The sequence below is a fragment of the Nicotiana attenuata genome, unplaced genomic scaffold (assembly GCF_001879085.1).
Source record: "Nicotiana attenuata strain UT unplaced genomic scaffold, NIATTr2, whole genome shotgun sequence".
NCBI classification, from domain to species: domain Eukaryota; kingdom Viridiplantae; phylum Streptophyta; class Magnoliopsida; order Solanales; family Solanaceae; genus Nicotiana; species Nicotiana attenuata.
This window is the reverse complement of record NW_017671018.1, coordinates 116,735-188,340: the sequence shown is the minus strand read 5'-3', so window position 1 is coordinate 188,340 and position 71,606 is coordinate 116,735. Positions and strand designations below refer to the sequence as shown.

The 71,606-nt window shown below is 37.9% G+C and overlaps 4 protein-coding genes across 8 annotated transcripts; 2 read left to right on the top strand and 2 right to left on the bottom strand.

Annotated features, from left to right (window-relative positions):
- Positions 1-13,877: 13,877 nt before the first annotated feature.
- On the bottom strand, positions 13,878-19,891 carry LOC109205279 (zinc finger protein 830-like). The gene is made up of 9 exons (XM_019367973.1): positions 19,705-19,891; positions 19,047-19,129; positions 17,700-17,799; positions 16,641-16,857; positions 15,925-16,222; positions 15,001-15,076; positions 14,860-14,906; positions 14,559-14,753; positions 13,878-14,452 (listed from the first exon to the last, which is right to left on the bottom strand). Exons 2-8 carry the CDS (start codon positions 19,118-19,120, stop codon positions 14,573-14,575), a joined length of 993 nt encoding a protein of 330 aa, XP_019223518.1. The 5' UTR covers positions 19,121-19,129; positions 19,705-19,891; the 3' UTR covers positions 13,878-14,452; positions 14,559-14,572.
- Positions 19,892-21,531: 1,640 nt separating this feature from the next.
- On the top strand, positions 21,532-32,796 carry LOC109205278 (nicastrin). Of its 5 annotated transcripts, none has more exons than XM_019367970.1 (17): positions 21,751-21,830; positions 22,241-22,417; positions 23,221-23,340; positions 23,435-23,549; positions 25,491-25,573; positions 25,653-25,729; positions 26,617-26,694; positions 27,064-27,135; positions 27,244-27,317; positions 28,037-28,169; positions 28,322-28,393; positions 28,715-28,834; positions 29,438-29,509; positions 30,068-30,205; positions 31,211-31,295; positions 31,405-31,849; positions 32,268-32,796. In XM_019367970.1, the coding sequence occupies exons 3-17, from the start codon at positions 23,271-23,273 to the stop codon at positions 32,530-32,532; spliced, it is 1,899 nt and encodes a 632-aa protein (XP_019223515.1). In that variant the 5' UTR covers positions 21,751-21,830; positions 22,241-22,417; positions 23,221-23,270; the 3' UTR covers positions 32,533-32,796. The 5 variants fall into 5 exon arrangements, with proteins under 5 accessions (XP_019223513.1, XP_019223516.1, XP_019223514.1 ...); XM_019367972.1 differs by having other exon boundaries at positions 23,221-23,347; XM_019367968.1 differs by lacking the exon at positions 22,241-22,417 and having other exon boundaries at positions 21,532-21,830.
- An 8,918-nt stretch (positions 32,797-41,714) lies between these two features.
- Positions 41,715-49,239, top strand: LOC109205277 (NADH dehydrogenase [ubiquinone] iron-sulfur protein 1, mitochondrial). The gene is made up of 5 exons (XM_019367966.1): positions 41,715-42,216; positions 43,958-44,204; positions 45,233-45,527; positions 46,395-46,769; positions 47,945-49,239. The coding sequence occupies exons 1-5, from the start codon at positions 41,811-41,813 to the stop codon at positions 48,839-48,841; spliced, it is 2,220 nt and encodes a 739-aa protein (XP_019223511.1). The 5' UTR covers positions 41,715-41,810; the 3' UTR covers positions 48,842-49,239.
- Positions 49,240-50,146: 907 nt separating this feature from the next.
- LOC109205276 (DExH-box ATP-dependent RNA helicase DExH18, mitochondrial) lies at positions 50,147-54,230 on the bottom strand. Its single transcript, XM_019367965.1, has 2 exons — positions 51,743-54,230; positions 50,147-50,819 (listed from the first exon to the last, which is right to left on the bottom strand). Exons 1-2 carry the CDS (start codon positions 53,962-53,964, stop codon positions 50,762-50,764), a joined length of 2,280 nt encoding a protein of 759 aa, XP_019223510.1. The 5' UTR covers positions 53,965-54,230; the 3' UTR covers positions 50,147-50,761.
- Positions 54,231-71,606: the final 17,376 nt, after the last annotated feature.

The following is a 71,606-nucleotide window of genomic DNA, read 5'->3' as shown; positions in this document are numbered from 1 at the left end:
TTGAACTTATTGGTGAAGGCGCATAGCCTGAATCTTGGTTCAACCATAGTTGAACTTAGCATAGCCTGAATCTTGGTTCGACCGTAGTTGAACTTACTGGGGAAGGCGGACAGCCTTGATTTAATGATGAAGGCGCTTAGGCTGAGTCTCGGTTCAACTGTTGTTAAACTTTGTCGATCTTGATGACGAAGACTCATGGCCTGAGTCCCAGTTCAACTGTTGTTAAACTTTGTCGATCTTGATGACGAAGGCTCATGGCCTGAGTCCCAGTTCAACTGTTGTTAAACTTTGTCGATCTTGATGACGAAGGCTCATGGCCTGAGTCCCAGTTCAACTGTTGTTAAACTTTGTCGATCTTGATGACGAAGGCTCATGGCCTGAGTCCCATATTGTGGGTATTGAGTGCTGAAGCTCGGTTTGGATTCGAGACCTTGAGCGGCTCATCCGTTGTCCTCCCAACCAGGGTATATAGGCTGTCTTGAGGCGACTCTCGGCTCGAGATATCTCCGTGCCGGTTTCTGGCCGGAGCTCGTATCAGGGATGTGGGAGATGCTTGCAGAGACCTCCCCTTAGGAGGGGGGGGGAGGCTTCTTCTTTTTGTTTGCACTATCTTAGATTGAGAGAGAGAGAGGACTTAGATCTTGATTTGAGATCTTCGAGTTCCCCTTCGAGTTTGGCATTTCTTTTCTTTTGGTTCAGGGAAGAACTACGCGATTTTGCAGGAAATTCCCACAGACGGCGCCAAATTGTTTTACTCAAAAGTTATTACATACCTTATGAGTATAAAACAATATAAATAAATCACGGGAAAAATCATAGCAAACCGTAATAATCCGTTGGACCAAATAAAAGAAACGAAAATAAGTACTCAGGATTAGGGGGAGAAACATTAGAAGCCTTTATTGATAATATTGGTTTGGTCTGCCTCTCCATGAAGAGGTTCAGAGCCTTACAATGGTGTTCCTCTTGTCTATATTTTTGGTCTCGTTGACAATTTGTCTCTCTCTATAGTGGTGAAGAAGAAGCCCCCCCCCCCCCGGGGTTTTCCTCTCTTGTGTATTTATAGCTGTGAGCTTCGTGAGCTGGCAATAAGTGGCCGTGACCACGTTGGGATTTCGCCTTTATGGTGGCGGATAGGCCATGGCCTTGCTGATCGAACCAGATGCGGGTTGAATATCGTTAATTCTGAGTGGTCGTGCCACTAATTAATCACGAATTAGCTTTAAAACGGGATTAGTCTCGTTTAATTATTTGTGGGTCGGATTCCTACCCATACAGTGGTGATGCTTGAATTTAATTACCAAAAAAGAAGAAATAACAAATGATATAAGAGAGATACGAAGCACGAGAGAACCGTAGAGATTTTATTCTAACATGCATGAGGACAATTAATAAACTCAAATGGTCAAGTTGGCAGCTTGATGAGGAAAATCAAAGGTAAACAACGTACGTTAGCAGCTTGATAAGAAAAATGAAAAAAAATATAAAAAAAATAAAATAAACCGGTGGCAGTTTGGGTGGCTTTGCTATCTGTTTAAGTGTCAATCTGATCAAATACTAGGTAAAAACATAATAAATGACTATATAATATAGTTTGACAGCAATTTTCTTCTGTATGTTTGACATGTTTCAATCAAATCATTAAGAACACATATTTACTTTTTTCCTCCTTAGAAAAATGATAATAATGTTCACTTATTTCGAATACATAATTAGCTAAGTTAGTTTTTGAAAATCAAAATTATGTCAGAGAAGATATAGGGACGTCTGTAATACGTGCAAACCAAGTGAAATGAATTTTGCGATACACAAAAATCGTTATATAATTTTACTATTGCCATGACTATTTAGATGTTTCTACATTATTCTAAAACCACATTGTCTCCAATATTCCACTATGATTATAAATGAGATTACTGGAATTAAGGGACAAAAGCTAGACTTTCTTCAAGGTGTGGTTTCCAATATGGTTTACATTTTATATAAACTATGTCTTATCCACAAACTAAATATTAACTATCAAAAGTTTGATCGTATCATTTATTAATAGCATAAATATTTAGCTAGTTTACCAAAAGGAAAAACTAAATGTGTTGGCTAAACACCTAGCTTTTGAGGATAATTGTTCGGATCGAAAAAATCAGGTGTAAGGCAGAAGCTAGTAAAGCAAACCTCGAACAACGATAAATCAGACAACAAAGGAGAAATCTACCAAAAGAGAAAACAAATATTTAACGTGGTTCGGTCAACTGACCTACGTTCACAACGGAGATGAGCAATCCGCTATAATAAGAGAGTACAAAATAATGAGAGAACAACTTCACGAAAGAGGGCAAACACAAGTGACATACTAACACTTGTCCCGTAAAGTTTCCCCCCTAAACACGACTCTCAAACCCATATGGCTACATTGTGGATGCTAATGAATGAGAAGGAATGATCCTCAATTTATAGAAGTCCAAATATTTTCCTTACAAGAAAAGGGACTAGCCAAATGTGAAAAAATTATATTTTCCTTCTAGGAAAAAGAACCCCCTAATTATGGTAAATATGTTGTCCTTTCCATTATGAGATAGGAAAACCAATTATGGTAAGAAAATTTAGACACGTGACAGATATACAGTTAGGAAGACATAATAAAGGTTATCTTAAATTTCCCTTTAAATGGAGACAATGCACACTTATGTTTTTCCTTAATTAAAAGACCTACTTTTATAATAATTGGATATTTGATAAGCGCATAACAACTAGCTAGAAAACTAATTGCACTTATCTTCTGAATTTTAATATGTTTAGCTTGAACACATAAACATAAAATAATAACTTCATCTTATTGCTAGACTTTGATTATAATTAAGGCTTCACATCAAGCCTTAATGGAGAGTGATTTTTGATTTACTTTGCTCTAACAACTTTAGCTCTTCTAATTAATCTAAATGTTATTTTAACGCCATTGTTATAAGGTATAATTTTGCTGTTGCCCATTAACTTCTAATTTCTAAATATAAGAAAGGAAAAGGTCGTATTTAAGAGAAACCTCAAAACTAATTATGCACTAACATGTCGCATTTAAAGAAGAAATAGACGACAGAAACAAAATTTGGGAGAGCAAGACAACAAAACACTCAAACACTCACAACTCACTTTAAGAATGGAGAAGAAATGATATTTTTCATTCAACTTGACTTGTTCCAAATGGCTAGCATACATGGGTTATTTATAGTAGAACTCCTACATGTATCTAGCCTAAACTTCATGTAAACACACTAACTAAATTCACATTAGTCTACACTAGTTCATACATCTCATAATGAAGTTCACAGCGTCGTGACCGAAGCTGCTTTCGAGGGGGCGCGTCGAAAGGCTCGTGAGGCCCGTGCCGACTGTGGTTTTGACGCGGCGACGCCAGAGGATGACGCTGGTGCAGATGGTGGCGCAGACGGCACCGAGTAAAAAGATGTTATGCATTTTGTCGTGTCTTGTTCGCCGTTTGGTGTTTAGGTGTTTCTTGGTTTTTTTTTATTCCTTGTATTGATCGGCCTTGGCCGGGTGTAAGCGGGGATGACCCGCAATTAATTTCGTGGATAAATGAGATCTCCATTCCGTTATTTGCCTTGTATTTGTTTTGTACCTCCTCTTTTTCCCCCTTAGATTTTTCTTTGCATGCGCTCGAAGGGGTGATTTGCCTTCAAGTTCGACTCTGGCAGGCATGTTAGTTTTTAATTGTTAACGACTCTTCTTCTTCGACTCGGGGTGAGCGATTCGGAGCCGTTGCTTGGCGATAGCGGCACTTAGCCTTAGTCCCAGTTCAGGCGTGGTCGAACTGTCGGCCGTGATGACAGAAGCGCGGCCTTGTAGTTTGGCCGGGGCCGGACTTTACGTGTCCCCAATCTTAATTTGAGTTGGGAGTACTTACTTGAAGGTCGTGGGCGCCTAACCCGCGCCTCGATTCGTTGGAGGTTGGGTTTCGCTGAGTTCAATGATGAAGGCGCTTGGTCCGAGCCCTGGTTCAACTGTGGTTGAACTCGTTAGGTTTGAGGACGAAGGCGTCTAGCCTTATGGTTCAAGCGAGGTCGAACTCGTTGGGTTTGATGGCGAAGGCGCATAGCCTGAGTCTTGGTTCGACCGTAGCTAAACTTACTGGCAAAGGCGTACGGGCTTGATGCAATTTTGGAGGCGCGTAGCCTGAGTCATGGTTCAACTGTATTTGAACTTCTTGGCGAAGGCGCATAGCCTTGATTCAATGACGAAGGCGCTTAGCCTGAGTCTCGGTTCAACCGTAGTTGAACTTACTGGTGAAGGCGCATAGCCTGAATCTTGGTTCAACCGTAGTTGAACTTACTGGTGAAGGCGCATAGCCTGAATCTTGGTTCGACCGCAGTTGAACTTACTGGGGAAGGCGCATAGCCTTGATTTGATGACGAAGGCGCTTAGCCTGAATCTTGGTTTAACCGTAGTTGAACTTACTGGGGAGGGCGCATGGCCTTGATTTAATGACGAAGGCGCTTAGCCTGAGTCTCGGTTCAACCATAGTTGAACTTACTAGTGAAGACGCATAGCCTGAATCTTGGTTCAACCGTAGTTGAACTTACTGGTGAAGGCGCATAGCCTGAGTCTCGGTTCAACCGTAGTTGAACTTACTGGTGAAGGCGCATAGCCTGAATCTTGGTTCAACCGTAGTTGAACTTACTGGTGAAGGCGCATAGCCTGAATCTTGGTTTGACCGTAGTTGAACTTACTGGGGAAGGTGCACTACCTTGATTTAATGACGAAGGCGCTTAGCCTGAGTCTCGGTTCAACTGTTGTTAAACTTTGTCGATCTTGATGACGAAGGCTCATGGCCTGAGTCCCAGTTCAACTGTTGTTAAACTTTGTCGATCTTGATGACGAAGGCTCATGGCCTGAGTCCCAGTTCAACTGTTGTTAAACTTTGTCGATCTTGATGACGAAGGCTCATGGCCTGAGTCCCAGTTCAACTGTTGTTAAACTTTGTCGATCTTGATGACGAAGGCTCATGGCCTGAGTCCCATATTGTGGGTATTGAGTGCTGAAGCTCGGTTTGGATTCGAGACCTTGAGCGGCTCATCCGTTGTCCTCCCAACCAGGGTATATAGGCTGTCTTGTGGCGACTCTCGGCTCGAGATATCTCCGTGCCGGTTTCTGGCCGGAGCTCGTATCAGGGATGTGGGAGATGCCTTGCAGAGACCTCCCCTTAGGAGGGGGGGGGGAGGCTTCTTCTTTTTGTTTGCACTATCTTAGATTGGAGAGAGAGAGAGGACTTAGATCTTGATTTGAGATCTTCGAGTTCCCCTTCGAGTTTGGCATTTCTTTTCTTTTGGTTCAGGGAAGAACTACGCGATTTTGCCAGGAAATTCCCACAGACGGCGCCAAATTGTTTTACTCAAAAGTTATTACATACCTTATGAGTATAAAACAATATAAATAAATCACGGGAAAATCATAGCAAACCGTAATAATCCGTTGGACCAAATAAAAGAAACGAAAATAAGTACTCAGGATTAGGGGGAGAAACATTAGAAGCCTTTATTGATAATATTGGTTTGGTCTGCCTCTCCATGAAGAGGTTCAGAGCCTTACAATGGTGTTCCTTTCTTGTCTATAGTTTTGGTCTCGTTGACAATTTGTCCTCTCTCTCTATAGTGGTGAAGAAGAAGCCCCCCCCCCCCCGGGGGGTTTCCTCTCTTGGTATTTATAGCTGTGAGCTTCGTGAGCTGGCAATAAGTGGCCGTGACCACGTTGGGATTTCGCCTTTATGGTGGCGGATAGGCCATGGCCTTGCTGATCGAACCAGATGCGGGTTGAATATCGTTAATTCTGAGTGGTCGTGCCACTAATTAATCACGAATTAGCTTAAAACGGGATTAGTCTCGTTAATTATTGTGGGGTCGGATTCCTACCCATACAGTGGTGATGCTTGAATTTAATTACCAAAAAAGAAGAAATAACAAATGATATAAGAGAGATACGAAGCACGAGAGAACCGTAGAGATTTATTCTAACATGCATGAGGACAATTAATAAACTCAAATGGTCAAGTTGGCAGCTTGATGAGGAAAATCAAAGGTAAACAACGTACGTTAGCAGCTTGATAAGAAAAATGAAAAAAAATATAAAAAAAATAAAATAAACCGGTGGCAGTTTGGGTGGCTTTGCTATCTGTTTAAGTGTCAATCTGATCAAATACTAGGTAAAAACATAATAAATGACTATATAATATAGTTTGACAGCAATTTTCTTCTGTATGTTTGACATGTTCAATCAAATCATTATGAACACATATTTACTTTTTTCCTCCTTAGAAAAATGATAATAATGTTCACTTATTTCGAATACATAATTAGCTAAGTTAGTTTTTGAAAATCAAAATTATGTCAGAGAAGATATAGGGACGTCTGTAATACGTGCAAACCAAGTGAAATGAATTTTGCGATACACAAAATCGTTATATAATTTTACTATTGACCATGACTATTTAGATGTTTCTACATTATTCTAAACCACAATTGTCTCCAATATTCCACTATGATTATAAATGAGATTACTGGAATTAAGGGACAAAAGCTAGACTTTCTTCAAGGTGTGGTTTCCAATATGGTTACATTTTATATAAACTATGTCTTATCCACAAACTAAATATTAACTATCAAAAGTTTGATCGTATCATTTATTAATAGCATAAATATTTAGCTAGTTTACCAAAAGGAAAAACTAAATGTGTTGGCTAAACACCTAGCTTTTGAGGATATTGTTCGGATCGAAAAAATCAGGTGTAAGGCAGAAGCTAGTAAAGCAAACCTCGAACAACGATAAATCAGACAACAAAGGAGAAATCTACCAAAAGAGAAACAAATATTTAACGTGGTTCGGTCAACTGACCTACGTTCACAACGGAGATGAGCAATCCGCTATAATAAAAGAGAGTACAAAATAATGAGAGAACAACTTCACGAAAGAGGCAAACACAAGTGACATACTAACACTTGTCCCGTAAAGTTTCCCCCCTAAACACGACTCTCAAACCCATATGGCTACATTGTGGATGCTAATGAATGAGAAGGAATGATCCTCAATTTATAGAAGTCCAAATATTTTCCTACAAGAAAAGGGACTAGCCAAATGTGAAAAAATTATATTTTCCTTCTAGGAAAAAGAACCCCCTAATTATGGTAAATATGTTGTCCTTTCCATTATGAGATAGGAAAACCAATTATGGTAAGAAAATTTAGACACGTGACAGATATACAGTTAGGAGACATAATAAAGGTTATCTTAATTTCCCTTTAAATGGAGACAATGCACACTTATGTTTTTCCTTAATTAAAAGACCTACTTTTATAATAATTGGATATTTGATAAGCGCATAACAACTAGCTAGAAAACTAATTGCACTTATCTTCTGAATTTTAATATGTTTAGCTTGAACACATAAACATAAAATAATAACTTCATCTTATTGCTAGACTTGATATAATTAAGCTTCACATCAAGCCTTAATGGAGAGTGATGTTTGATTACTTTGCTCTAACAACTTTAGCTCTTCTAATTAATCTAAATGTTATTTTAACGCCATTGTTAATAAGGTATAATTTTGCTGTTGCCCATTACTTCTAATTTCTAAATATAAGAAAGGAAAAGGTCGTATTTAAGAGAAACCTCAAAACTAATTATGCACTAACATGTCGCATTTAAGAGAAAATAGACGACAGAAACAAAGAAGGTTTTTTTATCACTTTTAGCCCGCGTTAGAAATTATTTATATTTGGTAGTCAAAAAAAAATGTATAAAATTTATATATTTTTGTATATAACATACAGAATATATAAAAGAGAGAGATATAGAGATATATATTGGCTATTATTTTGAGAACAAAGAAATTAAAGGGTCTAAAACTATTTATAAGAAATTGAAGAATTAACAAAAGAAGCAACTAATTGAAATAGTGAACCAAATATGAGCTTGCTAATGGGAATATATGAAGGCATAAACCACTAACTGTTATAGTTTAATTACAATAAACCTCAAAACTAATTTTGTTCTAACATGTCGCATTAAGAAAATACAACAATTACTCTTTTATCCCAAATAAGTTGGGGTCGGCTTGTTTGACGAGGAATCATCATGAGTTTGACAAGTTTTACGCTCGCTGTCAGCCTTTAATCGTAACCCTCCTTCTTTATCGAGGTTCAGACCGACAATGTAAGCAAGTTGCACGAGCCGAATTGTGTTGTTTCTAAAAAAACAATAGAATAAAATAAAAAAATAAAAAAATAAAAAAAGGAAAAGGTCTAAACATTTTAAAGCAAATTGAAGATTACTAAAAGCTCAACCCGGTGCACTAAGCTCCCGCTATGTTCGGAACCCGGAAAGGGCCTCCGCAAGGGTCTATTGTACGCAACCTTACTCTGCATTTTTGCAAGAGATTGTTTCCACGCCTTGAACTCGTGACCTCCTGGTCGCATGACAACAACTTTATCAGTTACACAAAGGCTCTGATCCCTTTAAATTGAAGATCACGCAAACCACAAGTAAACTCTGCTAATGGAAATCTATGGAGGCATAAACCACTAACTGTTATATATACTTTAATACCCATCAAACTTCAACGTCTTTAATTTTAGGTTTATGGTGGTGATGTACAAAACCCACTTAATGACCTAAAGAAACAAAGTTGCTAGTGTTAAACCCACTTAACAATTTTATTTGAATAAATGCTTAACCGCCATACATTATGCTAGCTAGCTAATTTATTTGCTCATGGCCTAACATGCCTTTTTGATTATAGTGTAGTGTGTTGAATACCACCATAATGCTTTTCTATTCTAATGCAGATGGAGCTGCAAGCAGGATTGAAACTTTTTTTTATAATTGTAGTATTCGGGCTAGTTTGAGCATATCTCGATTAATTCTATAGGCTACCTACTATTTCCCACTAATATAAATACCGAGTAACCCAATTTACTAAGGCTTGAACAGATGAAAAGAGATTATCTAATGTTAAGCTTTTCACCTAAGTAATGTAAAGTGAAATCACCAGACAACAATTAGAATATAAAAGTAATTTTTGACCTATATATATAATATAATTTTTTATATACATAATATAATTTTCTGATAAAGGGTGTTCACTCTATGTGGCTACGCCAATGCGAGATGTAATATTCAATATGTAATTATTCCCCAAAAAAACAAAGAAATTAACGGAAATTTTGAATGGCCCAAAATATTTCTATCTACAATACACCCCGTGTTAGACTTAGTAAATATTATGGTCATGGAATTTCTAATATGAAGACGTGATTATGTACCCCAAGAAAAAGAAAAAAAATGAGTTCATTCAAAGGTTGCTTTGAGCCTAAAATGGTCACTTTCATCTATCTTTTGCATGACCCTCATGCAAGACTTCAAAAAGGCACAGGCTCTCTTTAATTTAAAGTTTTATAAGGATTTGTGGTTCACATGCTCCTTTTTTGTTTATTTTGTTAAGTGTTTAATTTCTTTAAAGTTTATGTTACAACAATTATCTTCCACAAATTGCAGTACGAGATTTACGTACCTAATTAGAAAGGTAATAAACACCATTATAGAAATATTCGGGGGCGTAGGCATCACGTAACACCGCTTCGTCGAATTTTTTCGTAATTTATGTGTGTAAATGATAAATAAAATTAAAATATTGAGTATAAATATTTTTAAAAATAACACCACTTTGGCGGCAATAATTTATTCATATATTCACTTCTTCAAATATTAAAATTGCTTACAAAAATTCTTGCGTAAGCCGGTGTAAATATCAATGTATATATGTTTCACTTTCATAAAGAAATGTCCCAAATAAAGAGACCTCTCTAATTTTATTGCATTTAATCATAAAAGCAATACTTGGTAGGAAACGCTTTACTTTCGGGGTGAAATTTAAAAATAGTCAGATTTATAAGTGGTAATTATAAAATAGCCACGGTTTCAAAACTAATAGAAATTTAGCCACTTTTCATGTAAAGATAAATCTAAACGATAATACTGTTCAAAATCCGGAAAATATTCCAACATAATATACTGGAGTTCCAGCATAATATACTGGAAGTTCATACACAGGTTCTCCAATCTCTAGTATATTATGTTGGAACTTTCCATGTACTGGATTTCCAGCATAATATGCTGGAAATTCATACACATGTGCACTAATCTCTAGTATATATATTATGTTGGAACCTTCCATGTTGCAGCAAAAATGTGGCTATTTTTTAATGACTTTGCAAACGATGGCTACTTTTTAATTACCAGACCGAAACCTGGCTTGCTCGTGCTATTTTCACTTACTTTTAGAGTGAATCTTTCGACGCGAATCTGAATTAGTCGGGCTCCAAATACAAAATCGGGTAAAAAACCTAAAAAAAAAAATATTCGAAAAGAGTTAATTTTTTCGTAACCAGATACAATAATTTTGGATTTAACCAGTGATGAAATTGATTAAAGCAGCCACAGATTTTCAAATATCATATACCACCTTAATTCAATTATCAATAAATTATTGTTATCCAATAGTACCTCTATAGGAGTGTCAATGGATATTCGAAAATCCACCGAACCGTATCGAATCGATTTTTAGAATTCTTTTAAAGAAATCGTAGATTTTTATATAAATCTATAACCGTACCGATAAATAGGGTAGGTTTTTTATTTTATAAATATAAGCCGAAAAAATACCGAACCGTACCGAATAAATTTACATGTGAAAAATATATTTATATAGTAAGTTTAAAAATAATAACGCATTAAATTTTTCTTTGGGCCTTGGAATTATGAAAATTGTTATATGCCAACAAGTAATTAAACTCAAAATACTTATTCCTAAAACCTATTATGCTACTTTTACTTAAACTAAGTTATTTCAAGTATCTTAGCAAGACGCATAGTATTCTAGCGATTATGAGTAACAAACTACAATGTATTGAATATGTTTCCTTTCATATAATTTAGATTTATCTTTTTTTGAATATTTAATCTTCTATAGACTTTATATTTGAGTTTTAGCTTAGTTAATATCTTTCCATTCGTGTGATTTGTATTTTCTTTGCCTTTGCGTAGTTCTTTACGCTATTGTAGAATAGTTGGTGGATCTATACTCTAACCATCTTTTTTTTTTTTTAATTCAACTTCCTTTAAACAGTAAAAATATCTAGAGAGTTTTTTACGTCCTATAAAAAATATATGTTATTGCATTCTACTTCTACTGGTGAATTTTACATGATATTGTAATAATTACCGAAAATTAACCGAACCGTACCGATACCGAAGAGAAACCGACATGATTGGGACGGTTTCGAAAAGTCTAATTTTGGTTATACATAATAGAATAACCGAAAAATTGATATGGTACAAATTTTATAAAATAACCGGCCGAACCAAACCATTACACCATAATACCTCATTCCCTTGTTTTATTGGCCTTCCTTTATTTGTCTCTTTGGAGTTGCCCATCTTCATCGTTGACCCCTAATATTAAAAGAAAAATAAATTCTCAAAAGCCACAAGATTGGATTATCTTTGAAAAAATAGACCAGTTGAAATCTTAGTCGGCTAATCAAAATTGGCTCTTAATTAATTATTATCATATGTAAGACAACTGTCAAACAAGCACTTGAAAAGTTATCAAGAAAAAAAACTTCCATTTTCTAAGTTCCACTTTGAGGTGAATAAATATTTAATAATATATCAAATTCATTAGTGGTGTGAGAATTTTCTCAACTCTTAAGACACTTGTTGGCCAATGAGCAAAGTAACAAACACAATATTTGTTTAATTAATTGGCAAAAAAGCAAATCAATAAATAAATAAAGTCTGCTTGGATAGAACCAATTTTAAGGTAAATGAGGATGACAAGGAAATGAGTCATTGTTGTATAATATTTTGGCAGACATCATGTTACCATTTACTAGAAAACTTTGGGAAAGCATGTTTAATTTGTATGAGGAGAAAAGCAAACAACAACAACAACATACCCAGTAATATCTCACAAGGTGAGGTCTGGGGAGGGTAGTATGTACGCAAACATGACCCCTACCTTGTGAGGATAGAGATGTTGTTTCCAATAGACCCTCGGCTCAGGAAAGCATAAGCACCATATTAATAAAAATATAGAGAAGAAGGGACAGTACCAAAAAGCCATATAAAAACAGAATAAAAACAACAAGACAGTAAGGTGATAAACAATGAAAGAAAATAACGGTTAGTCATAAAAACCTACTACCAACAGAAAGCGAGATTGCATGTCAAGACTACTGTTATGAACACTCTATACTACCTACTCTACTACCCTAATCCTCGACCTACATATCTTCCTATCAATGGTCATGTCCTCGATCAGCTGAAGCTGCGCCATGCCTTGCCTAATCACCTCCCCCGCCTCTTCTTTGGCCTACCTCTACCTCTCCGTAGGCCCTCCAAATATCAACCTCTCACCTCATCACTAGTGCGTTTGTGCTCCTCCTCCTCACAAGACCAAACCACCTAAGCTATGCTTCCCGCATCTTGTCCTCAATAGGGGCCACACTCACCTTGTCGCTAATAACCTCATTTCTGATCCTATCTAACCTGGTGTGCCCGCACATCCATCTCAACATCCTCATCTCTGCTACCTTCATCTTCTGGACATGAGCGATCTTGGCTAGCCAACACTCAGCCCCATACAACATCGTTGGTCTGACCACCACTCTGTAGAACTTACCCTTAAGTTTCGGAGGCACCTTCTTGTCACACAAAAATACCGGAAGCGAGTCTCCATTTCATCCATCACGCCCCAATACGATGTGTAACATCTCCATCAATCTCCCCACCCCCCTGAATAATAGATCCAAGGTACTTAAAACTCCCTCTCCTAGAGATGACTTGCGAGTCCAGCCTCACCTCCCCTTCCCCTCCTTGAGTCTCGCCACTGAACTTACACTCCAAGTATTCTGTCTTAGTCCTGCTTAACTTGAAACCTTTAGATTCTAGGGTTTGCCTCCATAAATCTAATTGCGCGTTCACACCGTCTCGCGTCTCATCAATCAACAATATCATCTGCAAATAGCATGCACTACGGCACCTCCTCTTGGATGTGGCGCGTCAGTACGTCCATCACCATAGCAATGTATTAGGAGAAAAGAAAAAAGATTTGCACCAAAATGGAATAACATAAAGTGGCTTTTCGTTGAATTTTTTTTTTTTTTTTTGTTTCATGTGGATTTCCCAATAACGTATTAAGAAAAAGACCACTTATCCTTCGGACGTCGTAATATAGACTATATATTATGTGGTATTATTAAACCATTATCTTTTTTATGCTAAATACTTATTCGCATCTAATATTTACATCAAATTATATTAATTTATGGTTAAGTAATTTAATGAAGTAAGAATATATATATAAGTTAACAATAATTAAATGATAAAAGTTTATGCACAAACATATATCATGCATCTTTTGATGTAAAATCAAGCATACATAACTATAAAATACAACCTCTAATGAGCAGAAATTCTAGCTAGACTACATAATATCCTATGCTTTAGTGTGAGAATCGTCCTTTTCTATGATCCTAAAATTTCTATAGATTTTTTAAACAATTAAGAAAGCAAATTCATTAAACTACCCAAAATGCAAACCTCAATGTGATGTTCTGTAATATATTAACTTTTTAACCACTATAATGTTTTCTACTTCTATCATCAATATAGTATATAAGTCAAATTAACTTATCACACCTGTGCCCAATCAAAAAACGTAATATTGTTCAAATTGTTAGTACCAAGACTCAAGTAATCCGAATTCAGCTCTTTTGAACAAGGCTTAAATTTGAATAGGAATTAGTTCTTGATTAAACAAAATCTAAAACTGATATAAACATATTACCAAACTGTGTCAAAAACTAAAAGAGCAAGTCCCTTAGTATTAGCTGATTGAATAATTGCTAGTACTAGTCTTTTGGCTACCGCTTCACCATTGCATAACAATGACAGTAACTTGCAGGCACAATTTAAGAAACCCTATAACAGAGTACAGAAAATTTCTTTCACAACACAGCATGACTATACTTTTCTGTTCCATTCTCGGCTTGTTTAGCACAGTGGCATCCAAAAGGACAACTCTGGTGCCAACTTTAACTATGTCCATCTTCAAAAGGAGTTGCCTCAAGTTCATTACTCAAGCCTAAATGTAACCTAAGTACAGCTCTTTTCTCAACAACCATATTACTCTTTGACAACAGAGTACCCAAATGAATTTGGCTCATTGTTCCTATTTACTTGCAGGAGCAGGCAAAATCTTAGTTTGCAGGTCAAAGAAAAAGTCATAGTTCCCTATCAGCTCATGGAAATTGCAGCACAGAAACTCACTGCGTTGAACCAAAAAATATTCAGTTCAAGGGACAAGTGATTCAGAAAACCTTGTTACCTACAACCAAAAGGACAAATATTTAGCATGGGAGAAACAAAACTACTTCAGAGACACACGGTCAGAATATGACAGTGAGGGAGAGACTAGGGAGAATGTGTCCTACCAGCATAAGCACCTTCACAAATGTTTAGCCCTCCAGTCCACGGTAAGATTCTCGTCACTGTCACCATCACTTGATGATTCGTCATCACTAGACTCCTTATCTGCAACCTTATTTTCTTTGCTGCCTAACGAAGACTTAGCAGCCTTAAGTTCCATCTTCTTCCTCCTCAGCATCTCCAGTCTTTCCTTATAACCCCTGAAGTCATGCAAGATAAAAGCTTATTAACTTCGGACCATGTAAATAAAATATATAGCAAAATTTTCAAAAAGAAGAAAATCATTTCATCATTTGAGAAATTGACCTCTGTTCAACAGATACTTCCTCTTCAATCATTTCTGCAGCATCAACCTGCAATACAAATGGCAAAGTTTGGTCGATACATGGTTTAACAGGATAAAACATTTACAGAAGGCTCAACAACTATTTTGTAATAAAAGATGACCTCTTCTTCTTCTAAACGGTTGTCAACCTCTTTTAAGTCTTCTTGGATTAACTTCTCAAATTCTTTGTACTCATCCCTGCAATGAAGTCATTAGAGTCGAGGTGAACTTTGCCTGGAGGAGAAAACATGTGTTTTGGGGGTGGGGTGGGGTGGGGTGGGGTGGGGGGTGGGGGCTTCTTTATTGTTTCACAAGGACTGAGACTAGATCAGTTATGCCACTGAAAGAACACAGTAGTCATAGACGATTTATATCTACTACAAAATGTGAATGAGCTGATGAAAAAACAGAAAGAATAAATATACTTTCTTATGCAATAGCTATATTTTGATTACATTCAAAGCAGTAAAATCAAAGGCTTCATATGCCATTAGCTTCAGCTATTGCACGACACAACCATGACCACTATACATTTCCAGACTGTCCACAGAATAAAGCGCACTGGGAAGCAGTTCAACTGCACCACTAAACCATGACTGTTACAACAACTAATTAGAAGTAATCGTGATGAAGCTGGAGGTAGTGGTGCTGTAGCCTGCAATTCAGGAGAACATGAATACTATTTCACAAGTTGGAGGAATAAATGGAAGAAAAATGAGCCTTATAACTCTTATGACTCTGAAAGAGAGCGCATCCGACAATATCCTGCATCTATATTGCCAGCAGAAGGTGGTGCTTCTCCTCTGGATATTCTATTCATCTAGGGTAGCAATTCACTTTCTGGTTCAGGCTACTCGTTTGGATATTCTATTCGTATAGAGTAGCAATTGGCTTTCTGTTCAGGTTAAAGAGACAGCAGGACAAGACATGAAAGATCCCATCTGAGGTCGAAGGTATTAATAAAAAGGAAAACAGTTGAAGACACAACAATCAAAGAGTAAGAAACTAGGCTGCTTAGCAAGCAATATCAAGTTATCAAATCTTACTTGACATCTGGTTTGACTGGTGTAATACCACGAGCACGTAAGTCGGCATCTTTGTTATCAAAGAAACCTGCAGGGAGAGCACCTTTGACCTGCTTAGCGTCTGAACCAGAACTCAGTTTTGACACTGGCTCATTTTCACCAGATCGCTGATTCTCTGTGCTTCTAGTCTCAGCATTCTTGGAAGAAGATGAGCCCTGCATGCTAGACCTTGACAACGACGGTTCCTCCTCTTCAGTTTGATCTGAAACTGGAGCATGTCTGTTTGATACGTGGTCTCCCAACCTAGCAGAATCTTTCTCTGAAACACAAAACCTGAATAGATAAGGCATCCATGAAACTGAGAGCAAAATAAACTTTTACATTGCAATACCATGTCTTCATTACTGTAGAATAAATATTTTTAGGGTAGGGGATACCAAGTCCTCATTACAAAGTATAGCAGAGCCAAATCAGAGATATCATTGTATATCTAAATCTTCCACACAAAGTACAGAGAGGCAGAATCAGGCACACCAAAAAGCAGCAGAATTATTGATTTCTCTACCTATCCTCCACCTCTTCTCTCTTTCTCTCATTGTAAATACGTTCTTCCTTTCTTAGAATGTCTTTTTTTTTTCAATATCACGGTAACAATGAAGACAGTGTCATGCTTTAATCACTGTTTAAATTTTCTATACAGAAAACTTCTAAGATAAAATCCCACAGGAGAACCTTACCAATTTTTGGCCTCTTTGTCTCTTGATTATCAAAAAAATTGGGAGGAAGCATAGATGATGCACGGGGCTTGGACAATCCAACAGAAGCTTCAGGTTCTTTACGGCTTACGCCCTCATGAAGTTCAGACTTGGTTTTAGGCAACTCCTTCCAAGGCTCGCTTCTTACAGTGTTTGGGCTTTTCACTGCAGCAGCATTAGCTTTGAGATTATTTATGGCCTGTACAAAACATAAGAATCTGTCTAAGCAAGGAAGAGTACAGCACAGACCTCACATGTGATATCAGAAGGAGAAAACAAGAGATGAATTGCAAGAACGAAGGAGGTCCTTAGAAAGCACACCAAAGGGTACATAACACATGCATGATAAGCTTAGATGACCAGCAGAAAACTCGTACACATCTAGTTGAACCCTGCCCTTATGAGTTCTTCCCTTTTAGCTAAAATTCAAATATTTTTAAATTCAACTATAGTAAGCCCTCTGACCAAAAAAGAACCCAAAAAGGCATTATAGTTCCTCCCCCATCAACCATCCTGCATTAGAATCACAACACATTGTTCCTATCAATTCCTTTTCCTTTTGCCTCCATACCAGCATGCCACTTGAAATGCCTTTTTTATTTCAATGAACCCAGCGCAACTTCTACAATCACAAAGCAAAAGTAATTGTAGACCATCCCCAAACTATGAGTTCTTGATGAAAACGTAAACTCGCCATATAGCTAATTGAAGAATGATGAAGAACAAAGATCCCTTTATTAGAAAAAGAAGCAAATTGATGACTACGAAGCTGACAAGTCTGGCATGGCCTTGCGGAACCTACTTTACCTGTTGCTTATACTCAAACGAAAAACATACCTCAAACTAAAAACAAAAAACGAAAGGATATGCTCATGTTAATATACAAATGTCTTAATGTGTTCATCTTAGCATGATCGAAAGCACCTTTTTCCTAAAGAAGTGTGAATGACCACATCGTCACTATTTTCTGAGCTTGGACTAGCATGCACCAAATTCCAATATGCAAAAAGCTAAGACCAACATCAATGAGGAAGATCTTACCTCATGATGTTTACGAGAAGCTTGATGTCCCGGCCACTGTGATTCAGATTTCAAAACAATGTCACACACTCTACATACAGGCTGATCATGCTCGTTGTACCTGTGCTATACATTAGATAGGACTTGGGAGTGAGAATCAGAAAAGCTAGTGCCTACAACTCTACAATTGACAATGCACCTTTAACTAGGACTGTAAATACAAACTGTGTTAAGTATGGATCACAATCATGTCCAATCATGTAAAATATCAAATACAAACAAATAGCACATTTATATCACATCCGAATGCAGATAAAAACTTCCAACTTTGAAAAATAAAACTAGTTCCACATCAAAATGAAGAACACACGCAGATGCTGATTTGGCAATTAAACAAGGATGACAGCAACTGTTGTAATAGATGAAAGCATTTAGGCTAAATTTTAGAAGCCAAGATCTTGCTATAACTATCAATAGCATTGAGTTTCCAGATGCTCAATCTATCTTTGGATGGCAAAAACATTTCAGAAAGCTTGTTTTCGTACATGAACTTTTTAAAGGTCATATAGCAGGGACTTTAGTCAATTTTCTATAACCGAGATATACCCAAGCGCTATTGGCACACGGTTCGAAACTTGATAAGTAACGGACCCGCACCTCTTATCCTGCTCCAATTAAATACAGGTTCTTATCAGGAATCCAACATGTGATGTGTGCCTAACCCACATATCTGGGACTTAATAAGAAATTGGACCTTCTTTTTAGGAATGGGAATAAGAAAATGGAGCTTGGACCTAACTCAACCCAATTAGGTGTTGTCAATGGCTCATTTAAGGCGCGCTTAATCCCTGAAGCTTAGAAAATGTTAGACAGGGAATTTCGCGTCGCTTAAGCTGCACTTCGGTAGGCAAGGCACTAAGGTGTGCGCATTCATTGCCCATGAGTTTTATCTTGGATCCAGTGGTGCTAAACAACAAATAAAATCGACAAATAAGTGTATTAGTTGTCAAGGAAAATATTATGAATGAAATTTCTTACTTTTTTCTTAAATTATATATATATATATATATGTATGTATGTATTATTTTTTTCTTTATTGCACCTTCTTAGCGCACACTTAAATTGTGCTTAAAGACCAATAGAACTGGAGCGCTTTTCAAAGTTTTTCGCCTTTGACAACACTGACCTCAAAAGCTAGCTCATAAGGTGAAGATTTTCCAAGACAATATAAGGAGACCAAATACCCACCCCACAACCGATTGGGACAAACTCAACAGGACTTTAGTCATTTACTAGCCATAACTTAAAATCATGAAATGAAAATAACAAGAAAATATACTTTATCGACCCCCTTTTATATAATAATACCTTACAAGAGGGGAATCAATTCGCTTCTGCTTCTGTTCCTTCAGCTTTGCCCGGTATAATGCTCTCTTGTCCATTGCAATATTCTGTGTTAATACAGCACCAAAAATCCAGTCAGAATAAAACCCAAAAAACAAACTAAATCAATAACAAAGCACCCATTTTTTCTAACATCCATCTGAGAAAAATATACTGTATTAACTGGCCAGCAAGTTTCAAAGTTTTCACCAATAAGACAGAAAAAAAAAAAAAAAAGAACTCCAATTGTAAATACATCACTGTAAATTTCAGTTAACGAAACACCCAAAAAAAAAGAATATATAAAAAAAAAAAAAGCTTCAGCTAATTCTCATTTGTAAAATAACAATAAATGGCCTGAAAAAAATCAGCAAAACCTTTCTAATTGTAAATACAACAAGATTTAGTCCAGCTACTCAGAAACCAAAAAGGTAAAAAGAACTAAAATAAACACCCTTTGCTAATTTTCATCTAAGCAAAACAAAAAATTGCATAAATGCAACAAATTTTCAGCAAAATCCTTGCTCAATTGGGCCACAAAACTAAATATTAACCCTTTTAGTAAGGAAATATAACAGAAAAGAAAAAAGTATTCAAGTTCATTGAGCTGAAATTCAGTGCTTAGATTAAAAGAAATACTTACTTGAAAATGCCAGAATCCACGTTAGGGTTAATAGATTATCGCGCTTTTATCTTGTGGGATTCAATTCTCTGCTTCGTAAATTCGAATTGGGTTTTCCTGTTTCTATTTTGGTTCGAAGGAGGGGATGGGGCTAAAATTTGGTTTTGGCGTTCGGTCCCCAACTCATGGAATGACTTTACATTTAGTCCCTCTTGAGTTTTGATTTACCAATTTGACTCTAAATAATAATCACAAGAGGAATTAAGGGAATTTTGTATGCTTCATAGTTTATACTGCAGTATGAATTTTCGGCTTAGTAACTTTTTTATATTTATGTTATGTTAGTTTAAGTTCACTTAATTTCTCATCCAAAAAGAATAAAAAAACTTTTCAAGTGGTGTAGGAGCATTTTTGACCAAAATAAAATGTAAGTATGTATTTGTTGAAAATATAATAGCATTCATGTTTCTTTGAAAATTATTTAAATATTCTTCTTCACTTTTATTAATACTCAGCTGAATATCAAAAAGACATTTGTACTTGCACTATCTTTAAATTTATGTTTTAAAATTTATTTACAATAAAATATTATTATATAAAATCACACAATGAGCCAATTGAATAATATTTTTGAGAAAGAGTAAAATCATTTGAAATTGCCGTCAAACTAATTCTTTAAAAAAAATGTAAAAATATCTTAAAATAAACATATTTTGAAGAAACTTTATACGAGGTTTCGAAAAAAGATTTACATAAACAAATCAACTGAGCGATGAAGAGTTTTTTGCAATTTTTCTTCAATCTCCTTCTTCCTTCTTTCAATTGCCATCATCTTCCCCACCAGAGATGTTGCTCCATCACTGTGCTATCAACTCTACCTTTCAAATTCAATTCTAGTTAGCAAGACATTATAGTCAATTTTGTTACTTAATATTCAATCAGAAGAGACAGAACATTTTACTTTCATTTTCTTCTATTATTCTCCACCCCAACTCCTCCCCTACTCTGTCGCATTGCCACCACAGTACCACAGCGAGACCATCACTTCTGGGTCTCCACCTCCACCACCAAAATCATTACAATCTCAAATAACCCGCCACCACCTCCACCGCCAAAATAAGATTCATCACTTCAACCTAGAATATTATTATTGTTAGGTTTTAAAAAAGAAATAAGAAGAGCATGAAGAGAGGACACATGAGCGAGACAAGTTCTCTCTGAAAATTTGAGCTTAGTTTTTTTTGTTATGAGGTCCTAATGGTGAAGAATTCCCTTAAGAAAATTTTGATGATTTCAAACAATTTATTGTTTATGCTTGAATTTGTATCGTTGGTATACATAAATTCTTAATCGAAGTTATCACCGGGAGAAAAGCGTAGGGAAATATACCAATCTACTGAAATTTGGGGAACAATGGGTTACAGAGAGGGGGTTTTCAATTTTTCATCACTGCTTTCCTTTTATTTTCTTTTATTATTTTTTCCATTTTACTTCTTTTTCCACGTGTTTTACTATTATTGGTTAAGCATGCCACATCAGGAACAAGTGATATACACGCATCTTTGTTGTCTGGAGCTGTAAAGTTTGTGTCTAATTGACACAATTTGTTTCACTTAAGGTATTCAATCGAAACTATCATTAGTTTAGGTGTCTAGGTGAAAAATATGGCCAAATTTAAGGGGCCAACTATGTATTATCCTCTAACATTAGAGTTTGTTAAGTTGTTACTTAAAGGACCAAAATATCTCAGGAGAAACTTGAAGAGACTATTTTAAACTTACCTAAAACTTAAGGGACTACATTTTGTCATTTTCTCAAGCCTTTTTTGTACTATTTTTCCCTTATCGTCCATATATGGAAATTTCAAAATTCAGTAGCAGTAGAACTCCTGCTCCTTGTCGCCGTCGACGATCTCCGATCACCGGAACATTTCAACTCTCCGATTAGTTAACATCTAAATTATAACCAGGGAATCGGAGGGAGAGAAACCACAAGTTCTGAACCGGACAAAAACCGTGTCCATATGGTCTAGGGTTTAGTGTTCTAGAAGCTTCACTATAAGAACAACTTCACTTCCGCCATGGACGATACAAAGCTCTTAGTTTTTCTTCTCTGCTTCATTGCTCAGTTTTGCCTCTCTATCTCAGGTCACTCATTTTTTTTTTCTCTTTATTTTTCGCGGCAGCTTGAGTTAACAATGAGGTGTTAATGTTACTGTTTTGATAGATATGTTAATCATCTTTTGTTATTAATCAAATTAACAAATCACTAAGCTGATTTTTTTTTTATGTTAAATGAGGTGCAGATATAGATTTTAACTTAGCTTAGATTGCCTCTCTTTCTCAGGTCACTCTTTTTTTTTCTTTTTTTTTTTCGCAAGCTTAGTTTTTCTGTCAATAATCAAATTTTCAGTCAATGCCGAAATTAAGGTGTTATTTGACAACAATGAGGTGTTATATTTACTATTTGATAGATATTTAGTCAATTTTGTTATTAATGGAGTTATCAAATTGCTAAGAAAGAAAAGGAAATTGATTATATGTTAAATGAAGTGCAGATGTGGATTTTAACTATTGTGGAAAGGTAAGTTTGTATGAGCTTCGATGTTGAAAGATTGGATTCAAAGAGCATGGCTTTTGGACAATCATTTGTTTTTATGATGGTGGTGTCCAGGCCAGTCAAAAATAATTTCCTCATGCCTGGCCAAAGAGAATTAGAACTGCATGTGATGAAGGTGTGTTAGAATACATAATTAAGTAAATAAAAATGTGGTCTCTCTAACAGCTTAAACTTGAGCTTAAATGGAGAAACATGGTCACTAAGAATTCATATAACCAACCCCAACTTGTTTGGGAATTGGGATTAGTGTTGTCAAAGGCTCATTTGAGGGGCGCTTAAGCCCTGAAGCTCAAAAAAGCTCAGGGTATGCACTTGGCCTCACTTAGGTTGTGCTTCAGTGTGGGCAAGGCACTAAGTTTGTTACCGGCACAAGTACCAGATAACTCTACCCACCAAAGCTTAGGCAGGTGGGAAGAAATAACCTAGTATTTTTTGCCTCGGCTGGTGGACAATTGTTTTGTTTTCTTATTTCTCTCCTGACATAGAACATGAGATATTTCATGTACTTGAGATTTTCTGGAACTGCGTAGATCATCTCCTCAGGTAATTGGAAGCCTATGTTAAACTGGAGTGTAACTAAGTTAACAATAAAGGAAGTTAATGCGGCTAGATTATGAATAGAGTTTTAAGAATCTCAGTGTTTTTTTTTTCCAGAGGAAAATCCATAACAATGCGGAAAAAATTGTATTGGGAGTTTTAATCATTCTAAGGAGCACGGCTTTGGTTGGATATTTGAGTTTGCATTTGCTAATTAAGGAAGAAACAAGCAAGCTGCACTTTATGTCATTTTACCCTTCACTTCAGAAAGCATTTTCCTGTGCACTGTTCTTCACTTTAAATGCATGTCTTCATTTCGTTCTTTAGCTTCTTAGTGATACTTTTGTATAATATATTTTTGCATTTTATTAATTTGAACAGCGTCAGACCAAGTGAACTCATTCCAGTCAGTTCCTGATCTTGAGAAGTCAATGTACATGGCCATTGACGGGTATCCGTGCGTACGGCTGCTAAACCTTTCAGGGGAGATCGGTTGTTCAAGTACGAAGTATGCGTTTAGTTGCATTTTTCTTGGTCTACAAGATGGCTGATCTGCTTTTAATTTACTTGTCTAACTCTTCTTATGCATGGCTAGACCCTGGGCGTGCCAACATAGTTGCTCCAGTTGCTAGGTTCAAGACAGCAAATAAGTTGGCTGAGCCATCTGCATTAATGGTGTCTATAGAACAATTTGAGGAACTCTTTGGAAGGCATGTAGATCTCTCTCTTCGTAGTTTTTTTGGACCAAAGATTGTGTATCTTCTGCGTTCCTTTGGATGTAAAACGCTTTCTGTTTTAATATTTTATTTAAAAATTTTGAGTCGTGTAATTGTTGGACAACTTCCCATGTCGTACCGCTCCTTCCCACATTCGCCAAACAGTAGAGCCTCTTTGAGTGGTTAATGGTTGCGGTACTTCAAACTGTTCCACTCTTTAGTTCTGCTTAATGTGCACCTTATACTCTATTTTCTTTTGGTACAGATTTATCAATTGAGTGTCTAGATGTTAGCAAATGTTGACCTATCAAACAAAGAAAAAGAAAAGAATAATTCGAAGATCTTCCAGTTCAGAAATGAACACATCTATAGATGGAGCTTGAATCAGAAAAGATGTACTATGGTTTGGAGATTTAACTTAAATAGCTAACTGGTTGAAACCCCTGCTTGTGTTTAGCTCGGATGAGTCAGAAAGAATTTGGAACTCCCACGCCATAAGATAAAGAAGCATTTTGCCATCTTTAGATATGCATCTTGTGTGATCCTACACTTGCTTCTTTTAATATTTATGCACATTGAAATTCTTTAATTTATATTATCTTTGTTCACTGTCAAAAGCTGGAAATTAATGAGGATGGGCAAATGGACTAGCATGGATTTTACATCATAAATTAGAACTTAAAGATAATCTATATTCTGAATCGTTGTTTTTCGAGCTCAAAAAGGAAACTTGTGAATCGGACCTTGTAGGTAGCAGTGTTATTAAAAGCCATCACTTCGTCATTTAAATGATGAGGCGATGTGAAGCGATATCCCTTCAGGGGTGAAGCCATGCAATTCAAAGAAGTGTGATTTCTTATGTCAAGGTTCTGAAAATCAATGTTCATTGTGGTTTGGGTTATGGATCATTTACACTCGTCATTCCATGAGGCTTTAGATATAGGAAACTGGGAAAAAAACCAGTGCTGTTAAGCAAACTAATGTGCTAATGAAAATCTGGAAAATTATACCCCATAAGCTGATATAAGCCTGCCTACCCCTTAAAACATATATCTTGATGCTGAAGGCAAAACTACTTTATGATGACAGACCTTATCGTGGAGAAAGTCTATGCACCAAAAAAGAAAAATGGCTTTACAAGATTTTTGCCATCCCTTGCTAAAGGATTTTTGTAATTTGCTAAATGGAAGCGTGAAGTTCACTGAATATTCATATCCAATTGGCAATTTATAACAAATAACATTCTTTTATTTGATATGTTGATTATGTTAGTGATTAGGGAGTAGACCATAGAGGGAGAAATGGGTTAGAAAGTGGCAACAAAATTGAAGAGTAAACAACTACTGTGTTGTCACCTAAAGCGATGAGTTGTGTTTTGCCGAGGTATTTTTTAAGGCATCTGTAGAACGTTGTCAGATGCAGGCTGCTTCTTCGTTTTTATTTAAAGTGGTCCGTTTAACTGCATACTTTAGGCCATGGTTGTGGCTAATAAAGTCTTTTGCATTCTCTAGGATATTTATGCGTATCAAATATCAGATGCTATAGTTAATTACTTAATTGTGGACTCTCTAGTGTATATTCACTTGACAGAGAGCAAAAGCTTCATGATTTGCTTTAGGAAAAGCCTGAACATTGTCATTTATAGCATCTTGGTATGTTTCCCGCATATGAGCGAGGTGTATATGTCGAACTTCTCATGTGTGACATACATGCTTTTGTGTCACAATCGAATTGGCCTTTTGAAGATGTCTATGCACCAGATTTTAACACAGAATATGGATCTTTTTTGTTTTGTTTTTGTTTTTTTTGAGATGATAACAGTTAGAATAAGGATCCTTTGTTAGAATAGTTTTTTCCTTAGGTGAACTTCTGCCTTACCACAATGGGCACATCAATCTATCTTTGATTGATTTCAGGTAGTGTGTTGTGTTTCAGGTTGTCAAATGATGCAGAATTTTCAAGGCATGTCGTCGGTGTATTAGTTGAATCAGGTTCTCAGCTTCAGAATGGCTTAAAAGGCAAGTATTTATGTCATTTTTTCTCTTATTAGTCTTTCAATGGATTATGATAACTAATATGGCCCTTCTCCTTTTACAGGATTTTCCCCTGACAAAAAGTTTCCACAAGCTGAATTCGCTCCGTATCAAAGTGGCCATTTTGAGTGGAACCCAATTGTATGTTGCTGAGAACTATTATGATTGTAATCTCTCAAAAGAAAAAAAAAATATTATGACTGTACTTCTCTTTGTTTGAATGATTATTAAAAAAACATGGAACAATAATGCATTTTAAATGCAAATATAGCACCAGTTTCCTGTGCTTCCCTTTTATTCGCGGTGCTTCCATCCAAATACACCATTAGAGTTCCTTATCTCTTGATAGTTTATTTCACTCTAGGGCTTGCTCTTTTGAAGCACACCATGCTATGTTAAGCTAATGAAATTTACAAGCTCCCCATGGTGAACCTTGTCGCTGTTACCCCAAGAAGTATGTTGTTCCTTTTTTGGAACTTTTAGTTTTGATCTTGGAATGAAGGCAAAGGATTTGTCTACAAGTTTTAGCCTGAGACAGTAAGCCGAAGTTTTTTTTTCTTCTCTTTCTTGCTATTGCTTCACGATTAAAGGAAAGAAACCTCTAAAGCAATGATAGGAATGCTCCTTCTTGCTTCGCTCCCCAGATTTCCTCTCCCCAACTCCATATTCTGGGTGTCCTTTTAACAGTACATTGTACATGATATGGTCTAAGATTTATGGTTAACTAAGGATGAAATCTGTAGTAATTAAAAAAATTGTCATCAATGTCCTTTTACCTAGAGCAATACGGTATTCCACTCAGTTGTATGCTCTTTGTAAAGAACTATGTTTTTGTATGAGATCGTATATCTTTTGTATGTGTCTTATGTGCAAGAGAAAATTATCAACGTCATCAAAATAAACAAATAAAATAAACAAGTAAATAGATAAATGCTCTTACAGTCGCTTGTAGATGACTCATCCCTTTATTCAACTTTGCATTACCTAACCTGTAAGATAAAGTAAATGTTGTCGTCCTCAACTTGCAGGGATCTGGATTGATGTGGAAGGCTTACAACTTTCCTGTATTTTTGCTTTCAAACAGTAGCACATCGGCCTTGCAAGAGGTTTTTATGTTTTTTTTATCTTTGTATATCTCTGCTCCACATTTAATTTGTCCATAAAGAACTTTTTCTTTAGTTACTATGGTAGTTATTACTTACATTATGAGCTCCTTAATGGATGCTTACTAACTTCTTCAAAAAATCTTGCCATACTAAGTTTTACTACTGTTGTTTTTCAAAGGTGTTTATATGCCAACATACAATAGACCTTACTGCCTCCAAAGTAATTATTAAATGATGAAAATGGGAGGGACGAGGGTATCTAAGATACTTGGCATCATGTTCTGGCTGTGTCAAGAAAACAAATGTTTCGAAATGAAAATGTCCACAAAATTTTCAATTAACGTAGCTTCTGCTTGTTATATGGTGCAGATTGCTTTGAGAAATGAGAAGCGAAAGAAATCATACACTGTCGATGTGGCCGACTTTAATCTTGTGATGCAGGTTAAAGATTATTCATGTTAATAAAGATTTGGAAATAGTCCTAAAAAGTTCCTTGATAGTCTGATATTTTACTTATGAAACTTGCCCATATTATTTTCTTTTTATCAGACAACAAAGTCCGGAACTCGCGATTCAGAATCTTGTCTTAGAGAACAAACTTGCCTTCCATTGGGTGGGTACAGGTAAGATTCTTTCCAATTTATTTAGCTCTTAAGATTCTCATTTTACTCTTGAACAGATTGAACTACTATCCATTTCCTTATTAGTTTCCCAACTAGAAGCAGATTCAATATGAGGCATTTTTAGTGAAAGATAATATTAAGATCACAATTATGGTTTTGACCTTAACATTGAGTAGCATATAAGGTATCTTAAAGCAGATGTAATTCACGTATTTTGTTGTTTGCACTTACCATCTCTCCCTTTTGGTTTCGTAACTAATGGTTGATTTTGTTATATGGCATTTTATATTTGGTGTTCTTGAGTTGTTCGGTTATAACTCACTTAAATTAAATAAGAGGAAACCCCTCCTTATCCAGCTCATGGTAGAAAAATATGGTTCAGGATTTCCTGCTAGTATTTCTTTATTTCGTGTGGAATCTTAGATACTGGATTTGTAATTTTCGGTTTGGTTCTTCTTCTTTGTTCTTTTTCTTGGGGGTGTGGGTGGGGGTTGCTGGTTTTGCATCTTCTGGTCCTGTAATTGATAGTGGTGCACACATGGAATCCTTTACTCTTGTTTCACAGGCAACTGAATGCTAAAATGTTGTTGTCTTTGCCTTGCCTTTTTCAAGTAGTTGATGCGTAGGATCCGACATTATCTTGTCTGTAGGGTCTGAAACTCTTGCCTATAGAATTATCCTCAATACCTTACCTCTAGTATGCGTAATCTGTACGACAGTGTCTGGTCAGCGCTACCACCAATGGCCATCTCATCGTCAGAGAAGGCAAAGCCTGTGATATTGGTTGTGGCTTCTATGGATGCGGCTTCCTTTTTTCGTGACAAAAGTATTGGTGCAGATTCACCTATATCCGTGAGTTACTTCTTCTCAATTGTTATTTGCATCATTGTTGTAATGGATTTTTTAATTATGCTTCAATTTGCTTGCACTCTCAAAGCTAGATTTTTTTGCACTTCTTATTTTCTTCTTAATACCATGGATCATGTGTACAAACTTCTCTCTAGGGGTTGATCTCATTGCTGGCTGTGGTGGATGCTCTTTCACGTGTTGATGGCTTGAAGGACCTTGATAAACAGGTGGACATACTGTTATTTAATAAACATGCCTATTGTACTCATTTCCATAAGTGTTTTGATTTTCCTCTTTAGTTCTGGTTTTGGTGCATTACAACGTTGTCTTGGCCGTGAACACTCTATGTGGTGCAATTCCCGTGAGACTATCCAGCTACAACAATGTACAGGCTTTTGTGCAAATTATTTGCATTTCTTGTTTTAGTTTTTGTTTCCCGAACAGTTGTTGTGATGAAACTCTTTCAGTAGCTTTGTCTGCTAAGTCATATGCATCGAATGCTGTTTATTAACCACTATAATGCATAATCTGACATTTTCCTTTTGCAGCTTGTATTTGCTGTTTTCACTGGGGAGGCCTGGGGCTACCTTGGCAGTAGGAGATTTCTTCTTGAGCTTGATCAACATTCTGATGCTGTTAGTGGACTTGACTTGGCACTAATTGAAACGGTATATCTTTTCTGTTGCATGACTTTTGCGAGAGTGCATTAATGGTCAAAGCTGCTTACATCAGGTGTAAACTTGACAAATGATATCATTATTGGCATGAGAGAGTTATAGATGTTAGAAATATCCCAGAGAACTACCCGTTTAACCTGAGGATCTGAATACCTAATATGCCTATGATCAAAAGTAAAGAACAAGTTTCGAACAAGGTAGAGGGGCCCATTATCCACCGAATTTCGAGCCATGCGCCACTGGTCCTCGGGGATTTCTCAACTATGGGAAAAGAAAAGAATGTAATGAACAAGTAAAACCTCATCTTTTCAAACCCTTGTCTTCTAATAATCTCCAGTTTCTGCTGATTGTTATCCCAACCAGTTGTTGATTGTCTAACCATTCCAGCATGTTCTAGAAATACTTTCTCCACTGTTATTGAGTAAAAATGAAATTTTACACTTATTAGTTAATTAATGTCTGGTGGGTCGTTTTAGGTCCTTATGAAATATGTTCAATTTACAAGTTATGTTACTATATTAATGTATTGAGAGGCCACTATTAGATGAAGTATGTGCATTGATGCGACTGTTATATTGGAATTTGTTTGTATAGGTTCTTGAAATCGGATCAGTTGGAAAGGGTTTCGCTCGGGATGATAAAACATTCTTTGCTCATAGTACAAGTGTAAGCTTTTTCCTGCTTGCTAATTTATTTTTAAATTGCATCAAATATGTACATTCCCCTTTGCTGTTGCACATGTTAGTTTCTATTGAGACTTTTCTTTATTGTGTTTGATTGCTCAGTAAATTGGCATATTGTCCATCTACCATTTCACTTTTTTCTTTTCTTTTCAAATCTAGTATTTCGCTTTTCACGCAGTGTGCATAGCCTTTGATTCCTTGTTATGTATGGCTTCTTGATATATGTGATGTTTTTTTCTTTACTATTCTCTTGCTTGTTTAAGCCATAGAAGTTATGGTATATGGACATAGTGTTGATGAACTGGTTGATTGACTGGCTGGTTCGTAGAGCTGGTTTCTTTAGAAGTAGGCACAAGCAACCGATACCTCCATGTCTTACACAAATGCTTAATTGAAAAAAGGAAGAATATTCTCCCTTGATGAGAAAACATTTATGGTAAAATTTTCCCCTTAATTTTCATCCATGAAATCCCAGATCACAGTTGGTTCTTCAATTAGGATGACGAATAATTCACACACTGAACGTGATTCACTTTTGCAGGAGACTGCCACAAATGGAACTTTAAGTGCCATCCAGGATGCTGTAGGTTCACTTAAGACTCAAAGCACTAAGATCTCAAGGGCAAGTAAATCAAACCCAGGGTTACCCCCATCCTCTCTGATGTCATTTCTGAAGAAGGTTGGTGAAAATGCCCCAGTATTTTTGTTTATAAATGTATTTTTATATTTTCTTTGTGCCTTCCGTGATCTTTATTTTGATCTACCCTATGCACTTTCTCCTTCTAAAAGGAAACTACATATGGTGTAATATGAAGGTAGGAGAGATAGAAAGAGTATACAAATTAGTTTCTGCACCTCTTACAGGTAACTATTCAAAAAAGAAAAGGAGTCCTGCATTGTCTGTTTGGTTGCCACTAGTACTTTGTGCGAAGTTCGTTCATACCCTGTATTATATTGTAGTACATATATACGGCTTCTTCAAAGTGTTAGCAGCTTATGATCTTGGCCACTTTTTTAGCCTCCCCCTTCTTCTCACACAATAGGCTTTTATGCTAAATTAAGCGTGAGTATAGCTTGTTTAGAAAGAGCAGCCTAAGGTTTTCCTGGTAAAGTCTCTTTCTCAACATCGTGTATTTATGAATTGCGTCTTATTGTTTTTTTGGTGCTTTATTTCATGCATTGCGATGATCTGTGCTCCAATGGTCGTTTTTGTTTTTTTGTCTTTAGACTCTGATATGGTGGTGGTGGTTGTCCTCCAGTGAAAGGGTGGGGCACTGCTGGGGCTTTGGGGGGGGGGGGGAGGAATAGCATGGTGGCGGAAAATGGCTGAAGGGAATAATGGAATTGGAAACATTCTGCGAATATCTGAATGGTGTCTGCTTTCTTTATTGCTTTAGAATAGAGTTACTTGAGTATGCGCAGAAGTTTGGATAATGAACTTTAGAAGAGCAACAAAGATATGCAAATTATTGACCAATAACAAGGTCTTTGATGGAGGATTGCAGGTTTGTTGATGATGATGGAATTGAAAATCAATTGCTATCAACGAAAAGAGGAAAAAGATGTATTAATTGAATGAGAAACTTTTTACCAGTTTGTTCTTATAAAAATTAAAATAAAAACTTTTTACCAGTTCGTTTTATCTAGCAATGTGGGAGCCTATTTATTGTTTCTTCTTAAACAGAATCCAAAGACTTCTGGGGTAGTCCTTGAAGACTTTGATACTGCCTTCACTAATAAGTTCTACCACAGCCACTTGGATGATCTACGTGAGTTGCTATTTTCACTCTTTGGATTCCTTGCCTTTGCCCGGATTAATTCATAGTAGTGTTGTATCACATAATGTTTTCTAATTTAAAATATTATTTTCCATGTTAGCAGTGAATATAAACTCCTCAGCCATAGTAGCCGCTGCTTCTGTTGTTGCCCGAAGTCTGTACATTCTCGCCAGTGATAAGAAGGAAATAAAAACTTCAGCTTTGAATACCATCAACATAAATGCCTCCTTGGTTGAAGAACTCCTCGGCTGCTTGTTGAGTTGTGAACCCGGATTATCGTGTGAACTGGTAAATCGCTACATCGCTCCCTCTACAAGTTGCCCAAGCCATTATGTGGGAGTCGTCCTGGGGGAACCTTCCTCTCAACCATATCCTGGTAATGTGGGGGATGTTCCTCGGTTTGTGTGGAATTTTCTGGCTGATAAAACAGCTATCCCTTCAAAGAATTTGAGCTCTACTTGTCCAAAGGGCTGCAGCGGCAATGGGGAAATGTGTGTCAAAGCAGAGACAGATGGGAAGGGTGTCTGTGTCATTTCCACAACCAGGTAGTTGCACAATTTTAATTTAAAATAAGCTCATGCCGCCTTATATGTTAGTAAAAGCCATTGCTTCGTTGCTTTAAGCAAGGAAGCAAGCCAAAACCCGATCTATTCTTCCTGTCATAAGCTTTTACAACTACATTGACTTCCATAGCTGATAAAAAACATAGACGGTTTGGTCAGCTACCTATTTGTTTTAACAAAACAAGGAAAAGGTTAACTTTAGAATTTTCTTTTTCAAAAAGCAAAAAGCTTATGAGGATTGTTCACTGTCCGCCTGTATGTACTTTTGTTGGTACTGTGACTGGATTTCTGGGCTGATTAGGCTGTCTTCATAATGTAATTACACCATTGTTGTTGTTCGACGGCTATATAGTGTTATTCTTGCTCTTGCTGTGAACTCATCTATCAAATGTAATTCCAGGTACATCCCAGCATACTCAACTCGATTGAAGTACGAATCTGACACTTGGGAGGTTTTACCTCATAATTCCTCCGATATCATGGGAGAAGCTGACCCTGTTTGGACAGAGAGTAACTGGGAAACAATAAAGCTTCGTGTCTACACAGTACAGGACACTAGATTTGACACTTGGATTCTGCTGCTAGGTATTGCCGTTACAGTTTTGTCATACATAATAACAGTAATGGCAAAAGCCTTCATAACAAAGGCCTTGAAACGAGATTAGCATAGAAATTCTTGATAAAACATATTTTTGTTGAAATAGCATTCTGATTGCTTGTAAAGCACAGCCTCGCAAAATGACGAGAAGGAAATGTTATTCTTCCCTGTTATATTGCTTAAAACACAAGGTGAAAAATGCTATGCAATTGTATGCTCCCACCAGGGTGAAGAATTGTCGTTGGCATTGCGGACAATATAGAAGTGTAAGCTTGCGGCCATGAGATATTTAAAGTTTCTAACATGTCAAATTACCTCTCTCTTTTTTGCATATTTGTGAATTAAAGCAGCTTGGAACAGTATTTTACAAGTTGAGGAAAAAAACATTATATACTGATGTCCCCAGTTTACGAAGCGTAATTTCGTGGGTGCAGAGGGGAGGTAGTGATCCACAGCTTGATATGGATACATTTTTGTTGATCTTAGGGTGTGTTTGGTATGAAGGAAAACAGAATGTTTTCTGGAAAAGGCGAAAATGACTTTCTTCGCTTATGTTTTTCTTTGATAGCCCATCGGAAATAGTTCCTAAATTTTAGATAGTGTTGAATAGTGTTTCAGTTTCTTGAAAAATATTATAATTCGGGAAAATGTAGCACACCCTTAAAATTGGTTGATTATCTTAAGATCTAATTGGCAATGGGTAAAAGCAAAGAAACCTTTTGCTAATTTCTATCCAGTTTCTCAGTTCAATGCAAGAACTAAAGAAACTTTTGGAGATATGCTGTGTTAATATTAGCCAGAGATATCAATTCCGAAGTGGATGCACCTATATATCCAGAAGGTAATAATTCGTATACTCCTCGGTTCACACGACACAGCTAAATAATACTCCATCTCTTTATGAATTTTTAGAAAACTAACTAAAATGGTATTGAATTGGCCATTGTGTAAAATATAGTAACAAGCTTATTGTCCTCTCCCCTATTTGTATGATGAAGTCTTTCCATTTGAAACATTTTAAACTGCTTGACACCAGGGAAACGAGCTGCTCCATCAGATCAAGCCAAATTCTAGACAATCACTGCAGACTAAACTATAGACAAAATTTGTAACTGCTGACGCGAAGTTAATTCTAAAATATGACTAAACTTTTACAAATTTCAGTTATATGACTAAATTTACAAAAAATTATAAATTTTGGTTATGTCTTAAATAGGGGTCCTAGAAACGGCTATCTGTGCACTTTCCCAAGGAGAAAACTAAAAGGCACATTGTATTGAAGCTGAGGCGAATCCAAGATTTAATGCTTATGCATTCATGTAATGACCTCGAGTAAATTTTTAATAGTAACTAGGTTCACATTCAAATATTTAGTAAATTTTTTGAACATATTTACAGTGTTTGGACAAAATCTAATGGGTTCACGTGAACCCGTAGGTCGGGAGGTGGATCCGCTCCTATCTTGAAGTACATAAATAACCCTTAAAGTAGATGGTCTTAAATTTTTGTCCCCACTTGCCGCATAGGCAGGACTTCAAGTTTAACAAGTATTGCCCCTCGCTTGCCCCATGGGCAACACTTATAACTTTTAACCTTGAACTCTGCCCATAGGACAAGCTGTGAGGCCCCGTAAAAATTTGGGCTCAAAACCTAGTAACTTGTGGTGTCGACTCCGAATATGTGTTAGGAATGTGCGCCGCGGTTCGGACCCTTGGTATTGATCTAAGCTTTTAAAAATCAAAAAATCAGTTTTCCAGAAAAATGCCATTCTGCGGCCCAGAATGCGGTCGCAAATCTAGTATGCGGACCGCATTCCTGCCGCATAGTGAGTCAGTGATTTGGTTAAAATTGAGGTCAAGATGCGGTCCATTATGAGACCGCATAATGATATGCGGACCGCATTTCCACCGCAGAGTAAGGCAGTGTGTCAGTCAAATTTGAGGTCAAAAATGCGGTGCATTATGCGACCGCAAACCTTGTATGCNCCGGCACAGAGTAAAATCTTACCCTCTATAGTACTAATGTGTTAAAAAGTTGGAAAAAGAATATATATTAGAATTTACAAAGAAAAATGATTTCAAATCAATGTGGGGACAATAAACAAGCTTCTGCTGATCCTGTTACTAGTCTTCCAAAGTTAATTAGCGATGATCTAAATTCAGAACTAATGTATCTTTATGGGGTCCATGTGGATGTGTTCTCAGACCACAAGAGCCTCCAGTATTTGTTCAAGTAGAAAGAACTGAATTTAAGGCAGGGGCGGTGGTTAGAATTGCTCAAGGATTATGACATGAACATTTTGTACCATCCAGGGAAGGCGAACGTGGTGGCCGACGCTCTCAGTCGGAAATCTATGGGTAGTTTGGCTCATTTGGGAGTGGATCAAAGGCCCTTGGCTCGGGAGGTTTATCAATTGGCCAGTTTGGGGGTTTGCATTTCGACATCAGACGAGGGGAATGTTATGGTGCATAATGGAGCAGAATCATCACTTGTAGCGGAAGTCAAGGAAAAACAGTTTATTGATCCAGCATTGGCTCAGATGAAGGAAGCAGTTTTGAATAATAAGACTTCGGCATTTTCACTCAGCAGCGAAGATGCTATTTTGCGGTGTCAAGGTAGGTTATGTGTTCCGGATGTGGATAAGCTTCGGGAGAGGGTAATGGCAGAGGCTCATCATTCCAGGTACTCCGTGCATCCAGGTTCTACGAAAATGTATCATGATCTCAAGGAAGTTTATTGGTGGAACGGTATGAAGAGGGGTGTGGCGGACATTTGTATCTAAGTGTCCGAATTGTCAGCAGGTGAAGGCTGAGCATCAGCGGCCCGGTGGGTTAACTCAGCTTATGGAAATACCAATGTGGAAATGGGAGATGATTAACATGGATTTCGTGGTGGGGTTACCCCGCACTCAGCACAAATTCGACTCAATTTGGGTAATAGTGGATCGACTTACCAAATCAGCTCACTTCTTGCCAGTCAAGTCCACCCACACTGCAGAACAATATGCTAAGTTGTATATCAAGGAGATAGTAAGGCTCCATGGCACGCCACTTTCTATTATCTCGGATCGGAAGGCCCAGTTCACAGCAAATTTTTGGAAGAAATTTCAGCAAGGTTTGGGTACTCAGGTGAATCTCAGCACAGCTTTCCATCCGCAAACTGACGGTCAGGCCGAGCGGACTATTCAGACGCTTGAGATATGTTGCGGGCTTGTGTCTTGGATTTCAAAGGTAATTTGGATGATCACTTGCCACTTATAGAATTTGCGTACAATAACAGCTTTCATGCCAGCATTCAGATGGCCCCATTTGAGGCATTGTACGGAATGAGGTGTAGGTCTCCGATTGGGTGGTTCGAAATGGGTGAAGCAGAACTGATAGGGCCAGATCTTGTGCACCAGGCTATGGAGAAAGTTAAAGTCATTCAGGAAAGGATGAAAACTGCTCAGAGTCGCCAAAAGTCTTATGCGGATGTTCGCCGAAGGGAATTGGAATTTCAAGTTGATGATTGGGTGTTCTTGAGGGTATCCCCTATGAAGGGAATCATGCGCTTCGGGAAGAAAGGTAAGTTGAGTCCTAGGTATGTCGGGCCGTATCAGATCGTTCAAAGGATAGGGCAGGTGGCCTATAGGTTGGAATTGCCTCCCGAAATGTCATTAGTGCACCCGGTGTTCCATGTGTCCATGTTGAAGAAAGTGGTTGGAGATCCATCCACCATCGTGCCAGTCAAGACTATCGAGGTTAATGAAGAGTTGTCGTATGAAGAAGTTCCGGTTGCCATTCTTGATAGACAAGTCCGTAAGTTGAGAAATAAGGAAGTTGCCTCAGTTAAGGTATTATGGCGAAGTCAACGAGTTGAGGAAGCTACATGGGAAGCGGAGAAAGAAATGAAAGAGAAATATCCCCATCTGTTTGATCAAGTTTAGGGGAAATTATATGACTTTTTTATCTCTAAAACAACTATCATTGTGTCTGAATTGGTTCCTTCCTAAACGCTAGTGAAGTTCCTCTAGTTGTGTAAGAATTATAGGTGTTGTGATTGTCTTAAGTTATGTGAACCTCTTTTTGGTAGATGAAAGTTTTGTAAAGTCTCTTGTGATGGGTAGACAATTAATGGTTGTGTAAAATGGTAATGAAGTACTTGTATGCATGTGGTATGTTGAAATGGTTAAATTATGTGAAACTCATTGAGATGACTGATTCATAAGCAAAACATAACAAGTGATCCAGTGTGTGCAATTGTTGAGGCAGGAAATTGTATGCCAGTTGTAGGGATGGTTGTAATTATGTAATGGTGCTTGAAATTGTGTTTCGGGGGCACTCTGACAGGCAGAGATGTCCAAATTACAAAGGAAACTCTGGCAAAATTTTTTCTAAAAATATGGGAAATAGTGAAAATGAGAATCTGCGTAACATGTTTTCAAAACCAACTGATCTTTGAAATACTGAAAAGTTTTGAAATAGGTCCTCATTCGGGGACGAAAGATTTTAAGTGGGGGAGGATGTGAGGCCCCGTAAAAATTTGGGCTCAAAACCTAGTAACTTGTGGTGTCGACTCCGAATATGTGTTAGGAATGTGCGCCGCGGTTCGGACCCTTGGTATTGATCTAAGCTTTTAAAAATCAAAGAATCAGTTTTCCAGAAAAATGCCATTTGCGACCCAGAATGCGGTCGCAAATCTAGTATGCGGACCGCATTCCTGCCGCATAGTGAGTCAGTGGTTTGGTTAAAATTGAGGTCAAGATGCGATCCATTATGCGACCGCATAATGATATGCGGACCGCATTTCCACCGCAGAGTAAGGCAATGTGTCAGTCAAATTTAAGGTCAAAAATGCGGTGCATTATGCGACCGCAAACCTTGTATGCGAACCGCATTTCAGCCGCATACCCCAACAGTGGAATCAGGTTTTGGGACACTCTTTGCGGTCCATTATGCGGACCGCATTTCGTGTCTGCGATCGCAGAATGCAACCTCAAACCTGACTCGGCCCCAGATTTCTAAAAATTTCCACCCGACCCCTTTTTTATAAAACACCCCCAACCCCTCATTTTTAACGACCTTCTGAACAAAAACAAGAGAGAGGGAGGAGGGGTTCTTGAGAGAAAGTTTATCTTTTTCAAAAATTGTTCCTCAAACTATCTAGGCCAGGAAATTTCAAAGCAAGTGTCTTCATCCCCATTCCTATAGGTAAAATCCCTACCCCATTTTCACTGACTTTCAGATTTAATTGAGAGGGGGAAAGTCCCATGCGTTAATTCTTGATAATAAGGGGTTTAAACACTCATGCATGTCTTCTAGCACCTAAAATCTGATGAGAGGGATTGGGTAGAAGTAAGAATTGTACAAAGGAAATTGATAACCTAAATGTGTTCGAGTAGTGATTGTAAATTTTGATTCTAAGAAGAATGTGTAATTTGTACACTAGATTGGCATTGCTAGGCTTTTGGTGAAGTTAGAAGTAGAAATAAAAAGGGAATTCGGCTCCAGGTATGTATGGCTAACTTTGACCTTTGTAAAATCACCTTGTTTGGTGTTCAAATATTTGGTATGTGATATCTTCATGGATTATTTGTGAAGTTAAACTTTTGTGAGCAGTATGTGTTTACTTATGTGAAATATTTGTGAATTCATGTAATTAATGTGCCTTGAACGTTGTTGGTTAAGACTTCCGATATGATAGTGCAAGTAGATGACAATAAACCAAGTTGTGATTGTGAATGTGTTATGTGGTAAGAACTGTGGAACAACTGATGGAAAGGAATCGAAATCGGTGCAATTGAAACAAATGTGGTAATATCATTTGTGGCTGGTCGTGGGAAATTATTGTTGTGACTTAAATTGTACATTAGGCTGTTGAAAAAGATGGAAATGACATTGATAGATATGGAAATCCTTTGTGAATTGTGCTGCTGTTCCTTGAGATTTGTTGTTGTTGTCCTTGTGAATTGTTATTGTTATGGTATTGCTTGTGAATTGTGATTGCTCGTTGAGATCGGGTTGCGCGCCGCAACACGAAGTAATAAGGTGTGGGTTGTGGTGATAAGGGTGGCCGAGGTAATAAGGATGGCCGAGGTAATATGGGTGGAAAGTGATCGATATCACTATTGAAATGAAATATGAAAAAATTGTGAAATTAATGATGTGGAAATGATGATGGGGAAAAGGAGAGATTGTTAACTTGTTTGCCTTGATTTTTTCCTTGTGTGTACTTAATTGTTGATTCCTTTATTGTTTGTTACTTGTGTATGGTTTGAGGTTACTCAGGGCAAAGTTTGTTTATACATGCCAGTACCATTCAAATGTACTGACGTCCCTTTTGCCGGGGGCGTTACATTCGTGTTATGATTGTAGGTGGATCCGTAGCAGGTGCTCCAGTCCATCGATCGTAGCTCCCCTTCGTCTTCCATCAGCTGTTTTGGTGAGCCCCTTTCCTCTCGGGGCCCTGCGTGGCTCAGGCCGCTTTATTTCCGGAGCTTTTATTTAGGTTTTGTGTAAGGTATAGCCGGGGCCTTGTTATCGGCGAGTACTGTATTATCCTGTTGTATCTTTAGAGGCTCCGTATATAATAGACGTGGGTTATGAACTTATATAAATCCATGTTTTACACGTTGGGCAATGAATTTGGTAACTTCATTAATTACTATATACGCATGTATGTTTTGTAAAAAAAAAATATTCTTAATTATATATGGCTAATTCTTGGAATATTGAGTAATGAAAACATGGGGTAACGCGCAGGATAGGAAAGGCACCCAGGTTCGCTTGACTGGGGCTACCCGGCCGGGCGCCGGTCATGTCCCTCGGTTTGGGGCGTGACACAAGCGGGGGTCAAAATTTAAAAACCATCCATAAGTGTCGTATTTCGCAATCTTTTGTCGTACCAATCCACTCCACTGTGTCAAAATTTCACGGTATAGCCAATTTTTGGACCGGTCAATCAAAAATAGCCAGCGTTTACCAAGTCAATGAAAAATAGCCACCGTTTTGCTGCAATAGAGACCGGTCCAACATAGTATACTGGAGTTCGGTGCATTTGTGTATGAACTCCAGCATATTATGCTGGATCGGCATATTATGCTGGATCGGTATACTTTGCTGGCTCCAGTATAATATACTGGAGACTGGAGTACTGGTGCTCCAAACTATAGTATATTATATTGGATCATTATACTTGCTGGAACTCTAGTATATTATGCTGGAGTTCTAGTGTATTTATGCAGGAACTCCATCATATTATGCTGGAGTTCCAGCATACTATCCTGGAACTCCAGTATAATATGCTGGAGTTCAAGTATACTTATGTTGGAACTCCAGCATAATATACTGGAGTATTTTTCGGGTTTTGAACAACGTTTTCGCTTAGATTTATCTTTACATAAAAAGTGGCTAAATTTCGATTACTTTTGAAATTGGGCTATTTTTGAACGACCAATTGTAAATCTGGCTATTTTTAAAAGGAATTTTTACATTCCTATACCACATAGGAAACCTTTTTACCCTACATGTTTAAAGTTTGAGTAAATTACACTTAGTATACCAAATTACCAATCCTATACCATACTAGGGCCTAATTAATGGGCTGTTTTTACTCCTTAATTAAAGGTATCCATATCTAATTAATGTGCAGTTTTTACTCCTTAATTAAAGGTATCCATATATCCCACGTTTTTCTCTCCTAACCCCTCACCCCCACCCACGTTTTTACCCATACCCCACATTCTTTTTACCATTTTCCCCTCTTCTATAACCAAACAAAATTCCATCAAAATGATCCCAAAATAAGCTAAACATTCCACCCCAAATTCTCTGGAAACTTTCCGTCAATCTCTCCCTTCTTTGAATCGTTTCTTCCTTTCATTTTTTTCCTATCTTATTCTCTTACTATAAAATCTTCTCCTCCGCCAACATTTTTTTTCAACATAAATTGTAGTTTAATTGTAGTATAAATATAGTAATTTTGTAGATACTCTTAAAAACAATACAGCTTTATACAATACTTAAACTGATTTGTAGTTTTTTTGAAGAAATTTTGTAGACGAAGAGAAAATTTTGTAGTCAACGTTTTTTTTCCAACATAGATTGTAGTTTAATTGTAGAATAAATGTAGTAACTTTGTAGATACCCTTAAAAACAGTACAACTTTATACAATATTAAAACTGATGTGTAGTTTTTTTTGTAGAAATTTTGTAGATGAGACCCATTTTTTAATGTACAATCAATTAATAGTAATTTTGTAGATACTCTTAAAAACAATACAGCTTTATACAATACTTAAACTGATTTGTAGTTTATTTGAAGAAATTTTGTAGATGAAGAGAAAATTTTGTAGTCAACATTTTTGTTTCAACATAGATTGTAGTTTAATTGTAGTATAAATGTAGTAACTTTGTAGATACCCTTAAAAATAGTACACCTTTATACAATACTAAAACTGATTTGTAGTTTTTTTGTAGAAATTTTGTAGATGAGACCCATTTTTTATAATCAGATTTTTCCCATTCAATTGTAGCATGATTGGGATTTTGCATTCTCATCTACCACAATGGCATTAACTTCAAAATCTCTAAATCCGCCATAGTTATCCCAAATCCCATTAAAATTGTAGCATGATTGCGATTTGGACATGATTTCTTGTTGTTGTTGATGTTTTTTTGGATTTCTATATTGAGAGAAGAAAAGATGAAGAACAGATATATATGAGCGACAATTTGAGAGAAGAAACCACGAAAAACAGATTTTATCAACTTTGAGTTGTTGAAACTCGAAAATTTGAATTCTACAATTTGAATTCAATTCGTCCAATCTGTTCGTAGTTGAATCTGTTCGTAATTTTTGTAACTGTTCGTTCTTTTTTTTTTCTCGAGAATTTGAATTGTAGTTCTGGAGAAAAATACGCAGATGAGAAATCTCCTTTCCCTTTTAAAAATTGAATTTAATGTAGAATCAATTAATACCAGGATTCTCTCCTTAATTTTAGCACGTTTTTTAGGGAATATTCTGCCCTTTTAATACCTAATAGACGAATGGTACAAAATTTGTAGGTAAAACGTGGACTGGGCGGGTAATTTACATACTATGCACATTTTTGGTAATAAAATTTCATATATGGTATAGATAGGAAAAAATTCCTTTTTAAAAATCACCCCTCCACTGTATACACTTAAGCCCATATACTAGTGGGCCATTTTACTTAAAGCCCAATCCGCTTGCAAACCGACCCGAACTCCATTCCCACAAATTTCCCTGCTCGTTGAAACCAAACGTAGCACATCTGCTCTCCACACTCCAAATACTCTCCTCATTTCCATTTCACAACTGAAGAAGATATCTATATCTCTCACAATGGGATTAGGGTTACTCGCTTCTCGAGCCCTACGATCTTCTAGAATCTTCCGTAACCCTACCAATTCCGTACTCCGCACCATCGTCTCCACACCGGAACTCAACAACGCCGATGCCGCCGCAGCAACGGCACCAGCATCCGTACCGTCAGATCGGAGCCCGGTTGGTGGGGCCCGAGTTCATTTCCCTAACCCGGATGACGTCATCGAGGTCTTTGTGGATGGGTACCCGGTCAAAATCCCTAAGGGCATGACTGTACTTCAAGCTTGTGAAATTGCTGGAGTTGATATCCCTAGGTTTTGTTACCATAGCAGGCTAAGTATTGCTGGGAATTGCCGGATGTGTCTTGTTGAGGTTGAGAAATCTCCTAAGCCTGTTGCTTCTTGTGCCATGCCTGCACTTCCAGGTAATACCGATTAGTTTATTGATCTCGATTTGTATTTGGATTTTTATACTCCATTTGATGCTTAAATGCTTATTGTAGCTCTAAAAACGTCTTTTTAATACTCCCTCTATCCCATTTTATGTGATGATGTTTGGCTGAACACACCTTAAGTAAGAAAGTAAGCCTTTTGAAACTCGTCATCCTAAAACAAGCCATAGATATTTATGTGATTATAAATGAGAGAAACAAATTAAAAAGAAAGTGCATCAGATAAAGGGGGTAATTGGCAATCTGGTAAAATTGTAAAAATAATAGCTAATCTACTATCACATGTTATAGTTCACTGATAGTGTAAACACATCATTACAATGTGAGTGTATACAACTTAAATCCCTTTGGATTTCTATGCTCAATTTGATGCTTTAAATGTTTGTTTAAGCTCTCAAAAACGTCTTTTTTACATAATACATTAATTTGTTGGGTCGGCTATGACAATTCACGATATCTATTCGGTTCTATTTGGACATGTGAGAAAATAAGGAAATAAATGAATAGAGAGATTTCCTGCTTAATATCTTCTGCTTAACCGAAGCAGACAATATGGGATGATAATGGTGATCATATGTTCATTTGAGGTTTTTTCTGACAAACCACGGTGTCCGGGCCAGCTTGTGCGCACCTTAACTAATTCCACCAGATACTTGTTGCCTCCCACCAACAACAGGTACCAAGTAATGGATAGAATGGGTGGATAGAATGGGAAGAAATCACCTCGTGTTTTTTGTCTCCTCTCAGAACTGAATCTGAGACCTCATGTTTCTTGCCTACTTTATTGACCACTAGGCCACATCTTTGGGTGTTGAGGGTGTGTTTCCTTGAGTGGTAATATTGGATTGGTGCTTTTTTTTAGAAAGAAAAAAATATTAAAAGAAGTGCTCTCAGTTAAGTACATATGCAATCTAACCCTCAGGGGTTGGCCTGGTGGCAATAGACTTGAGCCTTGGGGTTTGCTCCCTTTAAATGTCTCAAGTTCGAAACCCACTGGGTGCAAACAATTTCTCAGGGCCATCGGACTGGGTAAATCCTGAATTAACCGTTGTGCACTTGCCGGAAACTCCTTGCCGAGGGCCTGTGCACCCCCGGGATTAGTCGGGGCTCTTAGGGACTCGGACACCCGGTGCAAATCAAAAAAAGAAAAGAAAAAGTACATATGCAATCTTCTCATTGTATTTCTCCAAAAGAGGCTGTTTATATGCCTCAAACTCATGAAGTGCTGGTAACCATATGTGCAATTATATAGTTGTACCAAGGGTCAACTGAAAAAGACCGTCTTTTGATCCCAGGAAAAAGAAAGGACAAAAATAGAGCTTTTTAGCTTACAATTGTAGCTAACAGAACCATATATATAGTGATATGTTCATTTGAGCCTGTATGCTCTTGAGTGGTAATATTACCTGCATTGGGTCGGTACTAAATATTAATTGAGTTTTGGTCAAGACAGTTTCTATGGCCCTTTATTTTCTTCAATTTTCCCCTTTGAAGAATTATAGATAGCTGGTACTTTTTGATTTTTTTCTATAGGTATGGTTTTCATTAGCTTAGTAACATCTTGAACTGTTGTTGTTGTTGTTCACTAGCCATTTGACGATTCTCACGGTGGCTGATCTATTCATAGTTAGTGTTGAGCTATTATTGGCATATTATTGTTTGCTTTTCCATCTGTTCCTTGGATTGCAAATTTATCTGGAGATTATTCTTACAGGAATGAAAATCAAGACAGATACACCTATTGCCAAAAAGGCTCGTGAAGGAGTCATGGAGTTTTTGCTTATGAATCATCCACTGGATTGTCCAATTTGTGATCAGGGAGGAGAATGTGATCTCCAAGATCAGTCTATGGCCTTTGGCTCAGACCGCGGGCGTTTCACTGAAATGAAGAGGTCTGTGGTCGACAAGAATTTGGGCCCACTGGTGAAGACTGTGATGACCCGGTGCATCCAGTGTACAAGGTCTGTGTTTGATTCTTACCGTTACCAGTGTTATTTGTCAAACGTAAAATGTGAGTGGTTCAACTTATTTTGTGATGTGAAGTTTCAAATCAACTTTGACGTACGGGACCAAAACTTGATAACTATTGTTGTAAGTGTGGGTTTGACTGGCACTGTGGTCGGACTATGAAAAGTGTCCACTTTTTCTTTTAAAAAAAAAACTATTTTGAAATTTGTGAGATGCCAAGTCTATGCTGCATGGATCCTTCATGTGCCATGATGTACCTGGGTCAAGCGGGTGTGACTTGAGTTAGGTACTTTGTGCAGGTTTTAAAATAGATTAAAATAGAAAAAAGGTACAGATGTATATTGGGTAGTTACATTCACCCGCATCCTGAATCGTACGCATATCTTGAGTTGATGTAACACAAGTAACCGTCAATATTGTATTTTATTTATGGTTCCCAAATCTCATGAAAAAACTTGTAGGTTTTCCCTTATATATGTGATTTCTATTAAGAAAGGTTTGAAGAAGAGTCAGTCTAATATCTTACCCAAAAAATAAAAGACAAATGAAGGAGGTAGCCTAATAAGATGGATATGGTAATTCTAGTGAACATTGATGTGTTATAGGAACTTCTGCTTAGTGTCAGTCTTTCTCAAAAAACTACAGGAACTTTTGCATAGTGCCAGTAGCCTAGCAGAAAACGCCAGTCTGTCTTTTTCATTTTTTCTCCTAATCTGCGTAATTCATAGAATGTTACATTCATATTTTGCTATATATACCGTCCTACAACAGAATGATTTATATTCTTCATTTCTCCAATATGGTTATGCCCTTTTAAGTTATTCCTTCCCATTGATAACTGCTAAATTTGACCTCTTTGGTGCTATAGCTATAAGAAAACTTTGGGGCAGTTGTGAGAGATTGAGTGCAACAAATATTTGTTGGGTTTGAGCTTTAGATGCATGAGGATTAGTAAAGACTTGCTTCTGCATTTTATATCTCTTGCACAGTATCCTGTAATTTTTTGCTGTTGGTGTAACAGGTGCGTCAGGTTTGCTACAGAAGTAGCTGGAACAGAGGACCTTGGAATGTTGGGTCGTGGTAGTGGAGAAGAAATTGGAACTTATGTTGAAAAACTTATGACAAGTGAACTTTCAGGGAATGTGATTGATATTTGTCCAGTTGGAGCCCTTACCTCAAAACCTTTTGCCTTTAAAGCCAGAAATTGGGAGCTAAAGGGCACAGAAAGCATTGATGTGACTGATGCCGTTGGTTCTAACATTCGAATTGATAGTAGAGGTCCGGAGGTCATGCGTGTTGTACCGCGATTAAACGAGGTACTGCACTTTATTATTTTTCTTATGTCTTTCCTCTTTGAAATGTTTAGTGGTGCTAATACATGGATTATCATATTCATGCCTATCACCTGGTTGTCTTGAATGCCTGCACTTTGTTCTGGTTGGAGGTTTTTCCACTTTTTAGTATGTGTGGGTAGCCAAGCTGTGAGGGTGGTTTAAATCATTTTTTTGTTTCCACAGTGCTTGTGCATAAGTGGAGTGTTTTCCAAGGCTCTGCCATCTTCTCTTCGTTGTTTAGTTAAATTTGATCATTTGTGTTCAATCTAAAAAAAATTGATAATTTCTGTGACCTAATCTCTTATTGTTAGCTAAGAAGCTAATAAGTGAGAGACTTTATTTTGGAAAAAGAAAAGCTTAGGTGAAGAGGCTGCACCTGATTCTGAAAGGAGGTGTAACTAGCGCAATAGAGGTTGAATGATGTACTGACTAAAAATGATTTCTGCTTCTCTAAGGTTGTAGCTTCCTGTTTTTCCATCCTTCTCATTTGCATTCAGTGGAATGCAGCCGTGCAAGTATAATGGCCATTTCACCCTTCATTTTGCGCTTAACCATTCAAGAAGCATGCTTCTTTCAGTGAAAGGAAATATATCTATGAGATTCAGTATTAACTGTGAATACATCGTTGATGTGAATCGGATCCCTTGGTGGTTTTTCTTTATGTGCTTTTTTCCTCTGAACCTCTGCACTTCCATAGTCTTGGACGTTGACAATTTTTGGAACTGTACTGAAAGGAAAATCTGTCGCTTCTTGATAGTAGAATTCTGAATTATTGTTTATATTATTGTGTTTTTTCCTTTGCCTTCCATTGTAAATTAAAACAGTGAGTTGCTGCACATAATGGCGCAGGACATCAACGAGGAATGGATATCAGACAAAACACGATTCTTTTATGATGGTCTGAAGAGGCAAAGACTGAATGACCCCATGATCCGTGGTGCTGATGGACGATTTAAGGCAGTGAGTTGGCGAGATGCCCTAGCTATTGTTGCTGAAGTCATGCATCAAATTAAGCCAGAGGAAATCGTCGGTGTTGCAGGAAAGCTGTCTGATGCTGAATCCATGATGGCACTGAAAGATCTTTTGAACAAAATGGGGTCAAACAACATCTTTTGTGAAGGGAATGGCACGCAACCAAATGCTGACCTTCGTTCTGGATACATTATGAATACCAGCATCAGTGGCTTGGAGAAAGCAGATGTTTTCCTCTTGGTTGGAACCCAGGTAAATGTTTGTAAGCATTTGGTTGGTTGTAATTTCGCAAGGGCAGTTGTCTGATATTTTAAATGTGTCCATAGTTGATTGAGAAAGTCCATGATTTTTCATTCACTTCCTGTATCCATGTCTCCTACCCCTTTCCCTGTTGGCACACTTGTCCAGATACAGTAAAGGCATGCCAGGGTGTTCTTTTGGGGGAGGGATGGGTAGATTTAGCTTTAGCCAAGTTTAATTGTTTCCTTATCACCGAAAAGTTTTAGCTGTAGCCAGTTGAGAGAAACATCTCATGGTAATGCCTTTTTTCAATTTAGATTAGTCTTGTCATGGTAAGAGCATAAATTCTTTCAATTGATAAAACTTTCAGCTTTCACTTTTACACTGATAGGAAAAACTTGTCTCTCTCTCTCTCTCTCAGACTCAGACTCAGACTCAGAGAGAGTTTTCCCTTCCCCCTTCCTCTCCTTTCCTTAAAACAAAATAAATAACATCAAGTACTGAGAATGCAATATTGTAGAGTTCAAAGAAAAATCAATGATCGTCAGAGGCGGTTCCAGGATTTAAACCATATGGGTTCAATCTCAAAGTCTTTTAGCATTAAACCCATTATATTTCTAAAGTTATGGGTTCATATCTACTATTTGCTACAGTTTTAATGAATTTTTATACGTAAATTATGCTCCACGTTAAGAAGTACTGGGACTGGGTTCAGAATAACCCGGTACCATAAGGCTAGATACGCCCCTGATGATAGCTCTAAAGAAGACGAGGTTGTTTTTTTTTGGGTGGGGGGGGGGGGGGAGGTGGTCTGGCAGGGGGGAAATAGAGAAATCATTGATGGTATGTTATTACATGAAGTTATTCAATGAGGAAAGAGCAGGGAGGTGTGAAGAATATGTGGAACATCAAAGCATTTAAGAAGTTTTCTCACTGGGGTCACATCTAAATTAGATATACTAATACCCTACCTTATTCATCTGGAAATCTTGTGTAGTCCGGTGCAACTTTAACGACATTGAGTCTAATGAAGTGTGGATAATGGTACTTGAACGTTGCAATTTTTGGGGGTAACTCGGGTACCTAGGTTCTTTTTGTGGCAATGTTGCACATTTATTTATTGTCTTCAGCTAGCTGCATATCTATTATTTTCATCCTTTATTGGTGATTGACTTCTTGAATTCCAGCCAAGGGTGGAAGCTGCTATGGTGAATGCCAGAATACACAAAACAGTTAGAGCAAATAATGCTAAGGTGGGTTATATTGGGGCTGCTGCTGATTTCAACTACGATCATCAACATCTTGGAACAGACCCTCAAACACTGGTTGAAATTGCTGAGGGCCGCCACCCCTTCTCCTCGGCTCTTAAAAATGCTAAGAACCCAGTCATCATCGTCGGTGCTGGTGTGTTTGACCGAGAGGACAAGGATGCTGTTTTCGCTGCTGTTGACACTATTGCGAAGAACAATAATGTTGTGAGATCTGATTGGAATGGACTAAACGTGTTGCTGCTGAATGCTGCCCAAGCTGCCGCTCTTGATCTTGGACTTGTGCCTGAATCTGAAAAATGCATTGATTCTGCGAAGTTTGTATATTTGATGGGTGCTGATGATGTGAGCTTGGACAAACTTCCAGATGACGCCTTTGTGGTATACCAAGGTCACCATGGTGATCGTGGTGTATATCGTGCCAATGTGATTTTGCCGGCATCTGCTTTCACCGAGAAAGAAGGAATATATGAAAACACAGAAGGATGTGCTCAGATCACACTGCCAGCCGTTCCTACTGTTGGTGATTCCAGGGATGATTGGAAGATAATCAGAGCGTTATCTGAGGTCGCAGGTATTGGATTACCCTATGATAGTCTAGGGGCAATCCGATCTCGAATTGGGACAGTGGCACCAAATCTCCTAGAATTGGATGAGAGAACACCAGCCACATTCTCAACTGCTTTGAGACCTGAGGTCAGCCAAAAAGTAAGTTCAACTCCATTCACCCCTGCTGTGGAGAACTTCTACATGACTGATGCAATTACTAGGGCCTCAAAGATTATGGCTCAGTGTAGTGCCTTGCTAAGGAAATGAGCATCGGGTTTCGATACCTGTAATAAGATTTTTCGTTCACTTTTTCCTGCCAGTGTTATCAGTTTTAAAGTTGATGGATTCTTTGTATTGGGATCAAAAGAAGAGAGCAGAGAAGACTGTAAATTGATGTGCCACAGTGAATGTTCTCATAAATGGCACCATAACTTGGGTCTCTGGTTTGTACCTTTTTCTGTAATTTAATCAGCAGGTTTGCTGTGTTCTTGAGTTTTACACACTAAGATAGGAGAAGCTGGGGTATATGAAACTGAAGAAACTCTTCTTCAACAAAATAAGACATTGCCTCAATTCAGCAGACTGCTAAACTATATTATCCAGTTAGGAGTTTGTCTTTCATAAATCATAATTGCGGTTGTTAAGCTCATTCTTGAACTTATTTATTCTTAAACTTATTTTCAATATGTCTCTTTGATAAGTGGTCATAGGGGAGTTCAGAAAGGATCTGATCGTAGATAGAGACTTCTAACCTGTGCGTGGGTAGGGGCGGATGTAGCCAAGTGGATCAAGGCAGTGGATTGTGAATCCACCACGCGCGGGTTCAATCCCCGTCGTTTGCCCATCAATAAATGGACCAATTGTTTCGGAGACACAAGACAAACCCAGAAAGAATTTTTTCTGCAAGTCATCTCGAGGCTTTCAAAGGCATCCAAGCAATTGGTATCCGTTTGAAAGATAGAAAGCATAGATTCGCGTCGCCTACTTGCTGAAAGCAAAAATGGAATGGCCGATCATGAATTCTATGACGTTTTTAAGACCTCACTAATCAGCCAACCACTTTTTAGTTCATAATGAATGAACCCCGGATGAAGAAAAATCTTTCTAACTTGTTTGAGATTGACACGTAATTGTTATTATTGTGGTAATACATCTGCTTCAAATAGTAGTGTCCTAACCGATAAAACTTAATCGCACCTAATGCTCACATAAAACTAGTAGATATAACTTGTGTTAACACATGAACTTCTATCACTTTTGCTTCAAAACATAACCACCTAGACCATAAAAATTTACCTGCACTAAATGTTTACATTAAACCAATAGGTGCATAATATGGATTATTAACACATGAACTTCTATCACTTTATCATGGTTTATTGAAAAATACTGTCACCTCAAATCATTTAACCATTGGTAAATTGATAAATTTTAGGTGTAAATATCAGATGCAGGTAAGTATTTACCTTCCTAGCCACATCAATTACATGTAAGCGTTTGCAATGTTACGTGCCAGAAAACCTCCTAATTCACACACACATCAAATTCCAAAATAGGTAAAAGCAAAGACAATTCCACAGGAAAAGATCAAGCTTTTAGCCATTATTCTTTATCACAGAGCCAGAAATGTTCAGAGAATTCCCTCAGAACTCACAACAATAAATATGCATGTTATACATAGCACAACTACATATGAGACCTTTGAGATGAACTACATATGAGGCTTTCATCCAATAGTCATCAGTGGCCATGATAAAGTAAAGCTCACCTAACAAATAAACGTACTAAGCATCAGAATCCTCCACCTTCCCTCGATTCTGATGTTGCTAGATTTTGACGCAGCTTCTATGTATTCGGATCACATACTCTTTAAGTCATTAAATCTCCATTAGCTTCACTCCAGTAGTCAATGATTGAACAAGTCAGTTTAGTAGAGACCCTCTGTTGCGAATCTTTCATTCCTTTAATAAAAACACGATGCATCATGACTAAACATGTGAATTTACGCTAAAAAATAACAATGCACCCTTGCAGGGACCTAAACGCGATAACATCTGGACGAAGCTTGCGTCTTCTTGCTTGTCATATTCCAAGTCTAGTCTACTATATCTGGGAGCTGTACAAGACTATCTGCTTTACCGGATGCCCGTACAAGTCTATAGTACAAGAACCACCAAACTAGATGTATTATGCAGCAACCTTCTCCAGCTGCTGCTGTTGAGACAAAGGTGTTTCCTGACTTCTCCTGAAAATGAAATCAAATGAATAAACAAATTCCTGACATCTTAGAATTCGCTCTCGCAGGTAAAATATGTATATTGCATATAGTTGCATAAGGTAATAAGATAAACAAAGTATACAACAAACATAACTTTAACTGTAAATTGTTTGAGTAACAAAAGATTGACATAAACTTCTAAAGGCCTTTCTGTGAATGACTTGTATATGAGGAGTAAATTTTGGAAATGATATAAGATTAAGCAAAGACATAAATGCACCTCCTCAACCTATTATCTCTTCATGCAATATACTTCTAATGCAAATAAGATTCTGTTAGCGTCAAGCAAGATCCCGATTCCTGTGGCCCCGCAGCCTTTTCCTCTCTCATGCTGGTTAGAAGAAGAAGCGGGTCCTACCAGGAATAAATTGCATTGGTCTTTGCAAGCATGGTATCGAGTACAAGGAATAAGAAACCCAGTACTAAAGTGCAGTAAAATGTACTCACTGATTTTACCTCTAGAATCACTCGTATTAACCATTGCTTTTCGCCATAGGAATCTCAAGGAAAACGAATTAAAATGACCAACTCACTTCTATGCCCAGGGCCAGGTTACAGAATCAGATATTAAAGCTACAAATTTTTAATACTTCAGCGGAAAATGAAAAGTAAAGATGAAAAAGTTTGAATGGCCAATCACAACACCTCCACAATTGCAATGATTTTGGAAGTATCTCGTTAAGTGATAATTAGGTGATCATAACAAACTACCAAAAATAAAGTAAAAGGTAACAATTGCCTTTACCAATTCATTAGAGGGGCATGAGTTTGACTCATCCAGCATAATTTAGATGTCATTTTGCGTATATTACTTAAATTGCTCAAATAAAGTCAAGAAAGAAATAATCAATTACAGACAAAGAAGAACTCAGTCGAACTTAACAACTGACCTTGGCCTTTCATTACCACCATCCTTCTCCTGGCCTTTTTGTTTCCCGGAATTCCTTGACTCTGGCTTCCACCGAGCATTTGCTAGTGATTCACCTAGTAACTCAGCAATCCCTGTTGCCATTGCCTCAGCCTTTTTGAAATATGGAAATTTGTCGTTCTCAAAGTGATTAGATAACCACATATACATGGACAACACTTGGTGCCTAGTCTCGAGATCCAAGAGCTCCGAATCATTACGAGCAGAACATTTTGGCATGCCCATTGCTATATTAACAGGCAGTTCTTGTGCATACGATGACGCAAACTTCAGAAGATGGTACATTGCTTTTGGGTCTCTAATGTTAACAGGAGCAAAGCAAAAATTGAAACGATCTTCAAGAGATAATCCTTGAACTTTCTCCAGCATATTAGCTATCTTTTTTATGTGGTTATACTGGCACAAGAAATAAGAACCATCCAAACGGCAATTTTCACCAAACCTATCAAGCAGCTCGGAGAATGTAGAGTTTGGAATTTGCCCCGCAAATAACTCAACCTGCTCATAGAAAGGAAAAAGCCCAACTTTGTGAACTTCGTCAAATGGCTTCTTCAGACACTCGATTAAATAGTCTAAATCCTCCAGCTGTAAAGTGGTGGTTAATCCTTCAGGATAGCGACTTCCCCTTCTACCAGCTCTTCCCGCAATCTGCTTCACCTGTGACGAGGGAACAGGAACAATCTTGTCACCATTGTACTTTGATAGGGTGTTGAAGATGATTCTTCGAATGTTCAGGTTTAAACCCATACCGACTGCGTCACTGGCAACCAAGACATCAAATTCATTGTTCGGATCGTTAAACAAGGTAGCTTGCTGTCTTCGAGTTTCTGGTGGTAAGGCACCATATATTACACAACAACGGTGATTAGTATGCTTCTCAATCGCCAATTTAACCTCAAATATTTCTCTCCTTGAAAAAGCAACAACACAATCCCCGGACCTCACGTTTTTCAGATCACCTAAAAGAGTCTTGGCTTCAACCACCAACGGCTTAAACCTCTCATAATGTTGTTCTACCAACCCATCCCCAGTTTCAGAACAGATTTTGCGAACAATATCCAGTACACTTGGATCTCCACAAACATGTATCTCGTCCGCCTTTAACCCTAGTAGAGCCCTTGTCCATGCATAACCTCTATGCGAGTCCGCCATCATTTGGATTTCATCAATAACTGCTACATCATACATCTCATCAGTTGAAACCATCTCAACCGTGCAGGCAACGTGATTAGAAAATGGGACATGCTTCTTCTCCTGCCCTGTAAGAAGACTACAATATACTCCTAATCCATTCACCTTATCGAAAACCTCCATAGCCAACAATCTTAGAGGACTACAATAAATTCCCTTCTTCGCTTCCATGAACCTTTGCAATGCATTATATGTTTTACCACTATTTGTGGGACCACAGTGATATATGATCTTGCGTTTCATCGCCCTGGCAAATGGAAACCAAGTATGAGGTTTTGTCAAATCCGCCGACTCAACCATTTTCCTGAAGCATTTTATCTCATCAGGAAACTCTTCTAAGCAAAACTCCACGAAGATCGGAAACAGAAACTTTTCAGCCTCAATGCACGGACCAAGCGACACTAAGTACTTTGCAATATCAGCCTTGCACTTCTTAAAGAAAAAGTTACGAAATTTATGCGCTGCTGTAGGAAAGAATGCAGCACCAATATACACAGCTAAAGCCTGATTCGAAGCCCATCCGGACTTAGCAAAACATCTAAATATCTCAATCAAAACATCCCAATCGGCTCGCGTTTGCTTTTCCCCCTTAGAAGCACCCCTAAGCTCCTTATATATTTCGACCGGATCACGACTAGCTATTTGAACAAAATTCAATCTTTTCTCAGACCCTAATGTTCCATTTTCACACTCATTCTCTTCCACATCCAAATTACAAAGTTCTGATTCATTATCTTCATTTTCCACCACTGTGGAAAAAGGGTGTCCATAAAAATTAAAAAGATCAAACCTTTTCCACTGATTAAACCATAAAGGTGAAAATTGAGGTGGGGTTGGTAAAGGGTGTCCACAAATGTGAAAATCTTGGATTTTTTTTGGTTCTGTGAAATGGGTATGTAGGAATCTACTGGAGACTGAAAAAAATCTAAACTTTGAACTGTTATTATTGGATAAATAGAGATAAAGGAGATTTCTTGCTGGTCCTCTTGCCATTAGGAGATAAAAGATTATTGCTTTAAGAATGCAATATGCATAGAGCAAAAAGTTAAATTTATAGAGAAGCTAAAAATTACAAGGTAGGAAAATAAGAATTAGGGAGTTATTGCATTAGCAATAGAAGCATACCTCGAAGAAGACGGAAGGATTGAAAAGAGAAGCAGGATTGGAGGGAAAAGAGTGGTGAAGTTTGGGACACACCAAAAACCCTATGAAAGGAGGTTGGAAATACAGTGGAGAAAAAAGAAAAACAAAAAATTGCTTCTCACAGGCGGTTGAGTATAGCTTCGGGTACGAATAATAATAATAATAATAATAACAATAAGGGATAATTTTGTCATGTTTTGCTCCATCGCAGTGACCTCCCTTGTGGTTTACCATATTGTGCTTACCTCCCGTATTTTGATTTCTTCCTAACAATTCTTTTAATCTATTTGTTATTAATATCAAAAATTATGGTCTGACTAAATTGCCTTTCAAATATAATTTGTTATTTACATAATTAATTTTATAAATAAGAAGGTTGAAAGCTAAAAGGTTTAATAGATAAAAATGATTATTAGAGCTCTTGGATAGGAATCAAGTTCATTCTGTATGGAACATATCAAGTCTGTTTCATTAGGCATGGAAAAAATATAATCTAAACTTTCATAGGAAGAGAAGACATAATGAACAATTTCCAGAAAAGTTAACATATTGACCGTAACAAAAGCAATGTCTATATAGCAATCCACCTTCATCCCGATGATAGTTTGGAATATCTGGATTATGGCAGCGTAAATCATAGGTGTTGTCGGCTGTTAATGGTTTCAACAGATTTAGGATTTAGCTTTTAACCTCCTTGTTTATAAAATAATTAAATTAAAAACTGTATTTTAAAGGGTAGGATAGTCATATTACAAAATTTTATATTAATAATAAATTAATTAAAAGAATTGTTATAAAGAAACCAAAATAAAGGAAGCATGTGTAATATCTTAAACCATGAGGGAGGTTAGTGTGATAGAGCGAAACGTGAGGGATGTCTCTGAAATTAATAATAATAATAATAATAATAATAATAATAATAATAATAATAATAATAATAATAATAACTTATTTTATTATTTGGATATATTTAACTTATTTGGATACAATAACTTATTATTATTATTATTATTATTATTATTTGGATATATTTAAATTAATTTTTACTTTTACTTTTATTTAGTACGATGATGATTAAGAGGTTGAGCTTAACCGGATAAAATATGGTTTATATAATCGATCCCAATCTCAATTTATGTTAGAATGTTTTTGTGGTGGTGATATAATAATAATGATAATGATAAAAGTTAATAATGAGAAGTGTGTTATTAACTTTTATTTTTCTTGTGGAGAAAATATTCTAGTGCAAGAAACTAAAATTCGGGAGAATCTTTTTCTCAATCATAAGCAAATTTTCCATTTAATTTTGGAAGATAATATTCTATTGACAGCGAAAATAAAAATAAAATGCTGATATTTTGTTGCGAGTAAGGAGATTACAACTTATTGCTGAAACTGTAAAGTAGCATAAATTATGTATCATTAAGTTATTAATAAAATCTACTATAAGCTATTGCAAGTATTAAATCTCAAATTCTTTTCTTAAATAACAACATTGTATTTTGGGAATTTTTTACCAAAGTTACTTCTACTAAAAGTGGCCTATCTATAAATGAGCTTTAATAATTCTACAATGGCATAGGTGTCAAGATTACTATTTCTGCAAATAATTTGAGAATGACATCAATCAGCCATGTCCACCGACCTATTAATCAAATCCCTCCAAAACCTCCATACATTTGCACACCTATCTCATCTTCACCAATCCATTCGTTCAAGGATAAGTTACTAACCCAGGAAGTGGAGGAAAACAACCTAGTATCCATACGTATTAATTCCCCTATATCACCCCACAAGCATTTGTGGAGCAAACGGCTAAGAATTCCAACACTTTCGTCACACCAAACAAGATCAATTCCGAATCCCAAATGGTCCTATCTATTAATGAACCCATGGCATTAGACTCCCCATCATCCTTAGACCTGCAAAAATTAAAATGCATCAATCTCTCTGAAGAAGACACGGTCAGAATGTATTCTCCTTGGAAATATTCCCTCATAATCAAACTACTGGGTAAAAGAGTTATCCATCAATACCTTAAATCTAAGATCATAGAGTTATGGAAGCCATCTGAGCAATTCTCACTTATTGATCTAGGATCAGACTATTTTATAGTCAAATTCATAGAGGAAGAAAATATGACCAAGGTCCTGAAAAACGATCCATGGTTCATAAACAGACATTATTTATCAGTGCGGCGGTGGGAGCCCAATTTTATGGCCAGTAAAGCAACCCAGGTAAACTCAGTAGTTTGCGTAAGACTACCCCAGCTACCCACAGAATTCTACGTTGCAATCATCCTAAGCAAAATTAGAAATACCATTGGAAAACTGCTTAGAGTTGATGCATGTACTAGCTCCAACCTCAGAGGCAGATATGCACGACTATGCGTAGAGGTGCCACTAAACCAACCAGTCCAATCAGGCATATTGATAGGTACACACATGCAGCAGCTTATCTATGAAGGGGAAAACTTCCTTTGTATGTTCTGCGGAAGACTTGGCCATACGAGCCAATCATGCTCCCAAAGAAACCAGAAATCGCCTGCCCAGGAGGAAAATGTACTCTGGGACACCCGCTCATCATCTCGCCCACAGGATCAATGGCACACAGTGTCCTTTACAAGAAGAAAAGGAAAAGGAGCACTCAAGCAAAAGGCAAAACAACAAGACCCTCTACCAGAGGTATTAAACTCGCCGGAGCCAGGTATCAATGTCAAATTATTTGATGCTTCAACAGGTAAGTACATCAACACCCAAAAGTTTGTTTATAAATCAAAATGTTTGATTAATATTGCGTCCTACCCCAACCCAACCCAGAAAGTTGACCCCCGCATCTCAGGTAGCCCCATAAATTCCCCTAATAAAGTGTTTGGTAATACTAGCGACAATCTCGTTACTAGTAACCCAATCCCTACTATGAATAAATTCTCTCTTTTTCTGCCATAGGACGAAAATAATTCTATTGACCCTGAGTATTCTAATAGAATGGAACTTAATTCCATTAGGAACACCAATACCCCCACAAAACACCAATTCCTAGATCCTATTGCCCCAGCATTGGCACCAGCTCTAATACACAACTTGCAAGCACAGTGGCAATTTCCTCCACACTTCAACCCACTGCACAACATGATCTTCTTTACCAACTGCCATTCTACACCCCACAAGAAGCGATCAACTTAACTCCACTCCTCTACTCATGGCAACCAATACTCCAACAGTTTCTAGTTCCAATGGATATCCATCAGGCTCAGAATCCCCACCACCACAACGAGCCAGAACCAGAAGAGCAAGAGATGGAAGAACAAGTGGAAGTAATCCAACCACTAGAAATAACATCATTCACAGAGATTTCAAACATCAAAGAAGCCAAAGTCATGCTATTCCAAGCGCTAAAGAATAAGAAATACATTTGCAAATGTCCAGTAGCTCTTTACAAATGCTCTCTAGACATCAGCCCCCCCTCCCCCAGAATGTAGCAGCGGGGAACTTTGCAGTGATTCTAAGCCCGTCTCTGAAGGGGAACAATCTTCCCTCCCAGTCGAGTCAATCCTCTCTCCAAACCCCATCCAATCCATTCCAAATGAATCGAGTAATCTGGAATACTAGGGGGAGCAAATAACGATGATTTCAGATGCAGCTTTAGGGATCTCATTGATAATCTCCATCCTTGCATGGTAGCACTTCTGGAAACTAGAATGTCTTCTTATTTACCCCTCAAAGACAGCTTCAACTTCTCTAACATGCTAGAGGTCCCAGCTCAGGGACAATGTGGGGGGATCGTCATTCTTTGGGATAACAACATCATTAACATGTCTCAAATATCTTCCTGAAATCAAGAGATACATGCAATGCTTCAGGTACTCCCTAACCATGATCCTTGGCTTTTAGTGTACTTTATGCTAGTACTACACTGTTTTTAATAATCGCATTATGCTTTGGAATAATCTCATATCCATTGCTAATTCTTATAAAGGAAGTTGGTTCCTAGGTGGTGATTTTAATGATATTCTTTCTCGAGATGAAAAATGGGGCGGCAGAACCATTAACCATGCTAGGGTGTCACACCTCCTCTCATGTATCAACTATTGTAATCTCATTGATTTGGGACTTAAAGGCCCCAAGTACACTTGGTCTAACCTTAGGCGTAGAAGTTCTGGTCTTATTCTTGAACGTCTAGATAGATGCTTTAGCAATAACCTTTGGCTAGAAAAATACCCCAACACTACTATCACTCACCTTCCTAGAATCTACTCGGATCATAACCCCCTCCTCATTAATCTTAATAATATACCTAGGAGGAACTACCAAAAGGATTTTAAGCTAGAACTTATTGGTGCTCCCACCCAAACTTTGTTACAATAGTCCAAGAAAGTTGGCATGGGAACAACTTTATTGAGGCTTCTAGTAGATTTAGGGAACAAGCAAGGAACTGGACTAGTGAGACTTTTGGAAATGTGTTATCTAATAAAAAGAGGTTACTTTCCAGGATCAATGGCATCCAAAGCCCCCCCATTATCCTACTAGTTCCTTTCTTAAGAACCTCGAAATAAACCTCCTTGATGATATCATTGAAAAATTAGATCGCGCATTAATTGGCTCAATCAAGGCGACGCAGCCACCAAATTCTTCCATATTAGTGTCTTAAATAGAAGGCGTACTAATAGAATCAACTTCTTTAAGGATGAGGAGGGAAATTGGATCACAAGACAAAATCGAATCATCGAACATGCAACTAATTATTTTGAGAGCCTTTTCCAAACAGATCATACATATACAAGGCTCAATGCCATCACTCACCAACCCTTGTCCTTTAGTAACATAGATCTCTCATCCCTAGATAGGCCTCTTCAAAATCATGAAATCATTAAGGCCGTCTGGTCCATGAAACCCTTTAAGGCACCCGGGCCAGATGACATCCACACTTTCTTTTATCAAATATATTGGAACCTTGTTAGAGCGCCCATCCTTGAATGTTGTCACAAAGTCTTCACCACCCAAACATTCCCTCACATTATTAACCATACTTACTTATGCCTTATCCCAAAAATCCCAATGCTAATGACCTTAAAAATTTCCGACCTATTGGATTATCCAATACCATTGATGATAGGCTATAATTACGTATTTTAGTTGCTTATTACACTCTAAATTACTGTACTTTAATTGAGTTTGAACTTTAATCGCTAGTGTTTTGCACTAATTGTGTATTTTATGCCTTGTAGGAGTGATTCCGAGCTGTGTAGATATTATGGAATGAATTCAAGTGATTTGGAGCTTCTTAGTAAAAGTCCAAGGAATCAAGCTGGGATCGTGTTCGGGGATCAACAAGATGATAGTTAAGAACGAAACGAAGAATCGAGTGGGAATACGGCGCATTTTCTAGTAAAATGCACATAACTTTTCATTCAGAATTCCGTTTGGGCTCCACAATATATCGTTGGAAAGCTACTTAAAAGTTCTACAACTTTCATGTTTTACGTTTTCCTGAATTCCCACTACCATGGTGCGCCGAGCCTGTGGAAATTTCCTGCGGCCTGTCAGAATCAGCTCTCTAAACTTCCCCACAAGCACACCGCGTGGCGCGTCGCCCCATGCGGCGCGCCTGTGCAAATTTTACAGAGCCAGAATCCTATTTCATGCAGGAAATGGTGTTTCATCTGGGCTCGACCCTCTTTGGTGTAAATACATGTAAAAAAGCTATTTTGAGGACGAGGACATACTTTTGACATAATTTAGACCTAAGGAGGCTAAGGAGACCGGGGAATCGACCTAAGGAGGCAAGAACACACTAGGAGCAAGACGGAGAATTCTTCTACTCCCTCCGTTCCAATTTATGTGAACCTGTTTGACTAGGCACGAAGTTTAAGAAAAAATGAAGACTTTTAGAATTTGTGGTCCTAAACAAGTTAAAAAGGGGCTTAGAGTATTCGTGTGGTTATAAAAGCTTCTCATTAAGGGTAGAATCGTAAGTTTAAGCTAAATTGTTTCCAAATTTAGAAAGGGGTCATTCTTTTTGGAGCGGACCGAAAAGGAAATAGGTTCACATAAATTGGAACGGAGGGAGTACGAGTTTTTCACTTCCTTCTTCCTATTTTCATTATTGGTTATGAATTCTAGTATTGTAGTTATGCATACTATTATGAATAGCTAATTTGTTATCTAGGGTTTTGATGGAACCTATTGGAGGATGATTTTCCTGTTACGTTAATATAGATTTGTTGTAGCTTTTTCTCTATTTGTTCAACTACATTTATATTGTGGTTGGTTGAAGAGCTGTCAATCGACTGTGCCTATTTAGTGTGTATTACTCGGGAGAGAGTGCATATTTAGGTAGTTGTCGAACAACATCTCTACTAACATATATGAGGGATCAATATAGAGGTTTTAAAGGTGGGATTACGGATAACAAAACCTTGGTGCGATCCGAGTGAGCCGTACTTAATGCCAGCTAGCGTAATTCGGGAGAGTATGCCTAGTAAATTGTGGTAATTACTCGTGAGAGAGTTACGACAGTGAGAGTGCTCATGATCGGTAGAGAAAACTTAGGCAAATTTATAGAAAACGTAGTGGAAAGGATTCCGACAATAGGGGAAATCATAACTCTAGACCTCCTTAATCTTGTCTCTAATCCTTATCCTTTTTAATTGGTAGTTTTACTACTTGCTAGTATTAGTTAGTTAATTAGATAAAAATAAACATTATAATCTTTATAATTAGGAAATTGTTTGGACTTGTGTTTCTTAGCGATATTGAACAACCGTAGCTGAGCCTTAGTTCTCTGTGGGATTCGACTCCGAACTTGTTAACCAAAATATATTTGCAGCGACCGCTTAGTCCTTTTTATTAGGCATAGTTGGACGTGATAAAATTTGGCTCCGTTACCGGGGAACTAACGGTGTAGCTGTAGGTATACATATTTCTAGGTTGCAAGTTTGAACTTTTATTTTTGTTTTCGTGTATTTGATTATTTATTTATTTTTTATTTTTTATTTTTGATCTGAGAGACATGGTATCTTGGAATTATGAGAGTTTTGATGTTGGTAATTCTACTTTTGATCCTCCTTATGCATTTAGTGGAGGAAACCACCCAGGGCAAAATCATCAAAATATTCCCGAGAGCGAGTTATGTGCACCAACTCAATCTTATGTGTGGAATATGTGTGATATGTGTGGTGATCAAGATGGTCACTTTCATGGTTGTGCTTATATTTCTTATCTTCGCCCAACCCCTTACTTTGATGGTTCTTCTTTTTCTTGTGAAGTTAATAGGAACAAAGAACCCAGGGATGATGACCTGAAAGAGATAAAGGATATGCTAAAGTGCCTTATGGAACAATATGATGAGATATACAACTACGGGTACAAAGGCAAGATGCAACTATTCGCAACTTGGAGGCTCAAGTGAGTCAACTAGTTAAAGCTTTTAATGCTCAATATGCCAATATTATGGATAGTAGCCAGGAGCAGTGTGCATTAGAGATGGAAATTGAGGTGCCAATAGAGGGGTCCAAAGTAGAACCCCAACACTCTAACCAGCTAGAATTTGAGGATGCCGATGTTGAAGAAGTAATACTAGAGTCAACCAGGGACGTTGAAGATACAAATTTAGTTGACTCTAGTGGATTGGTGTTGAGGAGGTTAAAAATCTTGAAGTTCATGTATTTGAGCGTGTTGGACCTCATTCCAAACACTTCTCTACATTATGTTCAGATGGTGAAATGGAAACTGAGCCGTATGAGCCAATGCAAAAGTCAAAGGAAGAGGTAGATGAGCCCTATATTCTGAAATTTTCAAGGCCGTCTAGGCAAAGGGATATTCCTCGATTGAAAGCCAAAAAGTTCATAAAATATCATTTAATTTTTGGCTCGCAACAATTTGTATCACCCTAGGAGCATGATCATACAGCATAATCAAAACTTGGGGGTCCAATTCATAAGTTCAAAGTGGAGGCAGAAAGTGATTCGCGTCGTGCCGCGACGTTACGTCAAGCGCTTGTTGGGAGGCAACCCAGCTTTATTGCTTTCTTTTATTTTTTATTTCTTTAATTGCATTATGTTTGTAGTGTCGATTTTTGATTTTCCAGGAGCATGGAAAGCAAAGCTATTGGAAGGATGCAACAACAAACCAGATGGTTGGAACTAAGTGTGAGGTACCCGGACGAAGGACCAAGCCTAGGAGAAGTCTGAGTACCCCATGAGCTGCTAGTGCTTCGGCCTTTGGCCTACCAGGGAGTTTCTTTTACCCTCTTATAGTTATGATGTGCATTGGGGATAATGCACAATTTTAAGTGTGGGGTGAAGAGATTGTCTGGTGACTTTCTATGCTACTTTAGCTGTATTAGTTTAATTGAATAATATTTTTTTTAAAACAAAAAATATTGGATTTTTCCCGACGATGGATCTATTAGACAAATTTCTTGAAGGATTTAAGTCTAAAGAAAAAAGACAAAAAGATTTTCTTTTGTTAGGTAGTGTAGCAATTACCCCTTGGTTTTTCTTTGTGCCGTGGTTCTTTTCCAAGGGTTTTGTTTGAACCGGGTGTAGTTAGTTTTATTTTTTTTAGGAGTAGGAGCCAGTGTGAGATGAATTGAATTGAAGCAATATCTCTTGACTTTGTTATGCCTTGAGAATAGTGAGTACTTTGGCTGTGACGCTTAGGCTCAGTTTTTGACTTTTGTAGAAGTACCTTAAATTGTATGATCTTAACTTTGCTTAACTGGTTTGACTAGAGTGTCTTGATGAATCCAATCTTGAGTGAGTTACGTGCCATGTGTGTGTGAGGTTTGGGTATTATTCTGCGCATTGCATTTGATGCCTAGAACTTGCGTGTGTTTGCAAAGCGAATAGTAGTTTTGGTCAGTCTTGGAATTGATATAGGCGTTTCTTTGTTGAGCCAGATATGTATATTTTACCCGCCTAATTATATGTATCGTAGTTAACCCTTTTGAGCCTGTAATCCTGTTTCTTTGGCAACCACATTCCAAGCCTTACCCATTTGTTTGAATTAACCATCTATTTGAACCTTCTAACCTCTCATGAGCACTTGAATAGTTATGAACTTTGTAAAAGTTAATGTGAGGGGTGGTTGGTTTGGCTTTTGAGTGGAACTAATGAAATAAGGAGAAATGTGCACTGTTTTAAAAAAGTAAGAGCCACTTGAATTGAAAAAAAGAGGAAAAAATAGCTGTATTGCTGTGAAAAAAAATATTCCTTGATAAGTGGTGACTCTTGATGTAATTGTGCTTAAAGAAGTATGGGATAATATAAATTGATGTGAAGGTGGAGTTTTGGTTTGACATAAGTGGGGTTTTAAATGTTAAAATGTATGTATTAAAGTGCTTAGGGAGGTGTAGTCACTCTTATATCTAAATGTATCCTACCCGTCCCTCAGCCTACATTACAACCAAATATAGTCCTACTTGATCCTAGACTGAATGAGCTCGATTAGTAGAGTAGTACACTACGCGCAAGCCTATGCTGCATCTTTTGTGGCATATGAATGTCATTTCTGAGAATGAGTGAATTCTTTCTATCTTGAGTTCCTAATTGTTCTTTACTTTTATATTGTGTGGAACTACTCTCTTTTGTTGTGTGAGGGCACTTGATTCATGAAGGAAAGGTAATGTCAGTGACCTCTATGTTAGAGTAAGTGGGTGAGTTGTAAATAATGTGTGGCACTTGTGAGTCAAATCTTGAGGTGAAGATGTTACGCTTTTGTGCTTAGTTTATTTTAAATATTCTTGGTGTGATGAGTTAGGAGAATTGTTTAAAAAGGTCGTGTCTATATAAAATGTAGTTTGATTGCTTGAGGATGAGCAATGGTTTAAGTGTGGGGTGTTGATGATAGGCTATAATTACGTATTTTAGTCGCTTATTACACTCTAAACTACTGCACTTTATTTGAGTTTAACTTTAATCGCTAGTGTTTTGCACTAATTGTGTATTTGGTGCCTTGTAGGAGTGATTCCGAGCTATGTAGATATTATGGAATGAATTCAAGTGATTTGGAGCTTTGAAGTCTGAGTAAAAGCCCAAGAAATCAAGCCGGGATCGTGTTCGGGGATCAACAGATGATAGTTAAGAACGAAACGGAGAATCGAGCGGGCATACAGCGTATTGTCTAGTAAAATGAACATAACTTTTCGCTCAAAACTCTGTTTGGGAGTCACAATATATCGTTGGAAAGTTATTTAAAAGTGCTACAACTTTTACGTTTTACGTTTTCCTGAATTCCTATTACCGCGTCACGTGGAGCGGCACGGGGCTCGCTGCGCCTGTGGAAATTTTCTGCAGCCTGTCAGAATCAGCTCTCTGAACTTTCCCACAAGCACACCGCTGGCGCGTCGCCCCATGCAGCACGCCTGTGCAAATTTTACAGAGCCAGAGTCCTATTTTGTGCAGGAAAAGGTGTTACGTCTGGGTCCGACCCTATTTGGTATAAATATATGTAAAAATGCTATTTTGAGGACGAGGACATACTTTTGACATAATTTAGACCTAAGGAGGCTAAGGAGACCGGGGATTCGACCTAAGGAGGCAAGAACACACTAGGAGCAAGGCAGAGAATTCTTTTATGAGTTTTTGACTTCCTTCTTCCTATTTTCATTATTGGTTATGAATTCTAGTATTGTAGTTATGCATACTATTATGAATAGCTAATTTGTTATCTAGGGTTTTGATGGAACCTATTGGAGGATGATTTTCCTGTTACGTTAATATAGATTTGTTGTAGCTTTTTCTCTATTTGTTCAACTACGTTTATATTGTGGTTGGTTGAAGAGCTCTCAACCGACTGTGCCTATTTAGTGTGTATTACTCGAGAGAGAGTGCATATTTAGGTAGTTGTTGAAGAACATCACTCCTAACGTATATGAGGGATCAATACGTAGGGTTTAAAGGTGGGATTAGGGATAACAAAACCTTGGTGCGATCCGAGTGAGCCGTACTTAATACCAGCTATCGTAATTCGGGAGAGTATGCCTAGTAAATTGTGGTAATTACTCGGGAGAGAATTACGACAGTCAGAGTGCTCATGATCAGTAGAGAAAACTTAGGAAATTTATAGAAAATGTAGCGGAATGGATTCCGACAATAGGGGAAATCATAACTCTAGACCTCCTTAATCTTGTCTCCAATCCTTATCTTTGTTAATTGATAGTCTTACTGCTTTCTAGTATTTGTTAGTTAATTAGATAAAAATAAACATTATAATCTTTATAATTAGGAAATTGTTTGGGCTTGTGTTTCTTAGCGATATTGAACAACTGTAGCTGAGCCTTAGTGTCACGACCCAAACCCCGCCGGTCGTGATGGCGCCTCTCGTGAAGACAAGGCCAGCCACACCATTTCAGAACACCTCTTTTAAGCAGTTAGACAGTTCATAAGCAGTTTAAATATGATTTCATGATATTAATTAGCGGAATTACAACCCAACACAGCCCTAATCGGGGTGTCACAAGTCACGAGCATCTATTAGAGTGTAAATCCAACTACAAGGTCTAAAATATACAGAACCGGAATAATGAACAAAAGAGAGAAAAATAGTGCTGCGAACGCTGGCAGTCACCTCGCTAACTCCTATAACTCTGCCTCTAATCAGCCAAAACCCGCTAACGGGTGGATAAATACCTGCATCTGCACACGAGGTGCAGGGAGTAAAGTTAGTACTCCAACTCAGTGAGTAATAAAGGTAAATAACAACTGAGCAGTAAGAAATCACGTATAACAAATCATCATGCTGTATAGAGCAGTGCAAAACCCTTTTGAGGAAAACAGTGAGACTGTGAAATCTTTAGAGAAACATCTTAGCTCAGTTTAAACCTCTTTTGAAAATGACTTTTTCAGCGATCACGCAAATGAATGCAAACAAATAGTGCAGATAAGCACAGAAATCCGCCCCTCGGCACAACACTCAGTCATCAGATAATGTCAGGCAATCAGGTAGATATTGCATGAAGTAGCACAGACAACAAATAATGGCAGGCAAATGAAATAAAGTAAACACATAGAACAGTACTAGTACCGTTGCGGCGTGCAGCCCGATCCACATATCGCTGCGGCGTGCAGCCCGATCCGTTTATCGTCGACGGCGCTCACTGGGGGTGTGCAGACTCCGGGAGGGGCCCCTTACGGCCCAAGCGCAATATCAAGCCATCTCGTGGCATCAAGTCTAGGCCCTTGGCCTCACATCAGTATCAGTATAGCACTACTGTTGCGCGCAGCCCGATCCCATAGTATCCTCACAACTAGCCCTCGGCCATACTCAGTCCAGAAATCACATAAGCCCTTCAAGCATTTGTAAAACGGTAGTTCTCAGCCCAAAACATCATTTAATATATCATTTTAGTTTTAAAATCGAATAGAAGTGGCTGAGTTGTAAAACAGTGGAAAACGGTACGACTGAGTTCAAGTAGTAAGTCAAAACAGTGAGGAAACAGTGATAAAAATCCCTGGAGGGTTCAAATAGTTGACACGAAGCCCAAATATGGCAACTAGTCCCAATTATGATGATAACAAATAAGCTTCAAACAAATACGGGGTAAAAGCATCAATCGGGACGGATCAAGTCATAATCCCCAATAGCAAACGACCCCACGCTCATCATCAAGTGCGTGTCTCACCTCGATATAGCACTACGATGTGCAATCCGGGGTTTCAAACCCTCAGGATATCATTTACAATCATTACTCACCTCGAACCGGCGATATCTCTAGCTCACAACGCCTTTGCCCCTCGAATCGGCCTCCACGCGCGTCGAATGTATCCAAAACCAGAACGAATACGTCACAATATGCTAAGGGAACAAAGCCCAAGTGAAAACAATCGAAAAATATCAAAAATCCCGAAATTAGCAAAACCCGAGCCCCGGACCCACTTCTCGAAACTCAGAAATTTTCACAGCTACGGGTTCCTTATCTCGCCACGAGTCCAACCATATCAAAATTACTAAATTCCGATAACAATTCGGCCTCCAAATCTTCAAATCTTATTTTCAAATCCCTAGGTCCAAATCCTCAATTTACACCTCAAAATCATGTAATCTAGTCGGATTATTCGATGATAATTCAATATTATGGAGTAGAAATGATCACAAGTGACTTGCCTCAAGATTTCCCATGATTTCTTGCTCAAAAATCGCCCCAAGCCGTGTTCTTTCACCCAAAAAAAGAAGTCAAAATGAGCTAAAAACACAACAACTTTAATAAACTTGTTCTGGTCGCTAAAAGACCCATTCCCGTCGCTAAAAGTGACAAATCTGGTCGCTAAAGGTGCACACCAGATCCTGCTGCACCAGCAATATTTATTTTCACTAAAAAGGCTCTAACTCCACCATACAAACTCGGAATTTGATGATTCTTGTTCCTATGAGTCACAAATAATGATACGAACATAGTCCTTCAATCGAAACTCAATTCGAAGCTCGTTTGCTCAGTGCGATATCCATTTCGCTCGTTAAACAATTAACTCATGATTCGCGTCAAAAACCCAATCGCGACTTGATGAAATTAGACCAAACTTTCCAGATCACTCCTATAATTCATTATCAAAATTCTGGAAGTCTCAAAATCAAATTTCGATCTCTAAAACTAAAAATGGACCTTTGGATCATTACATGCTTATAATCAAAACGCCAAAATCTTCCAACAACTCTTCCAAAATATATCCGAGCCTCATAGGACCCCGACCAAACATGCAAACACACCCCATAACATAATTCAAACTTGTTCCAACCTTCGGAACACTCAAAACAACATCAAAACATCAAATCACCCTCGGATTCAAGCCTAAGAATTCCAAAACTTCCGAAATCCGAATTCGATCAAAAAGTCTATCAAACCTCGTCCGAATGACCTGAAATTTTGCACACACATCCCAAGTGAAATACCAAAAAGCTACAACAACTCTCGGAATTCCATTCCGACCCCCAGATCAAAATCTCACCTATCAACTAGAAAACGCCGAAATCTCAATTTCGCCAATTCAAGCCCAAACCTTCCACGGACTTCCAAAATGCATTCTGATCATGCTCCTAAGTCCCAAATCACCTAACGGAGCTAACCAAATCATAACAATTCCGATCCGAGATCATATACAATCAAGTCAAATCTTGGTCAAACCTTTCAAATTCAAAGCTTTCAAATGAGACCGTTCTTTCAAATTCATTCCAATTTTCCTGAAAACCAAAACCAACGATCTACATCAGTCATAATGCATTACACGGGGAAAGTCATGCCCCAGAACTGGCGATCAAAGTGCAAAAGCTCAAAACGACCGGTCGGGTCGTTACATCCTCCCCCACTTAAGCACACGTTCGTCCTCGAACGTACCCATAGTTGTTCTAGAAGCCAACCAATAGCTGAATAACTTTACCATGCATATACCTGGGGTGATCCCACGTCACCCTATCTCATATAGGCCCGATAACACATCATAGCTGAAATTCACAATCCATCCTAGTCCATAAACCATAGAACCATACTTTCACTTCTGAAACCATCAATGCGATCAAAACCTCACACCTATACTCAGAATAATCCCGAACCAGCTGTAATAGCCCATGCCTGCAACCTCAGGTGCAATTCTATGATATACCACATAACTCAACACATGCAGCGATAACTTCCATTCACAGCAACTGCCCATAACAACCAAATACCGATAGAAAACCTCTTATTAGCTAAAGTCTCATTCCAACACTTTCATATACTGCCAACGATAAATGAAACACGCAATAAACCATAACCATTTGTCAGATCAACCATTCATGAGGCCATTTCTCCTCTGGCAATTACCATAGCAAATTTTTTAACCGAACCTCGATATTTACCCATCAAACATGCTGAAATCGAATTCGTTTGTATTCATTAATGATCCCAACGATCTCTTCTGACCAAACACACCACCCTGGTGACATGACACATCAATACGGGCCTAAGCCACAACTTGCGTAACTACGCGCACTAATAAGCAACAGTCCGAACATACTCAAATCATGAAAATGACTCAATTGAAGAGTTGTACCTCAAGCTCACCAGCACCACTACAACACAAGGCTGGGAATCCGTCTCACGTCATAGAATAGAACACACGAATCTATCCCGCAAGATCATATCTCCAGATAGCTTCGCGGCAATGCACGTTCCTATCCAAGCACTGCTCCACCTGAAACACCTCAAGTCACTATGCTCGAAGGCGACAACCACGCACCATTTGACGTCTGGAACCAAAGCACATCATCATACCCATGGTGAGAAAAATAGCATATACTACGCAACCCGATAGGTCATAACCGATACTCCATTCACCGAGCAACACCCAATTACTTTTCCCCGCTCGACTTCCACTATGAATCCCTAATAGAACCGCACCACATGTGCCCATAACCAACAAATCATAACGTCTCACAACACAGAAAAGCAACTCATAGATCTCCCCAGATCACTAACAAGCTCAAAAATGATCGAACCAACCTATCACTCAACAATACAATTCGGGGCCAACCAAGGGAACTCAAGCTAGAACACGCATCCACATTGGCCTGCCAACGATCTCATTATCAAGGAAGCCTGAAGCTGCTCCTTCCACTACTACAACTCGTACCGGAGCCATACGATACGATGCCTGGCACCAAATCAATACCGAAATCCACAACCTCGCCCGGCGACATGCCCGGCCATAAGAAACGCATCCGAAAAGTCCCTCAACACCGGAACTGAATCAATGGTAGAAACCTCTGTACTGACATCCATCACGAAGGCCCAATTAAGAAAGGAAATCCTTCCCAGCCGTCCGCTGGGTCTTTGAAATATAAACCACTCTGCTAGAACATAATCCGACGCACCTCGCCACTCAACCCGTGGCATTTCCGGCATAGCCCATAGCGCAATAGTCCAGAATAACCCAACACTGAGACAACCAGTCTACACCCCAATATCATATCCAAAATCTAACATACCAAGCAAAGAAAGATCCACTCGGGCCTCCAAATCCCAGTAGTTGCTAAACAGTGCCGAAACACACGATCTACAACCACATTATAGCATGTATATGAGAACTTCCATCTCCACATCCAAACGACGCATGAATCATCAATATCCGATCCCAATTTTGCCGGCCGAACACATGCACACCTTTAATACCCAATCATTCCACGATAGATACTCTAAAATTTCCCTGTGCCACCAAGCAAACCCGAATACCACCAGTCGATCCAACAAGAAAATGCCGCAATACTACCGAAGTATCATCAGTTTAATCACATTACCCTTTTTCTGAGACATATACTCTCGTCAAATCACTTCCAATTAGCAGTACCATTTCCTTGATTATCTGAGGTACCCGTTGCCTAAGAGTTTTATGAACTTCCTTTCAGAACTAAACTATAACCTAGCACACGCCAGTCTCGGTCCTCCACAACATACCGCATATACCATACCATCCAAGGATAACATGTAAACTTTTATCTCCCTTCCGAGCCACAGACATCTACGCACTCAACTAGTCAAGAACTTCCGTTGATCCCATCTAGAAGAAAATCATTACACATCTCATGCCTCTCATATTCGTAGAAAATGCACCTCTCCAACCACGGTAGAAATCAACAAGAACTCTCCCAATTCCGTTTGCACAAATTAAACTACGAGGACTGAATCCTTCTAACTAGACCAAGCTAAGCAAGCCATCAAAACCCAAGAGCATTACTGCAAAATACTTGTAAGAACCCATTACCTCGAACACATACAAAGAATTAATCATATCCTTACCATACCGATTCGGTCTATTATCAAGCTACTCCATCTATCTAAATTTTCTTCTGATTCATCATCAACTTGATATTCCCTCTTGCTGTAGCACCACAATGCCTCAACCCAGGCTTACCACACGAGACCCAAGCATAAGACCACACTGTCTAAGACCCATAAGCCGCTGAATACTCTCTCAAATATTCTCAGAAACACCACATTCCAGAATAATTTACTTCTGAAGAACTTCCTGTGAATCTAAGTCCGTTACCTTTACTTTCCTGATACTGATACATAGAATCCCATAATTCACATAGAAATACCACAAGTCTTGACCTCTTCCAATGAAAACAACAGTTTCTAACCACCTATGAAACTTTAGAGCACTCAATTGATGTATACAGACACTTGAACACATTAGAACTATTCTCGCAAGTCATTCACTCTTATTCAAGCTGCAATTTACCTGATCAATGAACAAAACCACCCGAACCTCATTAGCATCCTGATACCGCATGATGTAGCCTCATCTCAATACAACCAAGCAACCTCCTACTCTATGCACCGAGAATTCTTTACCAACAACCACTCAAGACATCCCGTGATTCTCTTTCCCCATGAAGCATAATATAACCTTTGTCGAAATCTTCCTTTACTCGAGCCATTCTCGGTCTCAATTTCCGCAGGCCATAATTGATTCACTCGCACGCCTCAAAATGGAACCAACATAGCACCTAACCGTGCAA

What these genes read in the sequence shown, in the direction of transcription:
- LOC109205279 (XM_019367973.1), bottom strand. Translation starts at nt 19,120, where the DNA reads ATGGACAAGAGAGCATTATACCGGGCAAAGCTGAAGGAACAGAAGCAG. An exon ending in CCAGTCAAACCAGATGTCAA is followed by an intron (nt 15,077 to 15,924) that starts GTAAGATTTGAT and finishes ACTTCATTGCAG; the next exon opens with GGATGAGTACAAAGAATTTG. An exon ending in GAAGTATCTGTTGAACAGAG is followed by an intron (nt 14,754 to 14,859) that starts GTCAATTTCTCA and finishes GCATGACTTCAG; the next exon opens with GGGTTATAAGGAAAGACTGG.
- LOC109205278 (XM_019367968.1), top strand. Translation starts at nt 21,764, where the DNA reads ATGGACGATACAAAGCTCTTAGTTTTTCTTCTCTGCTTCATTGCTCAG. An exon ending in AGGGGAGATCGGTTGTTCAA is followed by an intron (nt 23,341 to 23,434) that starts GTACGAAGTATG and finishes ATGCATGGCTAG; the next exon opens with ACCCTGGGCGTGCCAACATA. An exon ending in GCTTCAGAATGGCTTAAAAG is followed by an intron (nt 25,574 to 25,652) that starts GCAAGTATTTAT and finishes CTCCTTTTACAG; the next exon opens with GATTTTCCCCTGACAAAAAG.
- LOC109205277 (XM_019367966.1), top strand. Translation starts at nt 41,811, where the DNA reads ATGGGATTAGGGTTACTCGCTTCTCGAGCCCTACGATCTTCTAGAATC. An exon ending in CGGTGCATCCAGTGTACAAG is followed by an intron (nt 44,205 to 45,232) that starts GTCTGTGTTTGA and finishes TTGGTGTAACAG; the next exon opens with GTGCGTCAGGTTTGCTACAG. An exon ending in TTGTACCGCGATTAAACGAG is followed by an intron (nt 45,528 to 46,394) that starts GTACTGCACTTT and finishes ATAATGGCGCAG; the next exon opens with GACATCAACGAGGAATGGAT.
- LOC109205276 (XM_019367965.1), bottom strand. Translation starts at nt 53,964, where the DNA reads ATGGCAAGAGGACCAGCAAGAAATCTCCTTTATCTCTATTTATCCAAT. An exon ending in GGTGGTAATGAAAGGCCAAG is followed by an intron (nt 50,820 to 51,742) that starts GTCAGTTGTTAA and finishes TTTCATTTTCAG; the next exon opens with GAGAAGTCAGGAAACACCTT.